This window comes from Magnolia sinica, chromosome 10 (genome assembly GCF_029962835.1).
Source record: "Magnolia sinica isolate HGM2019 chromosome 10, MsV1, whole genome shotgun sequence".
NCBI lineage: Eukaryota > Viridiplantae > Streptophyta > Magnoliopsida > Magnoliales > Magnoliaceae > Magnolia > Magnolia sinica.
This window is the reverse complement of record NC_080582.1, coordinates 71,135,010-71,207,098: the sequence shown is the minus strand read 5'-3', so window position 1 is coordinate 71,207,098 and position 72,089 is coordinate 71,135,010. Positions and strand designations below refer to the sequence as shown.

The 72,089-nt window shown below is 39.4% G+C and overlaps 2 protein-coding genes across 2 annotated transcripts; one reads left to right on the top strand and one right to left on the bottom strand.

Annotated features, from left to right (window-relative positions):
• Window positions 1-22,043: 22,043 nt before the first annotated feature.
• On the top strand, window positions 22,044-32,074 carry LOC131216951 (two-component response regulator ORR22-like). The gene is made up of 6 exons (XM_058211601.1): window positions 22,044-22,741; window positions 23,248-23,400; window positions 25,367-25,762; window positions 26,134-26,210; window positions 26,350-27,726; window positions 31,762-32,074. Exons 1-6 carry the CDS (start codon window positions 22,600-22,602, stop codon window positions 31,831-31,833), a joined length of 2,217 nt encoding a protein of 738 aa, XP_058067584.1. The 5' UTR covers window positions 22,044-22,599; the 3' UTR covers window positions 31,834-32,074.
• Window positions 32,075-36,944: 4,870 nt separating this feature from the next.
• On the bottom strand, window positions 36,945-68,617 carry LOC131216950 (uncharacterized). Its single transcript, XM_058211600.1, has 3 exons — window positions 68,250-68,617; window positions 59,281-59,304; window positions 36,945-37,542 (listed from the first exon to the last, which is right to left on the bottom strand). Exons 1-3 carry the CDS (start codon window positions 68,476-68,478, stop codon window positions 37,241-37,243), a joined length of 555 nt encoding a protein of 184 aa, XP_058067583.1. The 5' UTR covers window positions 68,479-68,617; the 3' UTR covers window positions 36,945-37,240.
• Window positions 68,618-72,089: the final 3,472 nt, after the last annotated feature.

Below are 72,089 nucleotides of genomic sequence, written 5' to 3'. Positions count from 1 at the left end.
AACAAAACTCGAAAAATTGATGAATTTTCGATATTATCGAGACTGGTTCGATAATATCGAGTTCTAACCGAAAAATTTAGTCGTCGATATTATTGAGCTATCACAGAAATTATCAAGCATAAGTCATCGATAATATTGAGCAATGATCGATATTATCGATGACTTATTAATTTGGTCTAGTGATGTTGTTGTAGAAGCTCATATCGACATATATCGACACCCTCTCGATATTATCGAACACAGTAATTCGATAATATCGAGCATTGATCGATAATATTGAAGTTGCTAACCAAAATCGTCCAGCCACCAACGCAAAGTAATCCATATTTTATCGATAATATAGACTAAGCCTCGATAATATCGAGATTCAAATCTCGATATATCGAGGCTGAGTCAATAATATCGAATGAGGCCTATTTTTAAAAAAAATGCTTCGTGTTTTACATTTACTGTTTTCATCTCTACTTCCTTAGTTCGTGCATTTCCCTTTTCATCTCCACTTTGCATTGCTTCTTCTCCCAAACCATCATCTCAAGCCCTTCTTGAAGCCCTTACTCAAAGCCCTTCTTCCAAGCCGTTTGGAGCATCGGACACCGTCTTCCAAGCCATTCCTGGAGATATTCGTATTGTTTGGGTAAGATACTTATTCTATATTCGTGATTCTTAAGAAGCATCAATAGAGGTTGTGAATTTTCTATGGGATATTGTAACGTCTCGAAAAAATCCATACAAAGACCCGAGTACCACCTCAGGCAGAAATCACCCAGAACCAAATCCTTTGGAAATTAGGTTAATATTAACAAGTGCTAAATAGAGTGCTTATGAAATTAGCACTAATCACTTTAAATATGATCTGCAAGACCCAAAACGTGCAGAATCATTGACGCTACATTACCCTAAAACTAGAATCCATCCTTAAACCCGGTTGCTCTCGGGAGCACACCGAAACTCTGTATCAGACTTGGACCGCATGTCGATAGTCCGATTACCTCGAAACTATACAGTTATGACCGCATTACTAGACTTGACAACCCCCTCGAAAATCAAGTCTTAATGGTGTCTAGAACTGCACATTGGAACATCAATAAGCCTATAGCCTCCCCCAATCGGTACCTAGGTGCCAGGAAAAAAAATCATTATTGGGATATAGATCCATTATTCTTTGTAATTGTGTATGGTAAAAGTTAAAAAGAACCATGGTTATCCCCTCATGACATTACTAAAATAATAGCTTTCAGTATAAAAGAATAAATCCAACAATGCTAAAGTCCACAAAGCAATGAAAATGAGTAATGCAGCCAGTGGCCCGAAACAGCCGCATTTTGGATATAACCTAAGTATCATGGCCTAGGGTCATCCCATCAAACCTAGGCCTTTAAGGACCCTAAACCCCCTCTAATATCCATGAATTTAATAAAACCCAGATTAAGAGAATTAGGAACAGAGAAAAAGGAGAAAATAAGTGAGAGTTGGAATCTTCTGATTCGATATGGCTCCTCGGCTTACACGTCTCATGCTTTCGAATTTCCATTCCCATTGGGTGAACCTAACCCTAATCCGTTTTAGGATTTCATGTAATTTCAATGTTAACCTAATTTATCTATTGGTGCAATTCATGTGCACAAATTCTTTACCGTTCATTCAATCTTCGCAAGTGCTGACTATAAATTAGGTTAAGGTTTTCAAGGTTTTCAATGTCATCAAGGGTAGATTTTGATGGTGAAATTTCCATCTAAATGCATGTTTGTATTCGTTTCGATATAAACTATATTGAGATTTTATTCCATGTTATGAAATGATGCAGTTTGAATCAATTACAAACAGTAATTGGCCATCAATTTGGATAAGTGGCATGTTAATTGATCAATTATTTTGTTCATGCATATTTGTAAAATGTAATCTAGTATGGTGCAATACATTATTGCAAACTTTGTGCTTAGCAATGTTTCTCTTTTAGTTAATGAGTAATTATTTTTTTCTCGTCACCGGGTATTTTTTTCTTTACTCTATGTTCTTTGGTTTTTATTACAAAAGTATGCACCAATTATCTATTTAATAACATTTAAGAGAAAAAAAAATCATTAATAATCTTTAAATTCGATATTGATACTTTATAAAATAGATATCAATATATCTTTTTCTAGTATTCTATAACATGTAACTGTGATATTAACTTACCAGTTTTAATATTTGTTTTCCTCCAATATCCCAGTCTTCACAAGCAATATTTCGCTTAATCAAGGACCGAAAATAGAATATCCTTTTAAATGGTACTATCCTAAGATATGAGCCGGAAGTAATATGGGCACCATATCGATGCGGACTATCAGGTATGACCTCCTAGGCCAGAGGAGCTCCCAACTCTAGCGAATCGTTGTTGTATCAATGATGAGCACCCGTAAGATGAACCCTTTGAATCCTTGACGTAATGAAGATCCAAAGCCGCAGCCCTACGTGCAACAAATTAGGCCCTGCAACGATAAGGCGCATTCGAGCACTTAATATACATCGTTAAATTAACGGATGGGACTCTTAATGGATCATTGTTTGGGAATTGATATAAGGGAGGTACCTTAGCTTCTCAATCCTGCTGTATGAAAAGAACTAATAAGAACTTGGTAATCACGCTCATGCACCGCATTACGTGTGCGTTTAGCGTAGCAGGTCAAGCACTGTGGCAGTGTTTCATGTGCGATCGTAAGATGAAGTCGCTGAGGGAGCGTAGGCGAGGGCATGCAGCATTATTCATATCATTCTTGCATTAATCACAGTACTTAGGGATGTTTGCTTGTATTGCGTTATCATTACTGCTTGACTGAATTGATAACATGTTAACCTTTACTTTATTGTTCCACTAAGTTGATCACTCACTCCCACGTTCTGGGATGGTGTTCTGAACACCCACAAGACTCTGTCTTAGTTACAGATGATGATGCGACTCAGGAGGCGGAGCCTGATTTCTATGATGATCAGGACGGGTTCTCATATATGCAGTTCTCCGGGGTTTTCGCTTAGGCCATCCGGATCGACGGAGACATAGGGTTTAGTTTTCTAGTTGAACTATCTTGAACTATTACATGTATTTGATGACTCAGTAATGTATTCATACTCTGGAGACCGATTGTGATCCTTTTGGTTCATACACGTTTATATACATTTTTCAGTTTTCCGCTTGCGTTATATAAATTGATCTAGAGTATGAATTACTGTTTTGATATAATCTCACTCATGATTAATGCACTAACACAGACAACATTTAATCATTATTATTTATGTTGCATAAGTGATGCGTTGGAACTCGTGGATTGAGTTTATGCTCGACCTTCGATTTTCAGGGCATTACAGATATGCTACTTTATATGGAAGAAAATCAATTAAATAATAAAGGACCAAGAACTCGCTTTCCCTTATAGACGAGAATGATACAAAGCTTAAGGAAATAAAGAGTAAGCAACGCGTTAAAATTTTAAGTAAACAACTAGAGCTTATATGGATTAGGCCTTCAAAGGTACGAATGATTTCATGTGGTATTTTATTAAATTAAGCGAGGCTATCTATCATGACATTGAGCGGGACAAACTGGAAAAATGAGCGAGGCAACCCAGAAATTAAGGGGGGCAAACATGAAATTGAGAGGGACAAATATGAATTTCAGCGAGGCAAACATGAAATTGAGCGGGGCAAACATGAATTTCAGTGAGGCAAACATGAAATTGAGCGTGGCAAACATGAATTTCAGCGGGGCAAACTAGAAATTCAACGGGGCAAACATGAAATTGAGCAGGGCAAACATGAAATTGAGCGGGGCAAACATGAAAATCAGCAGGGCAAACATGAAATTCAGCAGGGCAAACTAGAAATTGAGCAGGGCAAACATGAAATTCAGCGGGGCAAATATGAAATTCAACTGGGCAAACTGGAAATTGAGCGGGGCAAACATTAAATTGAGCAATCCTAGCATGAAATTGAGTGAGCCCTAACATGAAATTGAGTGAGCTTCAAATGAAATTGTGCGAGTTTCACATGAATTTAAACGATTAACGCATAAAATTGACTAAGCCTAGCTGAATTTCCACAGGTAGTCAGTGAATTGTCATTGCATTGTCGTTCGATACTACAAAAGGAAGTAACTATAAACCCCACTAGTCTTTTTTTTAAAGATCTATACCTTCAACAACCGTAGTACCGGTCAAATGCAAGTTGAGGAAGCGTGCTTTGGGATGAGGGAATATTTTAAACATTTTCAAAGATTGCAACTGCAACCAGTTTAGAGAATTTCACGTAACCCTAGCCAAGATGGAAATTGGCAAATGTATAATGATAATATGTAGATGATAAATGACAATTTTAGTAAGGATCGAAAATGGGAAGAAAAATGTGCTTACGAGTGTTTTTCTTTGAAATGGGGTGAGAAAGGCATGTGTTTTGAAGAGCAAGGGTATTTCATGTTTGCTCCATTCAATTTCTAGTTTGGCCTCGTTCAATTTCTAGTTTAGCCCTCTCAATTTCCAGTTTCTCTCGCTTAATTTCATGTTTGCCTCGCTTAATTTCTAGTTTGACTCGCTCAATTTCATGTTTGCCCCGCTCAATATCTAGTTAACCCCGCTCAATTTCATGTTTGTCCCACTCAATTTTCAGTTTCTCCCACTGAATTTCATGTTTGCCCTACTGAATTTTATGTTTGTCTCGCTCAATTTCCAGTCTGCCACATTGAATTTCATATTTGCCCCACTTAAATTTCATGTTTGCCCCGCTCAATTTCATGTTTACCCCGCTAAAATTCAAGTTTGCTCTGCTCAATTTCATGTTTCCCCGCTCAATTTCTAGTTTACCTCGCTCAATTTCATGTTTGCCCCGCTCAATTTCTTTCTGACCTTGTCAATAGGATAAATTGCAAATAAAAATTCCAGTGGCCCACAAGATGTTTTTAATGGTGGGTATTCAATCACCATCATTTCCTATGGTGTGGTCCACCGAAGGTTTGGATCTACTTCATTTTTCGAAGCATGCCTTAAAATGAGCCATTAAAATAAATGGATGAGTGTGTGTGAAAAAAAAAAAAAATATATATATATAAAGTATAAAAAGAAGTAGGATGAGGCTATCAGACTGGCAATGGCTACGGTTATAATTCGTAGCCATGGTTCTACTTCAACGCACAACGACTTTCGTCCTCGAATTCACTGTCCGTACGTTCAGTCTAAGTTAGTAAGTTAAGTTCAGTATATTTCATAAAAAAACGCTGGATAAAAGGTCGGGTCCACAGTGGTAAATTTCTCAACCTTTTATGTTGAGAAATGATCAAATACAGCGGTTGTATCGTAACTTATCCCTTCTTATCCTGCCAACGTGTCAAAAAGGTAGACAATCATAGTCGTACAAACATTGCCCCACGCCATGATATTCTTCTGGAACCCACTCATTGGTCGGGCCTCAACAGTACGCCAAGTCCTACCATTGGCTATCCGTTGATATTGACATCTATTCTGCCTTCTGTATGATTCGATCCGATTTTAATACCAGGCGATGATAATGGTACTGCCCATCTTTTGTACGGATAAGATATTCTAAGCGTGTGAAACCTGAGCGGGAAAATATGGCTGCACCATAACTTATGGTACAGTATCTGATCATGCACTTTGCATGGATATCATGGGTCGGATGGGAGCATGGGCCATGACATCTGTAGATATACACCGTTCATCTACTGATCTCTATCATGGATTGGGCATGTCCCGGTTAGGATGAACTTTTTATATAACTATCCTTTTGTAGAAAGTGGGAGTCCTCCAATCAGCTGCTAGGATCGTTGAACTCGTGTTCTTTTTGTTGTAAGGCCCATGCAACGTAAACAGCCAATAGATGAACGGTCTACATTCAATATCCGACAACTTTCGTTGATTATAAACGGCTGATTACTGGACATCCAATGGACGTTTAAAATAGAAAAGATGATTTAACAGACATCGATCAAAGGTTAGGATCGTTGAAGATCTAAATTTATGTTATGCCTTATGCACAGGGCGTCCCACGACTTGGACGGTTTATTTTCATTTGGATACATGCCACGTGTATAACTATGAGTGCATGTGTGTTGCTGCCATACTGTCAGCCAGCGTACCCTAATAAATTAGTAAGAAATGATATGGTGTTGGACGTTATACCACAAATCAACTGCAGGAATCGATTCCACTACTGTACACGTGGCATGTACATTGAATCCAAACCGTAAAAATTGTGTGATCCACTGTAGATGGATTCCACAAAAACCCTTCATTGCTATCATTATTACAAGTGGCCGATTGGTAATAAACTGTTAAAATATAAGGTAGTGAATGGTCCAAAGTCAACATAAACAATAACCATTAATAAGAGGTTCAGATCTCCAAATAAATTTTATAAAATTGATGTAAACAATCAAAAGTCGGTCCCAATGTTTGGACGGTTGCGATTTAAGCTACATGCCACGCGTACAGTAAACGAATTCCCAGGGTACCGTACATGTACTATAACGCCGGGCACTCTGTAATTACCATTTACCCCTCACCTGATTTGTACGCTTGTGAAACCAGCTGGAAATGCAGAGTATATTCGCAGTAACGAGAATATTCGCGGAACGCGTGCCAAATTTAAATCATTTAAATCATCCAAGCCGTTCATCTGGTGGGTTCTCTCACAAGAAAATCTAGACTTAAGAAGGATTACTCCCAATGAATACAGTTTTTGAGTCATAATTATCCACAATCCATTTTTTGTCAAATACGTGTGGGAAATTCAATGAAGAAAACTAATTAATTATTGGAAAATAAATTATCATGCCTTCTCCCAACTATTGAATGGATTGGATCTGTTACATGTACTTAGAGTATGTTTTTCTGCCACATTGATCTTTTAATCACGCGCGCGAATCGCTGACGCAGCTAATATCTTATGCAGCACATGAAGCGGGAGCACGCGCACGCGTGTTGCTCCCGCCTCGAAGACAAAGCTGACCGTCAGTGGGCCCCACATCCCTGACACGAATATACTTCATCACTGGCAAGCGTGTCGAACGATTCAGAAACCGGGGCCTCTCCATCCCCGCACTCTACACGTGTCGATCTCGTCCCACGGACCCAACTGCCCTTTTACAGGCTTGTATCTTTTTTGCTTTCTATGGTGGGCCCCACGCTGACAAAAACGTGAGCGAATTAGGTGTTGGGTGTTACCCTTACCATGGGGCCCACCTTGATAATATTCTGTATATCCACTCCGTCCATCCGTTTCTTCGTACCATTTTAGTCTGTGTTTCCAAAAATTAAGCAAATCCAAATCTCACATGAATCGCACCACAAGAAATAGTGGTTATTGAACACCTTACCACTAAAAACTTCCTAAAGCTCATTATAATGTTTATTTTCCATCCAACCTGTTAATTAAGTCAAGAAGACATGGATAAAGGGAAATTATAAATATTAGCCTGATCCAAAACTTTTGTAGAACATAAAATCTTTTCAATGGTAATTCACTACTATTTTCAGTATTGTGGTCCACAAGAGATTTGGATAGTCTTAAATTTTGTATTTACTTCTTAAAATAGTATGAAAAAGCGTATGGACGGTGTGGATATATAACATTTTCATCAATGTAGGCTCCACAAGGTAAGGTAACACCTCACTAACGTGTACCCGGGTAACAACTAATCCGCTCCCGACAAAAGCCGAAGCGAGGCGAGAAGCGCGTAGGAGGCCAGAGGGTTCCCGTTCCGGCGGTCTAACTGTTCCTGAAGGACACAGAATACAGTAGCCACGGTGTAATAGAACCGTACACATACCACACGTGCATGAGACTCTGCCCGTTCATCTATTTGACCTTACGCATGGGAAAATATTGCATGTCATTTTTATGGAGGGACGTGTTCTGGTGGAGGACAAACCACATGCAACAGTAGATCCAGTATAGCCACCCACATGCCAAGGTGGGGGATAAACCATCCGTGTGATCAGGTGGGCCCAACCTTGCGGCTGAATGATAAAAATCAGGTCAGCCCAGTTATCAGGTGGGCCACAGTTGTACGTTTGAATGTGCTTGGCTCAAGACTCAGATTTCACCCTGGCCCAAAAATAACGTTGGTCAGGCAACAAGCTGGGCTACCCACTTACACCCAGATTCATGGCTCAACCGGCAGACTGAGTGGAGATACCTCGTTTCAACACTTGAGGTCTTGGTATCGATCCCTAGTGGGGGTGGCTAACATGGAGTGTGTGTACTGGCATGGGTGTCTACTAACGAGCTAACACGAAAAAAAAAAAACAAACAGCTGGGCTACCCACTTGCATAAAGGATCGACGTACACGGAATATGCCATGTTGATAAATGTTCATGTCCAATCGGTTGTACCATAAGTTACCGTCTAACTGTCAGTTATTTCAAATATATCTTGGGGATTCGGCATCCAATTCGTCCAATAGGTTGGCCCTACCATGTAGATAATGTACTACTAAAATGAGCTTTCTTAACTAATTATTGTCCCACACCATAGAAAATAATGGATATCCACTAATATTATTAAAAAAATACAGATGTTACCCACTTGATCAGTAGATCGATTTGATTTTTCATAAGATAATACTTAGAGTGGGGCCAACCATTTGGATGGCTAGGATTTTACATATAGATGATAGAATGGAATTTATCCACCGGTTCGACGTTACATTATCTGTGAAACCGGTTGGCTATGAAATCACGATAATATTTTTTTAACTTTGATGCCATCATGCGTGTACGCGTAAGCTAAGTCATCTGCTACCGCATAAATAGAACTGTGGAACCGGATCGGAACCGACCAAACAGTCCGGTTTGGTTCGGTTCTAGAGTGCACTGGTTTCGGTTCCAGTTTTAAAAATTAAAGAATCGTTTAGTTCAATTCAGTTCCGATTTAAAGTATGTAGAACCGAACCAAACCGAACCGTGGATCTGAATCGTGAATCCAACCCATGAAACTGAACCATGGAACTAAACTTGGAATCGAACAGTGGAACCATGAGTTTACAATATATTTTGGTTGTATATTCGACTCATGATTTATAGTTTACAATGCACCCTTTTATTGTTTTCATAAATGTATTTTTCCATGCTATATACAATATCTAAATCATTCATCAACTGGATCACAACATGAATGAACATCAGCTAAATTATAAAATAGAACATGCAACTGAGCTGGATTATAAAAAGCCCAGAACTGTGGAACCGATCTGTTCAGTTCCGGTTCAGTTCTAAGGTGCTAACGATCCGGTTCCGGTTCCAAAAATCCTAGAACCGTAAGGAATAGTTCAGTTCCAATTTTCCCTAGAATCAGACCGAACCGAACCATGTGCACCCTACCACATATGTCAATGTGGCAAACAGATGCATACTCGAACCCTTAACCGGGTGTTAAAACTCCCACGAGTCTACCACCGGAGCAAGAGTAAGGATACTGAAAAATAAACCAACTTGAATTTCATGCCTTGAGACTACATCCAGGCAGAGTATACCACCCCCTAGTGGTTCAAAACTTGCAAATTAGAAGAGTGTAACAGTGTGGATTGGCTACTACCCTGCTTGGACCTACCTAGAGATGAATGGTCTTGTCAAGGGCTTGGCCAAGCTAGCACACCATGACATATGCGTTTCACAAAGTTCTCTATCCATTTTGAAATATCATTTTAGGGCATGAGCTTAAAAAGAGATAAATTAAGGGCTCAAGTGAACCACACCACAAGTGGCCCTAGTAAAAATGATCTCACTGTTGAAACCTTCATAGGGTTCACTGTGACCTTTTTTTACCATATAACCTGTTCATAAGGTCACATAGACTTGGATGGTGATGGGAAAACATAAATATCAGCCTAATCTAAAATTATTGTGGCCCCTAAGAGGTTTTGGGTGGTAGGCATTCAATCCTCACCATTTCATGTGGTGTGGTATGGTTAGTTGTTTCCAGGGCTGTGGTCTACTTGAGCATTTAATCTACTTTATTTTTAGGCTTATCATCTAAAATGATTTTTCAAAAAGGATTGACAGCGAGGATATACTCCATCGTCAGGATATACATCTCTCGACAGGTACCCATGGGTGGTACCCAATCCCTGCCTGTGTAACCATGGGCCCTATTGAGCCCATGAGAGGACCATCTGTCATCTCTGACTAGGTCCTGGTGGGGGTAGTACTCAATGGCATCCCACATTGACTTCACTCCTTGAGGGTCATTTGGCACCATGGATTTGGGGGGATTGGAGGGGGTTTCAAATGCCCTTCTCTTTTGGTAGCACAAAGTAACCAGCGGTTTCAAATCCCCTCAAATAGGGGGTTTGAAATCCACATTGAAAGCTTGGATTACACCTAAAATCATTTTAGTACTTGCATGCGTAACATGTGTGTCACCGTACTATTATTCTACTGGGCACATGGCCCACCAATGATATCCAAAAATAATTAGATTATTAATGGCAATGCCACCATTAATTACTTTAATATGATGATCAGCACCGTCCAAATATTGTCCATGTAAATCAACTGTTAAAATTGTTGGTTAGTCACTTGGACATGGTCTTGTACATGTGGCGCATCCGTGACTTGGAATTTCATCATTTTTAGGCAAAGCATATATTTCAACGAGCTTATTACAACCATTGTGTCAAACACTACATATGTCACTAATTAGAATTATTAAAGTTGATTTAGTAATTAAATTCAAATGCCCGTGAATATACCATGCATAGCTACTTTTGGATTAAAGTTGATCCCCAATCCAGGATGCCAAACACAATAGGAGAATTTCAAATTCAGGGGGTTCCAAATTTATACCCCAAACAGGGCCTTATCCTATTTCTCCGGACCAAAACCTGTAGTGGACCAGATGAGCCGGTTGGAAGCACAAGCATCTGTATTCAACCGTACAATTGGAATGGAACTACTGTAGCTAGTCAGAGCCGAGTCACACAACCTTTCTATAACAACTGTGCTAGCTACATAGCCATTATTAATTCCTCTGTTTCACCGAATTCTGAAGGAATATTCGGTTTGACATCCTACCCAACTAAATCACCAATGAAAATGGGTTGAGCCCTGATACAGGCTTCAAGACAGTGGATTATCCATGCCGTCCATCCATTTTGGATCATTATTCTGGGCATGAGCCCAAAAATGAGATTGATTCAAAGCTTAGGTGGACCACACAACAGGAAAGCAGTGATGATTGAACGCCCACCATTAAAATTTTCTGAAGATCCACTAAAATGTTTATTTGCCATCCAACCTGTTGATTAGACCACACAGAACTGGATGAAAGGTTTTTGTGGCCACCAAGAAGTTTTTAACGGTAGGCGTTTGATCATCATTGTTTCTTATGGTGGGGTCCACTTAAATTTTTGATATTCATCATTTTTTGGATCATTCCCTAAAATGAGCTGGAAAAATAGATGTATAGTGTGGCTAAAAACAGAATCGGTCTAAGCAGGGCTTATGTGGGGCCCATTATGATGTATGGGTTTTATATATGCCATTCATCCATTTTCCATGTCATTTTACCTTATAAGCACATGATGGGGATCTAAAGCTTCTCCTACTATTAGTCAATTAGCCCAAAAATAATCCTAATGGATAACTTACGTGGGCCATATCAGAGGGGATGGTGAAGAGGGGACACCATGTTTGTCTGTATGGGTCTTCTGTGATGTTTATATGCCATTCGAACCATTTATTATGTGCACCCTACCTAGATGATAGGACCAAAAATAATCAGGCAATTATAAACTTGGGTGGGCCCCACCATGCGATTTTAATGGGTTTAGGCAAGATTTGGCACTGTTACTCTGTGGTGTGGACCACCCAGGTTTCGGATCCTGCTGATTTTTAAGATGTCCCATTTTCAAAGTGGGCTACATCTAATGCACGGTTCGGATGCCACACACACGCATCAAAGTAGCCCCACACCAACTCCAGTGTATAATACATGCGATCTATCTCATCCATATCCCACCATATAACGCAACTACTTGAAGTAATTAGTTTTTAGATTAGGTAAAGCTTTGGCTTTAAGAACATGAGATGGGTTTTCATAGAAAGAAAATTTATTTAACGAATTTAAAAAGTCATGGTAGACTAATTAATTATCTATTCAAGCACCCTCCCCTCTGTTTACCAGGAGAGACGTCATTTCTTTGGTAGAGCTAGATAGTGGATGCATGAGTCATAAGACACTATACACAAATTAAAATTAAACCAAGAAAACCATTGGATTAGATTCAGATAGGTTTTAGTTAAAAAAATATATTAACTTAATTTTCTAAATAAATTGTTTATAAAAATTTAATGGATGGCCAAATGAAATCGATTAATGGTCCCAATTCAATAATATTTTTTTTATTAATTAAGCTTAGAAACATAATCAGTCCCATTAATACAACAAGTAAATTTATATTAATTCAGCTTAGAAACATAATCTATCTGAATTTTGAAAAGTAACTTATCTAATGTGATTTCTACCACTGGAATTATATGATTCATTTAAATTATGCCATGTGTACCACTTAAAAGTAGTCAAGTATCAACCCTCACACTTTGCAGAAATATCCAGTAACTCCCTTAGTCTCTTTCACAACTTTAGATCTCCTGCATATTTGCAAGCAACTCCCTCTCTCTCTCTCTCTCTCTCTCTCTCTCTCTCTCTCTCTCATTAATTATCTCCCTTACACTCTTTTACAAATATAGTTCTCACCCACATATTGCAAGCAACTAAAAAATACCTCTTTCTCTCTCTCAACTGCAAGGGAATTGGTAAAGACAGGTGGCTGATCTCCAACTTCTTTATTCTCTTATGCAATGAAAACAACTTCAATTTGATTGGGTATAGTAATTTGCTTAGGCTTGAAATGTGCAGTGCTATCATGGTATTTATGTGAAATCCAAATTGTAAATCAGTTAACTACTCATGTTCACCATACATACAAATCAAGGTCCAAAATTTAGGTGGAACACGCCACTAATATCAATGTAAAATATCTATGCATTCACTTGGTTTTGACGCAATGGTGTTTTTCAATGGCCCTCGTTTTGAACCGTCTCTTCATCCTGGTAGGGTTCTCGTAATGAATGGGTTCAACGGCGAATGCACCACATGGTAGATCCCACGTTCTATATGATAGAATCTATAGTAATGTGCTATTGTCGTCCCCTTTATGCATTTCATTGTTGCCTTTGGAATGGTGATGTAGAGTGGGTCACGGACAATTTTATGGCCAAGTTGGATCAGAAAATGTCCGGTCAACAACAGAAGTGATCCAGATTGTTAGACTTTAAATCGAGCGTATCTCGTAATCTGGAATGAGTTATCGGACGTAAAATATTTGATTTTGGGGTAAAACGGGCTTCTTTAGCTACCCAACCCGCTATGCCGGGTTGTACAAGCCGGATTTACGAAATACCATCAGATCGATGATCATTTTCCTATTTTAGTTCCGTTTTTTTTATAAATAGTAAGTTTTACTTTGATTATAACTCTTCATCCGTTGGGCTTTAGAAGTTGCGCCCAACGTGAAAAGTTCTTAGAATATTTAGGAGAGCAGCTTGGTGAGGCTAAATATGACACTTACTATTTTTGGCCGAAAACCTTGCGCACTAGTGGAAATTATGAACATATATAAATAGTAAGTTTACTATTTATAGTAAGTTGTGAATTCTAGGAGTTTTAATCGTAGTTTTTTTTTTAATTTCTTCCATTGCATAGTATTCTTTTTTATTTTTTTATTTGCTTGTTAGTAAACCCATTATCAGTTCACAATTCACTATTAGCCACCCCCACTGGGGAATCAATACCAAGACCTCAGTGTTGAGCTTAGTATCCCTATTTAAAGGGTTGTAAACTCGTAAAGGGTTGTAAACTCATTTATTTCATTCATCAATCAATTTCCAGTTTCTTAGAACATATTCTCTATTTTCTTTTTTCTCTTTGTGGATTTGAGATCCACGAGGAGTCTATATGAGGTGTCCAGAGAAGCTCTGTACATTCAGAACAATTATCCTCTTAAAGAAGATGGTGCTCGACCTCACGTTCTTCCCTGCGTCAAATGGCCTACGCTTGGGATATTGGCCAAACATATGGAGGCACATACAAAGTAAAGGTTGGATAGTATTCACACATTGTAGGGGGCTCCATTAAGCTATCATACTTGCACTCGAAAGTATATGATATTTTCTCCATTAGTAACTCACTTTTTCTTATTGGCCTTTTCATTTATGGAATTAATGTTTTAAAGTTATCTTTGCCATATTAGCGACATATCCTCTAGAATTTAATTTAGAAAGCTAAGACAAGCCTCTCCAATTCAATGCAATATTCCAAAAAAATTATGGAAAAATGGTCTAACCGCTTGTGATAGGCTAGCATGGATGAAGTGTATTTAGGAAGCTCTTCTTTCCTATAAATCTACTCAACCCATGGTTAAATGTTAGATAGAGTAGGTCATGGTTTCGAGTGCGTGTGTATATGATAGCATGTGAGTTAATAAATAAATAAATAAAAAGTTCATGCATGCATGCAGTAAAGCTCATGTATATGCCACACGTTCCAACATGGCCCAATAAATCCAAAATCCAATACATCCATCACACTGGCACCACTGCATTGATCCCTTATCCCAAGAATTAGATCGATCCACTAGTCAGGTAGGCTACAGTAAGTTTTCTGGCCCATCCACCTGTTTCCAATGCTGGGTCCCACATGCAGTGGCTGAACCAGACTTTATTTTTATTAATACATGTACGAGGTCAGATCAACCTAATGAATGGATAGGATTTCGCACGTACATATGTCCCATGCTGGCACATGTGCTGCATGTGCACGAGTTTTATTGCACATGCGTGCACTTAGGGAAGCTCCTGTATTACCTTCAAGTCTACACACACGCATCCATGCATACACACGTGCATCATTTGTTTCATTCACACCGAACACGACCTTAGCCCTGGTCTTCCCTTGAGCGGCTACACGCCACCTCAGGTTTGGAGTTGGGGCCCACATGCACCTTCACATGCATCCATGCACACGTATAAACTCATCCACTTGGCACGTGCCTATAAAATTCGAGTTGTGGGCCGTTATGTAGATGGGACTCGGGCAGGTCAGATGGATGATATAGATGATAGGGCCCACTTGTCACATGGTTAGGATGTCATAGATGCGTGTAGTAGAAGTATGCACCTGTCTAGAAAGACTCCGTTGAAAAAGGGACCGTTTTCATTATCACACGCCCTTTTTTATTTGATGTGGACTCTAATGGTTAAGCTGCTGGTGATATCCGGCGGATGTGGAGCCCACGTAGTTCATATATCAAATCCAACCCGTCCATCGGATGTTTCCCTTCAGGTTACTCTTAACTCCTGAAAATTATCTGGATCCGATCCTCTTTGGGGCCACAATACATGGAACAATACAGGAAAGGGGCCCGACTGAGTTTCAGAGTAGCTTATTTTTGTCCTCAGATGAAGGGTCTGGATCGTCTGAATTCTGAATACACATCATGGTGGTCCGTTTCGACCACCAGAGTGCATGACGAAATCATGGCCCAGACAATCAGCTATCCAGAGCGTCCAATCAGTGGCCCATCTGAATCAGCAGCTGCCTACACAATCCTAACCACCCAAATGAATGTTTTCACGTGGTAGTTAAATGAAATTCTGGTTGAACTTGGGTCCAAACAATGTAATTTATGACGGTTTGCCAATCCAAGAAGAGGGACATCACATGAACGATCTGGATCTTCAGATGGTGCTGGTAAAAGGGTGGATGAACGGGCTGTGAAACGTTATGGGCTGTGTGTTTCACTTGGGTCTGTTGGATGAACGGCTGCAATTGATGAGGGTGCATGATCAGTCAAAGGAGCCTGGCGGAACACGATTTCTGGAACTCACACAGACTATTGAACTGGTCCAAGATTTCTTAATTAAAATGCTGATTATCATCGGGTGACATGTTTACATAATTTAATTAGCATTTGGAGTCACATTGTTTGTAAACGGTGACCTTGACAAGGACCCTGCCTAGAGAGGTATCTTTTGATAGTCCCCAGCAGTACCAATTCAGGTGGTTTCCCTTCTTCCCGCCTAGTTGAAACACATTATTTCTTACTATAGGATGTGCAAAAGATGCATGTTTAGCAATGCTAAATAAAATGAAGTCTAAAAGAAAGCTAAAGTAATTTATTAGAACTGAACTCAATCTTATATAGAGCATAATATATTTGGGTGTAAGCATATCTAATTTGAAGAGATTCATTTTAAATATGGATCGCAGACATTACCATAAAAGAATTATAATTTTTTATTTAATTATAGTTGTAAAATGCATAATCTATCAATCTTTAATGTAACGATGATTCTAAAGTCAGTAGAATAAAGATAATTGTTTCACAAGAAAACACATGCTCTTGTTTTAAATTGTGATATTATGGTAAAAAAATATTATTTAAAAAACTTTTTTTTATCATTTTTTGCAATTTTTTAATTTTAAGTATTTTTTAGAAATTACTTATAATAATGTCAGGAATGTTAGGTAAAATTTATTTCGACAATTCTATTTTTGATAAATTAAACTTTAGAGTGTTCTTCTCCTCTTTCTAGTAATTTCGAATTAAGGTTTGAATTTTTTTTTATTAGTAATGTAACGAAGAAATCATACACACATTATTTAATAAAATTTATCTAAAATTTTTAATTTTTTCTTGTGAACTCCAAAATTACCTTTATAGATTCACAATTTTGTTTGGTTAGATAAGGAGATCTTTTCATCATTCTGTTTCATGCTCTTCCCTGCATCACTTCGCTCCAACTTGGCCACGGAACGACTTCAACTACTAGCCAGGTGGCCCATCATTACACCCTGATCCATAACTAAAGTGGTAGACTGAGTGAAAGACACCTCGTTTCAACAATGAGGTCTTGGTATCGATCCCTAGTGGGGGTGGCTAACAGTGAAGTGTGAACCGATGGTGGGGTGTCCTAACAAGCTAACTACAAGGGGAAAAAAAAAGTAGATGGATTAGATCACACGCATGTGTGCCACTTTGACACATGCGTGGTCCAAACGGCCTCTTTTGCATGAGTGTAGTTTGGCCAACCTTTTTTCAGTGGTAGATTAATTAGTATATATTTAATCAGCTTTGCTAAGCATACACGCAATGCAATAAACCACCCTACACACGCTTTATTTGTGCCAGCATGGCACATATGAAAGATTCAATCAACCCATCCGATTGGTCCCACTTTCTACATTTTTCTAAAAAATAAATATGATCCATTCAGCATGTGGGCCCTAATATTAGAAACAGGTGGATGTGTTAGACAACGTCAGGCAAGTTTTCCATAGCTGTTCATTTGTTTTGCAAACTGGAGCCCACCTGACCATTGGATCAACATGATTCTTGGCATGGGGCATCAATATTGGTGCTCTGTTCTGGTGGACGGATTGGATCTTGGACCCATTGTGCCATGATGGCATGTGTGTCACATGTACATGTGCTTTATTATAAACGCGTGTAAGCTTAGCAAAGCTCAATAATGTTACAATTAAATTAAGCTGAACCAACATGCCCGACCACTTAAATCTATGGTCTGCAGAGATCGGAAATCTATGCACTTAAAAGTAGAGTTGGGCATCGAGTTGATTCGAGTCGGACTGCTTAGGGTTGACTCTACTTGATTCGGTTTTGAAATAGGCATAACCCAAACTCGATCCGACTTGATATCGAGTCCAGCCTGCCTGACTCGGTCTGAGTCCGGTTTGGCCTGGACTGATTTGGACCAAGTCCGATCCGGTCAGAAGTACCGAGTTGGGTCGAGTTGGCACCGAGTCAGATTGAGAGATGAGGGAGGGAGAGACTGAAAGAGTCAAAAGGAGAGAGAGGAGGAGGAGGAGGGTGATGGCGTTAGGTGGTTGTTGGGCTTGGAAGATGAGGAGGATGAGGGAGGGGGAGAGAGAGAGAGAGAGGTTCAGCTTGGAAGATGAGGAAGATGAGGGAGGGAGAGAGAGATTTTGGGATCAGGTTGGGATAGGATGCGGCAGGTAGGGTTAGAGAGTCAGGTATAACTGGATGGAGTTACTAGGTAACTCGAACTTGACTCGGTTTGAGTTTGGATTGGGCGAAGCCTACCCGATTCGGACCGACTCACCCATTCGGTTCGAGTTGAGTCGAATCGAAACGAGTCATAGCCGGATCGAGTCGCCCCCGGTGCCCACCTCTACCTGAAAGGCCCTATAGATGGGCCATGACCAAAGCATCACATCCGTCCGATTTGAACACATGGGTCCACTCTTACAAGTACATATCAAACAATACTTACAATGGACAATAGTTCAGATTAACCTACCATTAGGAATATTGGGCCATTCTCATTCACAAATGGTTGGTCCCAATTTGGGGAGACCACTAATTCATGTGACCCGACAAGCTATCAACTTTCATTTATTTTTTGTTTGGACCGTCCAACCCATACGGTTACAACATACGCCAACAAAACAAAGGGAGGGAGAGATTAGAGAATTCCCAACAACAGACAAAATGCTTTTCTTTCATCATTTCAACAACCTTTGAATATTGCAGTTTATAGACTCCTTCCCTATTTAAGTGGAAGGCATGTTCACGACGCTTTCATGAGATTGCTGTCATTTTCACGCCAAGGTCCGGTTTGGTAATCCGCGGGGACATATAAAAATAGTCCTCGGGATCATCATATGAGGCTGAACCCTCAGTGATCAGAACCGTTCATCGGTTTGGCCTCATCTGGACCGTTCATGATGTGGCAAGATTTGCTGATTGGATGTTTCCATTTTCCTTGATTTTTTATACTACTCATCTATTTGCCGGCTCCAATTATTTGGCATTAGGTTTAGATGATGATGACAACGACTTGTCCATCAGCAGCCCGTGGTGGGACCCACTTCATCGTTGAATCGATAAGGTGGTAGGCCATTCACCGTTTGATTCTTCTAATGGATGGTTCTGATTAATGAGGGTTCTCACGTAAGTCTAATTTTTAACGTAGTAGTGTAGAGTTTGAGATTCCATGTGCATGCAGAGAGCTAATGTATATGGTCCATTCATGTACTTCAGTTCAAACCGTTCAAATCAATTGCCGCATTCTAAACGGGACGCCCACGAAAGCAGATTGCATGGTGAGCCACACAGCCACGACCTCAGTGGTGTGTTGACGTCACCACGTTCTGTGGGCTTTATCATAATGTATGTATTATATTCACACCGTCTGTCATGATGTATGCATTATATTCAAACTGTCTATCAGTTTTTGAGATCATTACACGGTATGTGTCAAAACATGAGACAGATTAAATATTTAAGCAGACAACCCTACGTAAAGCAGTAGAGATTTAACGCTTATCATTGAAAACTTTTTGCACCCCGACAAAGATTTGGATCAAAGTGATATTAGTATTTTCCCTTCCTCTTGTCCCCCCTCTTTTCTGTGATCTGGTTCGCCATATGAGATTTGGATATGTTTTGTTTTTTGTCCTGTGCATGAAAATGATCTTTAAAAATGTATGGACTGTGTTGATACAAAAATCTGGTACACCCTCGCTAAGCTCCAAGTACTTGCATAGGAGAATGACAAAGAAGACCCGGGCTAGAGCAGAGGACCTCCAATGCCAAAGTCAGGCTAGGAATTTGGGTCTTTGTAGTATAGAGGGGTTTTGGATGAAAGATTTTGTGTACCTTTTTATGTAAGTATCCTTTATTTATAGTGCAAGTAAAGTAGGATAATCCGTGGTGTTAGGCACGACTTCAGCGGTTACACGAAACATGCGCAAGTATTGACAGTTACCCTAGAATTATAAGGCGAACAGTTATGCTGATATGCGACCCTTATCAGATTGTGGGTGGATCTTATCTCGATATTATAAGTATATTCCTTTTATGAGGTTAAGGTCTTCTGTCAAGGCTGACCTCCAAAGCCTAGATCAATTGGTCAAGGTGGAGGTCTTTGATCAAGGTTGATCTTTGAGACCCTCAACCACTTCATAGTATTCGAATTTGTATATATGGTGATTGCCAGGCCCATGGAGTTCCTGTATTCGAAAGCTGTGTGAGGTTCATGGAGATGACTAGAGGAATCCATTCCTATGGATACTTCATCAACCTTACAATTTGACAAGACTCTAGAAAATCAAGCGGATCCAAAACTCAGAACGCCCACACAATAGAAAACAGTGAGAACGAAAATGTCTAATGTTAAAAACCTACCTAGAGCACAAATATCATCCTGAACCAAATCTTGGGTGGCCTCGCAAAGTTTTCAATGGTAGGTATTCAGTCCCCACCATTTCCTATCGTGTAGTCTACGTGAGTTTTGGATCTTCCTTATCTTTGGAGTCCTGTCCTATTGTGATGGACGGAGTGGATTTCTCACATGAATCTTTGTGGACCCCATATAGTTTGCGACAACAGAACTTCCGGTGGCCGGCGGCACACGCAATCTGCATCCCACGAGATGGGGCAATTGGGCAATAGGCCAAAGCAGCAAAATAGGATTGATTGGACGATTCTAACGTCTCACTAATCGACATTCATTTATTGAATCATGAGCGTTGACTACTCTTCGTATTTGATCATCCATCTGATGGCTACCGACGGGATGAGGGGAATATCCAACAGTTGAAACATTGTCTGTGGCAAGCTGTGTTCCGGGCCCAAGATCCAGACGGTTATGATTAAGCCTGGTGGATACTATGTGTATAGTGGAGGAGCGCATGCTTATGGATCGTTATCGTCCGTCAGAGTATCAGGTAATTCCCCTCTTCCGGGAAACAACGTCTTTGGTCTTCCTCTCGAGGTATTACCAGAAGATGCACGATCCGAGAGAAACGGCATGTGGGCCCCAATCCAAATCTCATTAGACAATCAGAACCATCCGATGGGGGAGACTGTTGGCGTATCTTCCATCACCTGCCACGTGATTCTGTACTCATGGACCCATGGTTCGGCGATCAGGACTGTAGATCGGATGGAATCCACTCCTCAACCATCCAATTGGAGGGAGTTGATCGGACGGCTCTGATCTTTCAATATGCTAACTTTCCAACGCACGCCCCCATCCGGATGTCGATTGCCACGCAGAAAGTTCCTGCCCTCATAAGCTAGTTGGACCCCACCGTGATGTTTGTGAGAAATCCACCCCGTCCATCCATTTTCCCAACTTATGTTAGGCCATGAGATAAAAAATGTGGCAGATCCAAAACTCAAGTGGGCCACACGACAGGAAACAGTGAGAATTGAACGTCCACTGTTGAAACATTTGTGGGGCCACAGAAGTTTCGGATCAGTCTAATATTTTTGTCTTTTCTTTTCATCCCAGTAAGAATCTTACTGACTTTATGAACGGTTTGGATGGCATATAAACAGCGCGGCGTTTCAAGGGAAGTTTCAACTGTAGGCATTTATCTACCTACGTTTTTCCTTTCGTGTGGCCCACGTAAGCTTTGATTCTGTCTCATTTTTTGTATCATTGCCTAACATGAGATGGAAAAACGGATGGATGGGGTGGATTTCTTAAAAACATCATGGTGGGCCACATAGCTTATGAGCGTAGAAACTTCCTGCCCATCCAAGGTGGAGAGCACCAGATCAACGGTTACCATCAACAAAACATGGCCCCACATGTACAGAATCCTGGAGGGTCAGGGAAATGCCAGCAAAGTGTACCCCTGTTGAAGGGGCAGGACACCCCCACAAGATTCCCCTCCAAACTGGGGGCCACCACAAGAAATACTCAGATAAGAACAAGGTGGGGCCCACCAGTACAGTTGTAGGAAGCAAGGTGCAATGTACAGAGGGTCTCAGCTCCCCCACTGGGGCTGTGGGTATCATAGAGTATAATAGCATTATCATGATTATATTATGGAAAGTACTAAAATAGTAAAAAGGCAATAATTAAAATCCCCCAATAATAACCATAAGCTAAGCTGTATTTCATTTTTTATATCAAACAAAAGCTGCTAAAAAAACAAAGGAAAGCCTCTCTCTCTCTCTCTCTCTCTCTCTCTAAGATCTCACCCTTTCTAAAATCTCCATCTTCTTTCATCTTCCAAGACAATTTAGGAGGAAGAAGACTTCTAATTTTCTCCTTTCATTTATAAGAAATAAGTAGAAAAGAGACCCACTTCTTGCTTTCTTGATTTGGGTCTCTCTCTCTCTCTCTCTCTCTCTCTCTCTCTCTCTCTGTTTTTGGGTTTGATGGGATCTTTTGCTGAAACTGTTTTTGGGTTTTAAAGGGAGGAGGGTTTTGGTTTGGGGTTTGTTTTAAAGTTTTAATCTTTAATTTATAGTGGTGGGAGAATTCTTTTGAAACTTGTGAGGATTTGGGCTTTTTTGGCTTTGATTCCTTTTGAGTCTCTCTCTCTTGTTTTTGTTTTTGGGTTTTGATGGGGTTTTCGAGGTGAAACTGTTTCTGGGTTTTGAAAAGAGGAAGGCTTTGGATGTTTGATTTTTTTACTTTTTAGTGTATATATGGTGGTTGGGGAGTTCTGTGAGAATTTTTGAGGATTTTGGGGTGTTGGGTTTTGTTGAAATGACAGTGGAAGAAAGGAGAGGAGGGAGGGATGATCCCTCGAGGGATCAATTTCCGATTGGAATGCGTGTTCTTGCTGTGGATGATGATCCTACTTGCTTGAAATTGTTGGAGACTTTGTTACGCCGATGCGATTACCATGGTTTGATCTCTCTCTTTATTCCAGTGTTTCTCTCTTTTTTATTTTTTTGAGGTTGTTTGGATGGTTGGTTTTCTATATTTTGGTTGATTGATTGGATTTTAATGTTTCTATGATGAAAAATTTTTAAAAAGAAAAAGATTTGATTTTGTAAACGTGTCTTTGTTATTGTATTTTAAAAAATAGAGATTGTTTATGGGTTTTTGATATTTTAGAATTTTTCTTCCCTTTTTATTTATCTTTATTTTTGTAGAGCTATTGATTATTAAGTACTGCTACAATTATTGAAGTTCTCTCTCTTCGCCTTTCTTTAATTTTCTCCAACAACTTTTGTGAGTTTTGGATTTTTTTTAAAAAAAAAAATCTGTTAATGGGATTCCTGTAATTTTCATCAGACATGCAAAAAGGAGAAATTTTTTCAAATTGGTTTTTGTTGATGTTTGCATTCTTGATTTTTGTTTTGGAGTTGGTTCTTTTCTGACTAGAGTTGGATTGATTTGGTTCTGCAGTTACTACGACGAACCAAGCTATCAAGGCTCTGAAGCTGTTGAGAGAGAACAAAGACAAATTCGATCTGGTTATCAGCGATGTCCATATGCCAGACATGGATGGTTTTAAGCTTCTGGAACTCGTTGGGCTCGAAATGGACTTGCCTGTCATCAGTAAGTTGTAGATTCCATTGGGTTCTTTTCCGTAATTAGAGTTTCAAATCACGTAAATGGACATTACATACTCTGAGATTTGCAAAATTCACTTCAAATATGAATAGTTTCTTCCTTTGACTTCACTTTTGCAGTTAATTCTTGGTAGAAATACAAGTTTTCAATTATTTTCTTCATTTTGCATAGTTTAGTTATGGATCAAGAGCTTGATGAATTATGGGCCTCTTTCATTATGCCCCAGTATATACAAGTGGGCCCCATTGTTTGAGGAGCGAAGGCATCATAATGATGTGGGATGCCCCTAAATCTTCCAGATTGGGAGATCCTAGCCATTCAATATTTGGTACCTTTTCCCCGGGCATTGCTGCATTTCTTTTAACCTCCATTAGAATCTTCCAAGCTGGGAGATTTTTGGGGAATGCCCCATGGAAGCTGGGCAACATCAGATGAACAGGTTGATCTTGGCAATTGAACCATGGTCCCACTCCAACCATGGCTGTAGGGTTGCATTGATTTAGTTCGTTTATAATGGTCCTCTAAAAACTGAGGAATTGATTGGTTCCTGGTGAATGGGTTGTCGGCTGGTGCTGACCATAGCACTACCTACCATGGGTAATGTACATTTCCATACCCACGAGCTCCGATGGCTGGGAACCATGTCTGGCATGTGGACATCTGTGATAATTTTCCGATTCACTCTGTTAACTTTCTTGCTTGATGGTTATCCTACTTTCAAAGTTTTGAAGATGAAAGAGGAAAATGTGAGAAGACGGACTCTTTAGCTGAGGAGAGGGTTCTGCATCCAATGCTGTTGATATGATACTATTGTCGAATGTGCAGGGATTTTTCTTGGCCTATAGCTGTTTCCATCCTATTTTTTTTTTAAATCTTTGATCTTGTTGTACCCGTATCATCTTCTTTGTATTTTTTTTGTTGTGTTTTTCTCTTTGCCAATTTCCTTCTTTGTTATTAATAAGTTAATATTGTGGATTAGAAAGATGAGAGTAAATAAAGAATCTCATACGGGTTCCAGTCCTTGCCCGAGTGGTAGACAAGGAGTTTCAACATGAGGTCTTGGGTTCAAAACCCATAGGTGGTGAAATCCCACTATGGTGTGCGTGGGTGTGTGGCGGGTGCGTGTGTAAAAAAAAAAATAATAATAAAAAAGAATCTCATATGTGCAAAGATCATATGCAATTCAGCTTTATACATAATATTTCATTTTTGATAGTCCTTGCTTTAGGTTTCTTTTTCATCATTTTCAATAGTTTCTTTTTTAGACTAAAAAGCCCCAATAGTAGCCTTTCAATCAACTCGCCTCCTTGGTGAGCGAGGAATGCTACTTGCTGAACACCCATCTGCAGTTGTCAAAACTAGATGCTTCAACATGTGCTGGTGTGGTTTACATGTCAGGGATGCAGGCTGTTGGCAAGGTAGGCCCTGCTGTTAATGTGTGCTGGCACGAAAAATCATGCTGGCCCACTCATCAGGTGGGCCATACATCCATGTTGAATGTAGATTGCTGAACATTCCTTCTAAACGCCCATTTATCCTGAACATGTGGACCCATCTGATGCGCAGAGTGGCCTCATCTTTGGGTCAGGACACATTAATGGTGTAGCCTCATCCAATTTGCCACACATAATGAATGTGGACTGTTGGTTATCCTTTTTTCCAACTGTCCATTGTTTCATAGAAGTGCGTGCCTGTCTGATGTGTGGACTAGCTTGATTTTTTGGCCACTGCACATTATTTCTGGGGCCTGCTTGATGAACAACCTGGACAGCCACACGTATGACATGTCGGAACATGTGCTGCCTCCGGTTAGGCAAAGGAAGATATGCATCTGCAAGGAGCATTCGTCTTGAAATGTTCCTTTTCAAAACTGAGGAATTGATTGAATTTTGGAAATCACAATTTTACTTAAAGTGTATTGATTTATTGCAACCGAATCTTGGCAATGCAGTGTTATCTGCAAATAGCGACCCTAAAGCCGTGATGAAGGGGATAACTCATGGTGCTTGCGATTATTTACTGAAGCCTGTCCGGATTGAAGAGCTGAAGAACATCTGGCAACATGTGGTCAGGAGGAAGATTGATTCCAAGGATCACAATAATACTGGGCAGGGAGATGATGGGGAGAAGTCGCATCGTGAAACGGGACCCAATACAACAGGATCAGCTGATCCAAGTGGGAAACTCAACCGGAAACGGAAGGATCAGAATGAGGAGGATGATGATGAGTGCGATGAAAATGGTAATGGCAATGAAGACTCCTCGTCCCAGAAAAAGCCTAGGGTGGTTTGGTCTGTTGAGCTGCATCGGAAATTCGTAGCTGCTGTTAATCAGTTAGGCATCGACAGTAAGTTTCTCTCCCATCATCAATAATGCTTGATAATCTACTGCTTAGTGGTATGCATGAGATCTGGACATTTATCTGGTGTGCCTTACTGTGCATATTCTACGGCATGAAAATCAGATTGGTCTGGTCAATTCACAGGTGGGCCACGCCTGCACCTCAAATGAGGACAGTTGGCCAATTGTTTTGAACCATCTTTCTTATACGTGTGGTCCACCTAATGAACTGTGGCTCACATACACCTGTTGCATGAACTATGAGGAGAGGAGGCTTTGAAATCAATCTTAATCGTGGGTAACTGTAGAAGGGTTAGTTGTTCATGGCCTAAATCTTTTTCTTTTTCCTTTCCTTTTCTTTTGTTGTTTTTTATACAGAGGCAGTTCCTAAGAGGATTCTTGACCTTATGAATGTTGAAAGGCTCACAAGAGAGAATGTTGCAAGCCATCTTCAGGCAAGATCCTTCTTTCTTTCCTGATGCAATCTTTGGTTTCTGCACTTCGAATGGCATTTTTTTTCATTGTTTATGCTTCTTAAGGTGGCTATTTTGCTAGACATTTAGCTTTCCATTGCATGTTGACTTGTGATTGCAGAAATATAGGCTCTACCTGAAAAGGATCAGTAACGTGGCAAGCCAACAGGCAAATATTGCTGCTGCTTTAGGTGGCAAGGAACTCTCCTATTTGCATATGGGCTCTTTGGATGGGCTTGGAGGCTTTCATGCCATGACTGGGTCTGGGCAGCTACCGAAAACTGCTCTTGCCTCTTTTCAAGGTGCAGGGGTGCTTGGTAGATTAAACAGCCCGAACAGTTTGGCCTTGCGTGGACTTCCTTCATCCGGAATGATTCAACTTGGTCATGCCCACAATTCAGGCAGTTCTATCAATGATTTCGGGAAGTTGCAGCGGGCTGCCTTTCCCGGAAGCCAGCATGGAAATTTACTTCAGGGGATGCCGCATTCACTAGAACTCGATCAACTGCAACAAAACAAGTCCGTTTCTCGCCTAGGAGACTTATCAACTCCTGTTGATAATTCAAGGGTCTTTCCGATTGTTCATCAACAAATGACTGGTGTTGGTGGTTTTTCCGACACTGGAACGGCTGCCAGTATCTGTAGCAATTCCTTTCTCAACAACCCAAACAACCCCTTGTTACAAGGACATCAGCAGCGGGCACTATGTGGGGGTCTGGGAAATCAATCATCTGTAAGAATGGGGCCATTGAATCCAGAACAGTTTGATCTCAGTGGTGGGGTTTCTACCCATCTGCCCGATCATGGTAGATGTAGTGACACCTGGAAAACCGCTGCTCAATTGACTGGGTATTCATCAAATGCTTTGCCTATGCGTGGTGGCCCTTTCGGTCACGATGATTTGTCTTCGGGTAACTCGAGGGATAATCTTTCATCCATAGCCTCACATGCTGACATCAATCTCCTAAATATTTCTGCCACCAGTGTTGCCACAGCACCTCTACATGATTCATTGACAGGAAGAGATCCGCATTGCCAAGCTAGCTCTGTTGGCTTTAATGTTGGGTCTACGCTCGGGGAGATTGATGGAAATTCAAAGTTCTCGAATTTCGGAACCATGAGCAATAGTGTTGGGCAGAATACAAGTTATGCTCAAAAGTTGGAAGACCATAAACGGGATTACGTCAACAACCAAAATCTTGTCTTCGATTCTTCTTTAAACTCTTTGTTGCCTGATCATGGTATTATGGGCTCCATGGGCCAAGATGTGGGGCAAAGCAATGGTGTCTGTAATAGAAACATGGATATGACATTGATGGGCCAATCAAATTCTGGTGCTTCATTTAACATGCAGAACGGTGATATTGGGAAGTTGACTACAGACAGCTCGATGAATTTGAAGGAAGATTACTTTATGGAGAATGCGAAGTTGCAGGGAGGTTTCAATCCTAATAATTGTGGTTCATTTGACGATCTAATGAGTGCCATAATAAAACGGGTAAGTTACTCTTCTGCTTTGGTTTTTCATGTTTCTATCTGTAAATAGACTAAGTGTCATATAAACTTGTTACTCTCTCATTGTATGGTCCTCTCTTGCCTCATCATGTGGTTAATGAGCCCCTCTGTGGATAGGCAATCTGGCAAAAGATCCCAGTGATCTGCAATTTTCACCATCCATACTTATGACAGTTAGAAATAACTGTTCATGTTACAACACATTTGTATGAATGAATGATGGAGGTATCTAAGCAATGGGATTGTTTCCAAGTGGCCCATCCAAGTGAGCACCACTAGAATGTTCTAGATCATCATGACATATATCTCAGATATTTTGAAAATGTAGTCCAGTATTTCAGAAAAGTATTTACTCAACAAAATGCCAATATTTTTCAAAATATCTCCGAAGTCCCTATAGTATCATGATATTATATAGACATTCAAAATTTGCTGTCCTTTTTATTTTTTCCAATAACTTATTTTTCTTTTTCTATTTATCGTTTTTAAAGATTTTCTGCGAAATTTTCCCGAATATACCTTAAGAAGACCCCTAATTCTGAAAATATCTTGAGAAGATTCTTGCTGAGAAATTGCCAAGAACACGATTTGTCACTATGGTCTGGGTCATCTGGTGGTGACTTAGAAAGTTCTCCTTCATTGGCTGCTTGGTATTCTAAATAATGATTTGTTTCTGAAAACATAGTAGGTATTCTTAGCAAGAGCACTCTCAAGTTTTAGAACTGGGGCATGAGCTCACACACACATGCAGTGCTTTTAACTGATATAGGATGGCCAATCATTGATTCTGACTGTCCATTCATTCACACCACACTAGGGACAAGCCATGATGCAAAAAAAAAAAAAAAAACACTCTGATTGGACAATTCTAACCATCAAGAAAATGGGAGAAATGGACAGTCAAATGGAGACAATATTTCCAACCATCATATTGAAACATCTCTTCAATAAGTCCCACCATGGATTGCTTATGATTCTAAGCACTTTAGTTTTGGCAAATCCAATCTATCGCTCTTTTAAATTGAAAAGTTGTAACAAAATGGCCCACTTTCAAAGGGTTAGGATCATCTGATTGTTGTGATTTCTTGCACCATGGTTTGCCCATACTAGTATGAACATTTGACGAGTCCGGATCAATGATTGACCATCCCACATGTCAATGTGTGTGTGCGCGCTGTGCATTGGCACGTGTGATCTTACCAAAATATACACAGCATGGTTACTAGTTTGAGTTAAATCATCCTCTTCTAACTGCTTGGGTCCATTGAAATTTGAGTTAAATCATCCCTTCTAAATGCTTAGGTCCGTTGAAAATGCACCGCGATCATAAGTAGATGTGTTACTCAACGCTTGTCCACAAATCTGCTGTGTAGCTTGTTGGTTTAAGGGTTAGATCCCATTTTATTTACATACTGTAAGCCTACTATGCTGCTTATAAATATCTGTATGAGAAGTATTAACTAGCCATATTTACCGTATCAGAGAAAACTACCTCCCAACACCTATTTTATTAATAAAAAGGATGCTTGTTAATGTTCAACTCATTCTGTTTGTGCATACATTTTATGAATTCATCACAATTATATATTGTAAATATGAATTATTTTATTGTAGTGCAATATCTTGCCCAAATATTTGGGGCAAAACTATGATGATGGTGGTGGTGGTGGTGATAATTTACATTTATCTATGTATCCATATCATCGTTTTGGTTTCCATGGAATTTAGTTTCCTTTTTAGTGCCTGTTTGGATTGTGGTAAAAGAAAGAAAAGAATATAAAAGAAAATAAAAGAAATTTGCAATCAATTATTGAATGATGATTTCCCTGAGCACTATCAAAATGGATTCCGTTTTAGGAGTCTTGCATGTACTGCAAGTGGAAATCTCATTTTTATGAGACAAAAGTCACCCCATATCTTGTGCATGAGAATCTGACTGTGGAGAATTCTAATGATTGCTATTGGAATCCACTATTTACTTATCCAAACGGAGTAAAACATCCCATCATGGGAAAAGTACTTTATTTTCTTTTCTCTTGTCTACAACCCGAACAGGCCCTTAGGTAAATTCAATGTATGCACATTGTATCTCTCTGTTTGTCTTCTGCAATCTGCATACATAGACCGTTTTGGGCTTCTTGCTGCTAGTGTCATCACTTGTTATCTTGACATGCTGTATTTTTGTGTTTCGACATACACCAATGATCAAATTGGATAGTAGTGTTGACAACATTGAGGTGCATCTGATCTTGGATGGGACCTACCATTTTCCAGATTCTCTGTATTTTGATGGTCCTTTCATTAATTAGTTGTTGTTTATGGATCCAAAACTATGTAACTTCAACACACAGCCTTGAGAGAGAGAGAGCGGGGGGGGGGGGTGTGGTTGGGAGGAGGAAGGGAGGGACAAAATAGATATTAGGAGTTAGACATGCAAGCTGTGGAAAACTCACACGGGGTGGATGATATATAGTGATACTGAAAGGTATTTATCAATAATTTTCTGGACCCATTGAACAAAAGGGGAACATTAATATGAGCTAGGGCACATTGATGCTCTTAATGTGCCCTTTGCACACATGACAGGATCATAGATCCAGACTGTTTGTTGGTTTCCCCGTGTTTTTCATGTGCCATGATGCTAACCTTGCAATTATTTGATCTGATTAAAATAGTTCCTCAGAGACATGTTATCCAAAGTGTGCACTATTAAATGAACTATCCATATTGATCACTGGCCCCATCCAAACGATGCATTTTTGTATGGCATTGATTGGATGACAAAGTTACTCTGTTAGTGTGAAATTTCATTGTTGCCCATGTAAAGTGGTGTGAACCTAATGGATGGTTCAGATGGATGATTTGATCATCCACACTCTAAAAGCACTGGCACATTAAGGGCGGCAGTTGCCCAAGGTGTGTTTAATTTCACTGAGAGAGATCCAAAAATATATAACTATGGAATTTATTTCATGACTATGTAGTATACAGAAGCAATGTATCTTGGTGACCACAAGTACATAAAAATAGTACAAAGTATTGATACGCTAAAGTGCAAGAAATAAAAGATTGAGGCTTTTAGCAATAGCTGTGTCAGCATTTGTCTAACATGGGTTCAGGGAATGCAATTTTTAAGATTTGGAGTATACCCATTAAGCATGTGGTGTCAATGGTCCATGCGTTATTTACTTTTGTTGCATGCATTGTGCACGTACTTTATTCCCATGACATCTGCTTGTCAGAAGATGTGCCTAAATTTAGGACAACTGGTCAGTTCTTTATAATCGTCCTTTTTTTTTCACATGGGACCCATCTAATGACCAGACCAGACTGATTTTTGGGCATAAGGTACATACACTCTGAGGTAAACTAGATAAATGATCTGGATCTCACACACATTATATGTTTGCTATTATGATGAGGATATCGGGATGCAACTTGGGCGGGTTGGATTGGGTTGGGTGGGTCAGGTCAACTTGAGCCTGACCCAGCCCTAAGAGGACCCAACCCAAGATGCCCACCCAAATTTCTCTATTCTCGATCCAACCCGACCCAAATACATATGATTATTACTAACCCAACCTAACCCTGGCCGGAATTGCTCAACCTGAGCCCAACCTGATTTCAAACAAGTCAGCATTTTTCAACTGTAACTAGACCTGAGGAACTTGGCAACGGACCCAACCTGAACTCAGGTTGGGTTTGCAGCCCTAGTAGGAATCAGATGACTACTCTTATTGGCAGCCATCACAATTCACCCTAACAATATGATATGGGTTAGTATTTGGGAAAGGATATTCCATACTTCCCATCGAAAGCTTAGGCTTTTAGCTGTCCAGACACCTAAACAGGAGCTGCTTTTGTCACCAAACATGCCAATTGCAATCTCTTATTTGCAAATAGCATCATTTCTTGCTATTGCAATCTGCTTTCTTCAATCCTTATCATTTTCTAATACATGATTTTTTTTTTTTTTAAAACATTTTACTAATACATGATTTATGCTGATGCTGTGCAGGAGCGAGATGAGGTTGCTTTGATTGATGGAGACATTGGGTATGATGTCTTTCCACTTGGAACGTGCATGTGAGGTTTTTTTTTTATCGCAGATGACTTCCATTGCTGGGTTCATGGACTCCTAGAGGGGGTTTGTACCATCATGTATTTGCTTTATCTGTTTATGTCATGTGTGCCAAATCCTAATCCAACACACCCATTGCTTCATGTTCATTAGATTGCTTGTTCGATTTTCTTTTTTGTGTCCATAATTTTTGCGACGAATGGAGCGATGACATAAGAATCAACAGCATTTAAAAGATTGTCGATCTTCATTTCTAATTGTTGCTCTTTGGAGATTATCTGGTGGGCCATCTTAATGATCTCAACTTGGGATCTGTTTATAAGACCATGTATACATGTATCATGCATCTATCTATGAAATTGGTGTAGGGAAATGATGCAGTGTTGGAACTATGTTATCCATGCCAATGCTCGCTATGATTAGTAGGAAGTGGGACTGAGTGGCATCTACTTCCTGCTGTTGATCTTTTCGATCTTTCTGATCAAATTCCATTTGTTTTTATTGAAATTGTGATTTGGGTTTTTGGTTTAAAAAATATTGAGAGAAGGGGTCTTGCACTTGGAATTGGGATTTTTATTTTATTTTTTTTTCACTTGTTTTAGATGCTAAAAGTGATAGTTTTTTCTGTAAGATATTGGTATGTATTTCTATTCCTGCTGGGGGTATTTGATCCAAGCTTTAGAAGGAGAAATGTGAGATTTGCTTTTCTTAAAAAGACGTAAAGATGGCTGTAGCCACACGCATATGGAGCCTCCCATCTGCATGTGTATTAGATCTGAGCTTTCCCTCGTTTGGGCCACACTTGCAATGCTCAATGGGTTGCAGTGTGGAAAGAAAATGGATGGCTGGGAAGAATTGTTCGAATTGTCTGTTTGTTTTGTACATTGTGGCAAGCTTGATGGTCTAATCAGTGCGCCCCACTTGATAAAAGGTTTAGATCTCTGACATGTGAACCATATTGATACATAAGCCTGCCTGTGATGGCTAGGCCTCTTGAATGCATATGGGCTTTGTAAACAGCATATTTCTAATAATCTGGCCTGGAAATGGACGGTTTTGGATTTTTCACAAGGGGCAGGTCGTTGGGCATTCTTTGTTGAAGCTTTTCCATTCCCACATACACCTCTACATGCCCAGATTAGCATGAACACCTGAGTGGTGCATCAGGTGGTAGCCAGTCAACCCACAAATCAAGCCTACCAAATCAATGATTTGGCCACGATCTTCTGATCTAAGGCCCACTAAATCAATGATCTTCATCACCAAACAAGAGCTCGTTTTCAAAAGCAGAGAGCCCAAAAATGTTCTCTACATCGAGGATCATGAGATAAGAGGTGGGCCTAATCGAATGGAAGGTCCACATTGATGAGTAGGACCAACCAAATGCAGACTCATGGCCTATGGAATAAGGTGCACCTTTCGCATAGTGAGAAATCTTGGTCTCTGCAAATAAAATAAAAAATATATTTTTTTTTAATTTAAGAAAATAAAAATATTTATTGTAAATTAATGTGTAAAATATAATTTTAAATGTTTTTACTATTTTTTGAGTAAATATTGTGATTAAAAAAAAAAAAAAAACACAGTATTTTAAAAGCTGAATATAGTTTGAAAATATCACAATAATATCAGTTATAGTGTATTCTTTGCTATATTTTCAAAATCTCAGTGATATTTATCACGTTGTCTTGTAGTATTCTAGCATCTTTCATCCACCAGAGTGCCAAATCTTCATAATACAATCTCCTCTTCACCAAAATCTACTAGCTAGGTCTATCGTAGTATTATGCCTGAAAACCCAATGCTTATATTATAGGCTACATTTTTCATTTTAGCGTGATTCATCCATTTGCTTCTTAATATGTGTGAGATTTGATATAATGTGATGTTTGTATGGGTTAATGAGAGGGATTCTTGTTCTTGAAAAAAATTTGAGACAAGACACAATGGTCATATATTAATGGAGAATTGTGAGTCATGGATCTTAGTACCTTATTTAACTTACCATTTAGTAGGTTGTCAGGCCAACCTATGATTATTTATTCTTGACGTGATCTTCTTATGTGAGAGAACTGATGACAAGTTGGGATGGAACTGCACCATTGGACACGACAAGAAGTTAATATACTTTGCCCTACTTCACGTAAGAGTGTAAATCTGCCATGGGAATATGCTCATGGTGATGGACTCACCGGGCACTTGCATTGCTAGATCACTTCAGATTAGGGGTGTGCACTGAGTTGAACCGAGTCGAGCTGGCCTCAGCTCAACTCGGCTCGGCCACTAGCTGACCTTAGCTCGAACTCAGCTCGGCTCGGTTCCGTCAGCAGCTCGGGCCAATTCGAGCCAAAATTGAGCCTCCGCAGCATTTTCACAAACGCATGCAGTGCACTTTCAATTTCTCGCAGTATGTAAAACAACAATAGCTGTTTACAAGTATTTCATCAAACACCTTATAGGCAACATCAAAATCAAGAAAAAATGGTATTTGTTTCATATACATACCTTCCTTGTCACTAGCCGACACTTCGTTGAGTCATTTCATCAAACACTTGGTGAGCAACATTAATATCAAAGTAACCAAGTCACTGAACTAGTTTGATCCGAGTTCGATTTGAGTTGGGGTTCGATTTGAGTTGAGTCGAGCTCGGGCAAGCTTGAACTCGGTTTGAAATTTTTTCGAGCTCAAAAAATCAGCTCGACTCGGCTCGAACTCAGCTCCAAACCGAGTTGAATCAAGCTTTTTCGAGTCGAGTTGAGCGAGGTAACCGAGCTAACTCAGTTCGTGCACACCCCTAGTTCAGATCTACTCTAGATTGAGAGACCCATTTTGGCTAAACTAGATTGACTTGTGAATGTAGTATTGACAGATCTAATCTTCGGCCTTGAGGATGTATGACGAGTTCAAAGTCCTAATGATATATACTTTAGCTCACTTTAAAAGGTTAAATTGGTGTCTAACATGTGGGTGGTGCTGGGTGCAATCGTCAGGATCTAGTCAAGGCTTACATGATTGAACATCGGATCCACTTGTTTATCTAGGACATTTATAGACCGATCTTATGGTATGGACAATCCATAAAATGTTTCTAAGTTGGTCAATGTGTTTAATGTTTTCTAATGACTATTTTTTTCAACCATTGAAATTCAATTTTAATAGTTGATTTCTTTTAAATCGATTTTCATGGACATTCAATGGTTAAGATATGTTAATCCATCATGTAAACTTGTGTGAGATGTTAAGCCAAGCACTAACAATGAGAGTAGAAGGATTTGGTCAATATGAGTGCACTGGTAGGCAAGATCACAAACTCTAGATAAAGAAAGTCATAATAACCAAAGTCTATACGGTGGAGTGCTATACTTGCTTGCCTCTTCATAAAACTCTAACTATTGGCTTTTTATTAAATGTAGATGGGGATCCAATATTCTAGTGAGAAAAATCTATATTGTTTTTCTGAAGTCCTAACAGTTCATTCACAGCAGCCTGCTTGGAAGAGGGCCATTATCTACTTAGTACCCAACACCTTGTGAGGGTGACCATGTTGGTGAGATTATGGTTGTAGCAACTACATAATGTATGTCAATCTAGACCCTTCATTCCAGGGCCGCATTGCTGATGAATCGTATCCTTATAAAACACATCGACCTAATAGATAGATGCCCATGGAAGTGAATGGTGAAAGAGAAATTGTAACCATCAGTTCAATTTTTAATAAACAATATCAGATAGTCAAGATCGTGCAGTTCCATCCAGTGGGGCTCATGCTTTCGGCACGAAGAATATGTATGCCACATGTAGGGTGGATGTTCACCACCAAATCGTAGCTGGTGGTGTACCACAAAAGTATAAATAAATAAAATAAAAGTCCATGGGGGTGGGTGTAAACAGCATCTCTATTATTTTAGTTTTTATTTTATTTTATTTTTTTTAGAGGACTATTATTTTAATTGTTTCAAAGGCAAAGAGATACAAGAATCAAAGTAAGACAAGTCCAAAAAGCCAAGATAACAGACAATGAGCGAATCCATCCCTGATGAGGTCACTTGATCCACTGCTCGGTCTCTAACCCCTTTGGAAGTTTATCTCTATTTTTGCTTTATTTTTCAAACATTTATGGTGACCAAGGTTTTAAATATCTGATAAAATCTAGCCATACCCATATATGAGCCCACATCGGCCAATACCAAACGGGTATTGGAGGACCTCAACGACAATAATTGCCGGATTGTTGAGCCTTATCAGTCCATATCATATTGAAAATTAGAAGGGCCGACACCAATCTTTAAAACCATGATTACTGTGTTGTTGATGTCTCAAATCATCGAGAAAATCCAGAAATCCTATGTTGGTTGTTGGACACTTTGTGGTGTCTTGCTCGATGCTATCGAAATTTAAAAAAAAAAAAAAAAAAAAAAATCGAAAAATCGATATTTAGTCGTTGGAACGTTTTGGTGTTCAACTCGATGACATCGAGGGTGTTCGATGCCGTTGACAGTCTGTCGATGTCATTGAAGTGTCATCAAGCGCGCAAAATTGCGTTTAAGTGCGGGATTTATTTTCGATTTCGATTGTAATTCTTGTGTATGTTGTATATATGATGCAATCAGGATTTGGGGTACGCAAGAGCTTTCTAATTTGTTTTGGGAGTTCAAGGGCATAGATTGGGGTGATTTATCGCTTGTAATTTTCTGCTTTCATAGTGCATTGTTGTCGTTTTGTGCCGTGGTTTTTTCCCGCAATGGTTTTTCCACATTAAATTCAGAGTGTTGGTTTTTCCACATTAAATTCGGAGTGTTTGTGAGTGGACTTGATTGTGCAATTAGAGTACTTTGCTTGATTCATCTTTGCGTGCTTCCGTGGTCCCCCAACATTTCGCTCCTTCCAAATCAACCAAAACCTGCAAGCCCACCATAAAGACCACATTGTATGGAGCAAAGATAGAAAAATAAAAGGTTGGCACGGAATTATATTCCAAATCACATATCTTTTTCAATATTATATTAATATTCCGCCATTTTGTAAATTACTAGCATACCCCTCTTACACTACCAGAAAACAATGTAACCAATGTGGATCTTTTAAAATAAAATTTAAAAAAAAAAAAAACCCAAAGGTATTGACAGTGGTCAAAAAATCAAAATCACTCATATACCACTCTTAGTCCTTGGGCAACTTTTATGTGTTGATGAGTTAATGCCCCCAGCTCAAAGGGGCATTAGGAAACTTTGATTTTTTTTCCTCTATTTTTCCCCTTCTCAAAGAAATAGATTCATGCACTGGGGAGGGGTATGAATATAGAAAGATAAAATCTAATTGTGCAACAAAAAAGATTACAGCTGAGGCAGATTACTACATAATTAAGATGGCAACGAGATGGAAAAGTACAGCTTATGCAACATCTGTCCGTTGGATCTACGCCCCTTCCCAACCCAACTGGCGGGCCCGCCGCTCCCACGTGGCCGTCACCTTCTTCTCTTTAGTCAGGGCTGCTTGGGACTTCTCTCTGGCTTCCTCGCAGGTCTCAGTCGCAGTATTACATTTCTCAGCCTCTTGCTGGTACTGGGAAGCCAGCCTCCTAGCTTCTATGAAAGTGAGGTTCATGTGATGGCTGTGTTCTTCTGCAACTGTCTCATGCAACCGCAATTCTTCTGTCAAGAGATCGACGAACTGCTTCTCCATCTCCTCATTGAGATCCGGATCGTGCCTCCCGCAATCTTTGTCATGTCATGAAATACCAATAGCCATGTGTTTAGAACTTGAAGCAATATATAATGATTTGAAAAAGCTTAAAAGCAGATGTTAAATATGAATGAAAATGATCATAACATGCAAATACCCACAATCAATCATATGCAGATTCTAATGTGCCCCCACACATGCCAACATGGTTCCAATTATTTAAGTGTTTCCACGAGTAGAATTAAATTAAATGTGTTTAAAGTGACTAATTAAATTAAATGTGTTTAAAGTGACTAGATGTTAAGATGATGGTAGGACCTTACTGACTAAATGTGTTTAAAGTGAATAAACAAATTCTTGAATTTCCATGAGTAGAATCAAAGTAATTAACCTAATATTATCTACTACATACTAGTAACATACAACCAATATTGGGTAACCATAATGCATGTACCTTAAATCCATGTTGTCCAGCCATTTCATTTTAACAGCTCACTTGAATCCATGGTTCAAAAAATGATCCAAGACATTCATAAGGTGGGGACCCCACAGTTGCATGCATGTTGAATGTGAGCTAGTGTTTATCTTTTCCTAACCATCCATTGGTTCATACGTATGTCGCCCACCTGAAGACTGGACTGACTTCCACTTCTGGACTAGGCAAATACACCAGCTCCACTGGATAAACAGTCCAGATTTGTCTGCCCCATTGGCACAGGTGGTGCACATGTTTGGCATTTGCAGGCTTAGAGATTATGATTGGCAACTTCCCATGATATGCAAGACATGATCTTCCACTTTTCTTAGGCACATACAACATCCATTAACCACAATCATGTTCCTCCACTGCAAACAATCAATTATCAATATACGATCCTGTCCCACTAGCCATGAAAAGGCGATGGCCCTAGAGGGGATTTCAATTTTCAAATCCAGTCGATAGATGCTTTAGAAGCATCTTCATTAGACAGCCGAAAGTATAAAGATTTAATCGAAAAAGAAGAAGTATCCCATTGCCATGTCGTAATATCCTCACCTGGGAAAGAAGATGTGTTATATTCATGAACTTTACCTCCTCAGATTTCAATGTGCCACCTAAAAATCATGGTCTAGACAACTTGAGTTCCACACAAAACAAAGTATTCCAACACTTTGACCTCCTTAAAACTAAAACAGTGGCATAGAGGCCATGAAAGAATGTTTCACTTTGGTAGCAGGGTCTCATTCATCATTCTCATAGACCAAAGGCCCATGTCATCCCGGGAAGTGGTGGAACTTTTGTTTAGACTTCTCACTCCTTTCTATAAAAAGTCTAATGCAGGGGCATTTTCACATTGGGCTCGAGTGGGGTAGCCTGTGGGATGCAGAGACACACTCGGAGTGGGCAACCCGTGTGAGGCAGGTAGCTCGTGTGAGGCGGTACCCATGTGATTTGAAGCCCACGAGGGGGGTTCGGTAGAGGTCCTAACCCATGAGATGTGGGGTCTGGGCTATAAGATAAAGGGATTAATTTGCCATGCTCTATCAGTTCGAGCTTTTAGAGCAAGTTTAGAGATTCCAGGTGTAAACTTTTTTAAAAAAATTTCTATAATAAAATATTAATATTTACTTATTAATATAAATGTTTTTTCCTTTTGAAATAATCAAAGTCAATACCATTCAATTCCCCTTAGCCCAAAGCCCCACATCCCCAATTTTCCCCAAATTCCACAATTCTAAATCCTAATTTCTGAATTTTCCCAAATCCCAACTTTAAAATTTTCATTTTTCCCAAATCCCCTAAATTCACCAATCCAAGGCCACAGTTTGCCAAAACCCTAAATTTTCAAAGCCCTATAATCCAATTTTCCAAAATCCCCAAATCTTCTTAACCTAAAATTTCCATTTCCTCCTAAATCCCAGTTCACCTTAAATCTCTTGTATGGCATCAATTGAAGCTCAAACTATTTTCAAGAAGTCCAATTTTATGACCTTTAGACACAAGGTCAAGAAGAAAATGAGATTAGAAAAGCAGTTGAAATTTGAGGAAAGAAAATGAAACAACAACAAAAAAAAAAAAAAAAAAAAAAGTGGTTGAAATTGGGCTTAAAATGCACATTTCTCGTCTATTTGCGTCCTTATAGGGTGGTAAAGTACCCAAAAAACCACATATGTGAGGTACCCTCGTGCAAAAAGCAGCAGGTGCCTCAAGCGTACCTAGGCGCACACCTAGGTGCATGCTTGATGTAAATGCCTCGCCTAGGGTTTGGAGGCACAATAGGCCCCAAGTGCAATGGCTTGAGCCTGGAACGCCTTTGACTACACTGGAAATACACCAGCATGGCAACCATTGCTGCCTTCATGAGTGTCAACCTTCCACCAAAGTTGAGATACCTCCATCTCTAAGAGGCAATCTCCTTTCCATTCTGATAATCACCAAACCCCACAAGTTTTTTGGATGGAATTACCACACAGAGGAAGCCCAAGATAGGTAGTTGGAATAGAACTCCGCTTGTAGCCCGAATTCCGGCTATATCACTAACCATGGGGGCTTCCACACTGATGTCAATCATTTCACCTTCTGACGGGTTCACCGTGAGGCCCAAAGATGCATCAAATACCACAAGATGCATTGCAAATGGAGCACAAACTCTCTCTTCACTTCATACAAAATAAACATGTCGTTGGCAAATTGTAGATGCGATGCAATGATTTCACTTCTACTAACCATGAATACTTCAATAAGATCCTTCTATCTTTATCTAAATTATCTCTAAAAGCTTCAATGATGATGACAAACAAGAAGGGGGAGAGATGATCTCCATGCCTGATCCCCCCAGACCAAGCAAATTAGCCTTTCGGAGATCCATTCACCAACATGGAATAGGTTGTCGATGAGATGCATTCCCGCATTGAACCCCTCCACCTTATTCCAAAGCCCATTCTATTAAGCATATACTCAAGGAAATCTCAATCAACATTGTTGTACGCCTTCTCCAGATCAATCTTGCATATTACCCATGGTTTATGCTCTTGATGGGGACATCATGCGCACGCACACGCCCCCCACACTACACACGTACTCAAGGAGGAGGAAGGCCTCACTATCGATCTGAATCGACGACGACATTTATGAAGGACCTCTTAGTTAGGGGGCTGTGCTCTGGAGCATTGGAGTGGACTCAATCATCATGTGGATTCCATCATTGGATCTCATGATCGTGGCCCACTACCTTAAATGATATAGGATTTTGAGTTTTGGTTATTATCATTATTAGAAACATCCTGAACAATTTTGATTGTGTAGATTAGTTGTTATTTTTGTTACTTCATCTCCAAGTATTAGTGTGCACACATGGTGCGGCTTTTGGAGTTTACGATTTTCTTATAAATAAGCAACCGTATTTTTCATTGAAGCTTTATGAATAAAATTCTGCATTTTTTTCTTCTTCTCTATCTCTCTGAGTTGAAGAATCTAATTGGGTGCGAAACCCTCCCTTCCTCGAAGGGCTAACTACCGTGGTGCGAAGCACCAACCATCCCAAATCATCCTCACCCCTTACACCCCACATCCATCATCTTCTACAGCCCTCCCATCTTCAGATTTACCCCTTTTTGTACCCAGGTTCTCCTCCATAGCAAATTTTCAGATTCTGGCCCGCAAGAGGGGCTGAAACTTCGGTAGAGCACCACGCACAAACCGGGTAGCGGATCAACACAAGATTTGGTGTGTGAGTGGGCCACCCTTGGCCAATCCCACCCTAGGTGGCCTTTTCCGGTTCCGTGGGCCCCACACACGTGCAAACAGGGATTCACGCACGTGCGCCTGGGCCGGGTTGCTATCCACACGCATGGATTATCTCAAGTTCATTCTCTCTTCTATTTCTCTCCTCTCTCGCCTTAAATCCCCGACCCTAACCCTAGATAGTCCCAAATTCCAAGTATTTCCAACTTTTGCAAACCCTAGATTTTCCCCTAATTGAAACATGGTGAATCTCTTAAATTGGGAAACAATCCTTTGCAAGAGTGGATGAATCTTACTCCTTTGGGCATTGTTTGGTTTATAATTTTACTTGATCCAGCCCTAAACTTGTGTAGGCTTGGACCCCCGTAGATTCCCCTTGATTGAATGTTTGATCGTACGTGGGGCGTGGAATTTTGTGATTGTTTAAAATTGGTATGATCTAAAGCTTGAAATCTTGCATGTCATATTTAAATTCATGTCCTGCATCAGCTCTCTTGACCTTTGATCGATGCAATCATGGGTGATGAGAGCACCATCTAAAATCTGCCTCCCTTCACAAAGGGGTCTGTGGGAAAGGATATGATGGATTCCAGAACTCTCCTCAACCACAAAGCCAACACTAGCAAGAATTTTGTAAATGGATCATATTAAGCTGGTGAGCCGAACGTAGGACAAATCCTTAGTTTCCTCCTCTTTAGGGATACAGGCATTATTCAGAGTATCCCCGATAATATCTCCATGTCCAACTTGGCGATACCGATAACACTGGTAGCGATACCGATAACACCAGTAGTATAAAAAATTCCAGGTATCGGTGATGTATCGTTAAGTATCGCCAATGTATCACCAACATTTTTTTACTATGCAAATTCTAGGTGTCACTTGTATCGCCAATGTATCGATATCTCCAATGTATCACCAATATTTTCGATTGGGTAAATTCTAGGTGTCACTTGTATCGCCAATGTATCAATATCTCCAATGTATCACCAATATTTTCGATTGTGTAAATTCTAGGTGTCACTTTGTATCGCCAGTGTATCATCGATATTTCGATAATATCGCTAATGTATCGATATTGCCAAAAATATGTTTATTAAAAAAATTCCATTTCAATTTTTTTATGCGAGCAAGCTTGTATGCAGTCATCCAATTGTCAATGATATTATCGTTAACGAAACATCGGTGATATTGAGACCATATTCTTTCATTTTCTTTCTAATTGTTGACAATTTCTCAGTGAAACATCATGTTGTCGATATTCTCAAGTACTAATGTTTGGGTGGAAGGTTGAACACTTGGATAAATGTTTGGATGGATAGATGGGATGGTTAGACTGATTTCTTACAACAAGACATGCTTTTAAGGCCCCCAATTAAATGGATACTTATTATGTATGCATTCTTTTTTGCAAAATTTTTATTCCTAAATATGCAAATATATGTATGTTAGCATCTCCTAAAGTTTCAATGAAAAAATCCACCATTTTCCCCATGCTTCCCTAATGTTTCCCCGCATTTCCAGTTATTGGCGACATTATCGGCGATATCGACGTTGTTTCCATATCCCCAGCCAGCGAAACTTGTAGCGATATTGATACTTTGAACATTTAATGCAGGTGATGAAAGAGTCTCCCGCACATCCTTAGCCCGTCTACCACTACCTTAGAAATCTTTTATAAAGAGCATCACATTTTCCTTGATCTTTAGTCCAAAAGAAACGAAAGAACATCCTGGGTAACCCGTCTAGTCCCGGAGCGTCATCCAACACAAGTTACTCCGCCCCGGCCCAAACTGCCTTTCTTCTATAGGGGATTCCAGCATGCTTGCATCCACCTTGCTAATCTAATTGAACTCTAGGTTGTTTTGAGCTTGCAGATTCTTTTTTTTTTTTTTTTTTAAATGCGATTGAAATTCACGATTGCCAAACAGATAGCCAGAGATTCTTTCACTATATTACTATCAATATTCAATGAGGGAATTCTATTTACCCTTCTATACGCATTTGCCATATGATGAAAAATTAGCTGTTTCATCCTCTTCCTTGAGCCAAGGCGCCCGGTCTCTTTGCCTCCACAATATCTTTTCTTCAAATCCTTTCCTTTTGATGGCTTCTTGGTGACCTCTTTTGAAGAGATACGCAACTCAATTTTCCTATCAATCTCCTAAATCTCAAACAGGATGTTTTTTAGACTCTTCAATCCTTTGGAATTTATCTTCATTCCCACTCCTTGAATGTGACCTTGAGATTTTTTTTTTTTTTAGCTTCAGCCTTTAGGCCCATCCTCCTTCCTGTGCTGCCATCAACTTGCATTGACACCCACCATTCTCTAGGTTTTTGAACAAAGCCAGTTTCTAGGAGCCACATCAATTCAAACTTGAATGACCCCTCAAGCCCTCACACATCAAGCTTTGATGATAAGTGGATCGGGCAGCGGTCAGAGGGTGGTCGAGGAATGGTCGTTGAATGGTGTTTGGTTATATTTTCCAAGGTTTTATATCATAATAACAGTGGGAGTATTGGCCAAGCCAAATACGATACAATATGGTCATACAGACCATAGTGGATTTGTGTCGAATGATAAATGCCCACACCGAATGATATTTGTTTCTTGCTCAAACAATCTTCAAAATTTATTGGGAAAATAGGAAGGAAAAAAAAAAAAGAATGCAAAACACTAGAATCTTTTCTTCTTCTTTTGTATTTTTAACATGTATTTCATGGTATCACCATTATTTGATAAGAATGTTTGTCAACTTGACTTGCTGGAACTTAACCAATTAGACCCTAATTGCACACTAATCACGTATGATTTAGTCGATTATGGCCCATTTCATTTCATTCAAATACAACAAAACAGGAGATGAAAAAACAGCAAAAAGTAATGATTTAACCCTTTTATAATTTTCCCCAAAATTGTCCATTTTGCTCAGATTCGTCAAATCCCCAATCAAATCTTGTATTTTTTATTCCCAAAATAGGCCCAGATCTAGTCCAAAACAAGTTTTTAAGCTTCCTCTAAGTTTGAAACAAAGAAAAAAAGGTGGAGAGAGAGAGAGAGAGAGAGAGAGAGAGAGAGAGAGAGAGAGAGAGAATGAAAAAACAAAAAACAAAAAAGGACCTTTATGGCCATATTAGTGATGATACAACCCCTTCTTTTCCAGTAGGCTGATTCACCTTTGTATCGTGTAATGGTGGAGGTCGATACAGTCACGATATGGCTAAAATGGCCATACTATAACCAGTTTTTTAAGACCACGATATTTCCTCCTAGCTCTCAGAAATGAGGAAATGGTTGAGCTTGGACAACACTGAGAGTCTGTGATTCTAAAAATAACTATTTTTAAATGCTCACAAGTTTTTTATATATTTCTCTCCGTTAAGTACTTTATATATCTAATTTTGTTATCAAATGCCGAGTTAAGTAAAGACTTGGTTATTGTTGGCATATATGATAGGTGTGGCGGAGTTTAAAGAAAAAAGGAGACGAAGTAAAGACTTGGTTGAGTCCTTTTTGAGTTGATCTGATCTGGATGGACATCAAGTCGAGTTGAGAATGTGAGTTTTTGAACTATGGCAAAAAACCATTAGAGAACAACACCACTTGCACACCTCAAAATTCAAATTGCGAGAGGGCCCATTTAACCAAGTTAATTCTTTTACATCTTTTCGCAAATTTTCCACTAGGGCCACCACATCATTGAAGATATGAGAATGGATCTCCTTCCACATGATACAAATTAAACTGACCATGAAGAATTGCGGCAAGAGCCTTCATCTTCTTTTAAAAGGGTCCCCAACCAAACTTTGGAACACCTCACCAAGGGTCTTGTGGAATAACCTAGTGATCCTGAAGAGACTCAGGATACAAGTTAAAATCATTCTACCGTTAGATAAGGGATAGAGATGGTGCACCATTTCATTATCCCTTCTGCTCAAGAAACAAACACTAAGGAGATTGTGCTCTCGGTGTTAAAGGTGATCAAGACTCAATTGTCTTTCACCACAGTTGACACGAACTAGGGCTAGCAATGGGCCTGGGCTAGGGTCCTGATGGGCCAATCTAGGGCTAGGCCGAGGTGGCAATGGACCAAGCTATGGCCAAGCCAGGCCAGGGTTTGCCTAGCCTGACACTAGTCTATTGAGCCATGACCGTGGTCCTATTGTTAAAAAGGCCCTGTCCTATAGGGCTGGGCAGGGCTCAGGTTAGACCTAACACTGTAACCTAAATGGATGAAAAAGAGGGAAGACGAAAGGACATGAATTTTGCACTATTGCATTTTTGAGGTATGCATATTCCACATGCATGTGGAGTCGTTCATGCAAGCACATGTGCATGTGTACAAAACATGTGATATCTAAGCTTTCCATAAGGTTGGAAATAATGATGACATCTTAAAACTAACAAATCAAACAAGTTCACTCTTCGGAAAGCATTATGACAGGAACTATGCTGAGTCATGATGATGAACAATTTTTCGAAGAGATACGATAATGAACAATTTTAAGGTCTCATGCATTTAAAACTCAACAAACTACCCTTCTAAAATATTCGATTGTTTAACGATAGATACACATACAACATGATTAACATTTGTACACCATAAGCTTTGGACATGTACTACATAACATGTGTAGTACTTGTAGCAACTAGTGAAAAATTTCCCAAAGTATAAATTGATCTCAATAGCATTGTCACTTCTCTCTGTAAGTGCCTATTTAAAAATTGCTTCTTCCTTTTTGAGAATTTAAAAATATGCAATTTTTTATTAGTCTTTTGGAATCTTATCCCAACAGTTCAGGAATCACCTCAGTTGTTCTTTAGCCTTAAGATGCATGCAAGCCTTCAATCTCTCAACATGACCGCCGTCTCCCTAAAACGAGCCAATGATGAAGGAAAGAAATATATTTGGCGGTCATGAAAAGGCATACTTATAACTTTTGTGTTACATGGTGTATCTCATTCAAGGATTACACTTGAAGAAGATGATAGAAGTCGTCGTCGCCGTCATCTAAGCCTTCTCCAATTACTTGGAGTCGGCTACATGAATCTTGCTCCACCATTCCAATCTATCAAGGGCCATATGTTCAGTTAGACCATAGGTCAAGTCTTTTCTTATTACCTCCATCTATGTCCTTTAGGGCCTTCCCCTTCCTTTTTAGAGCCTTTAACCTGTACCAACTGTTGCGCAGCACGCCAACAACGCAATGAACCGAGATCCAATCTCCGGTCTCACCCACAAACGATAACAAGAAGAAATATAAACTAGAAAAGAATCAAAGCAATCCAAACAAACCATAAGACAAGATATACGTAGAAAAACCCCAAACAAGGGTAAAAAACCATGGATGCAAACTTCCACTATGAAGAAAATGAATATTACAAGGCAATATACTAACCTATCCCTTGGAAGTACAGAGAAAACCTTTTGCCCACACCTTGGAATAACTCTCATAATACCTAGAAAAGTCCTAGGGACCCTCATTTATAGTTTAGACAACTCCTCTTTCACACCTCTGCGAAAACCGACTCAAAAATCCGCAGTCTGCATCAAATCTGGAAACAAATTTGCGTAACCTCGACTGGTCGAGTAGGGTGCTCGACCGGTCGAGTACCGCGGAAACAAAAAATCAATACTCGCTGGACTTTGATTCGAGCCAGTCCACGACTGGTTGAGCGGGTCACTCGACCGGTCGAGCGACCGTCTAGATGTGGCTCCACATCTCAACAATCTCTCACTTAGAGACACATCACCATAAACCTTCGTCTTCTTCATCCGGAGTGCACCACCTCCCCGTCTTCAAGCCTGAAGACCAATCAAAGCTGAACAGAGCTCCAGCTTCTCCCGTGTGACCGCTTTGGTCAGCATATCCGCAGGATTCTCACTTGTATGAATCTTCCCCAAAGCAATTGATCCATCTTCCAATAACGAACGTATGAAGTGATATCCGATGACAATATGCTTGGTCCTTGAATGAAAGGCTGAATTCTTAGCCAAGTGTATTGCAATCTAACTGTCACTGTACAGCTTGCAATCTGCTTGCTTCTTACCCAAATCTTTCATGAAACCTTGCATCCACACCATCTCCTTGCATGCTTCTGTAGCTACAACATATTCTGTTTCCGTCGTACTGATAGATACCATCTTCTGTAACTGAGAGACCCAACTGACTGCAGCACTACCCAGAGTAAAGACATAACATGTAGTGTTTCTTTTGTTGTCGATATCTCCTGCCAAATCTGACTCTATGTAGTCATGCAGCTTGATCTCCGATCCACCATAACACAGCCCTCTATCCACAGTACCTACCAGGTATCTGAGAATCCACTTCACAGCTTCCCAATGTTCCTTCCCGGGGTTGTTCATGAACCTGCTAACAACTCTCACTGCTTGAGCAATGTTTGGCCTCGTGCTCACCATAGCATACATGAGACTCCCAATAACTGACGCGTATGAGACTTTAGCCATGTAGTCCCGTTCCTTCTGCGTCTTTACACCTTGCTCCTTAGATAGCTTGAATTGGTTGGCTAATGGAGTACTAACCGGCTTAGCACCTCACATATTGAATCGATCAAGTACCTTGGCTATGTACTCTGCCTGTGACAAAACTAATTTCTTGTTTTCCCTATCACGATTTATCCTCATGCCTAGGATTTATTTTGCTGCTCCTAAATCCTTCATGGCAAATTCTCTAGACAGTTGTCTTTCGAGATCTGAGATGTCTTTTATGCTTAAATCGGGCACAAGCATATCATCAACGTACAGAAAAAGGATGATGTACGACGTATCAAACTTCTTCAAATAACAACAGTGGTCTGCATGTCATCTCCCGACATGAAACTGTCAAACTTCTTGTACCACTGCCTCAAGGCCTGCTTCATGCTATATAAACTCTTTTTCAGTTTGCACACCTTGTTCTCCTTGCCTGGTGCCACGTATCCTGTCGGCTGATGCATAAATATCTCTTCTTCAAGGTCCCCATGAAAAAAGACTTTCTTAACATCTAGCTGCTCTAGATGTAAGTCCTCTGTAGCCACTATACTCAAGACCATGCAAATCGTAAACATTTTCACCACAGGTGAAAATATTTCAGTGAAATCGATACCTGTCTTTTGTTGAAACCCTTTCACAACCAATCTAGCCTTGTACCGTTTCGAACCATTATGTTCCTCCTTCAGTCTATAAACCCACTTGTTATGAAGAGCTTTCTTACCCTTAGGTACAATAACTAGCTCCCATGTACGATTAGACTCAAGAGAGTCCATCTCATCATCCATGGCCTGCTCCCACTTAACCCGTGTATTTGACTGTAATGCCTCTTCAAAACATTCTGGTTCACCATTATCTGTCAGCAGTAGATAATGTAAGGAGGGTGAGTATCGGACCGTGGGTCTTCTCTCCCGAGTAGACCTCCTCACAACCGGTGTCTGTGGCTCTGCCTCATAATACTCATGTGCATGATCATCCTGTGGCGCTGTAACACCCGTGTCCGGTAACTCTTCCAACTCTACGATTTCTCTCATCGGCCTTATTTTCCTGCACACTATCCTTACGCATCACTTTTTCATTGAAGACTACATCTTTGCTTCTGATGATTTTCCTTTTTTTGTATCCCAAAACCTGTAGCCAAAATCATGTTGCTCGTAGCCTATAAACGTGCACCTCCTGGACTTCGCATCCAGCTTGTTTCTGTGCTCTGCATCAATGTAAACATATGAAGTGCAACCGAACACTCTGAGATGTGCAAGGTTCACTTCTTTCTCAGTCCATGTTTCTTCTGGTAGCCCACCATCCAATGGTGCTGAGGGACTTCTATTGATGAGATATGCGGCAGTATTCACAGCATCTGCCCAAAACGTTTTGGGCAACCCTACAAGTAGCCTCATACTCCTGGCGCGCTCAAGGATGGTCCTGTTAATGCGTTCAACCATAACATTCTGCTGCAGTGTCCCTGGAATCGTTTTCTAATGTTTGATTCCATTTGTTGCACAATACTCCTCGAATTTCTTATCACAATACTCTCCCCTATTATCAGATCTGAGACATTTTACTGTTTTACCTGTCTCGTTTTCTAACATAACTTTCTACTTCTTAAATACATCAAATACATCAAATTTGCGCTTTAATAAATAAATCTATAATTTTCTACTAGCATCATCAATAAAAGAAACAAAATAACGTGAGCCACCAAGAGATGATACCTGTGCCGGTCCCCACACATCAGTGTGTACAAGCTCCAACAGATGCGTCTTTGAAGCGCGTCCTGTCTTCTTAAAACTTACCCTCTTCTACTAGCCATACACGTAGTCCTCGTAGAATTCCAAGTCAATAGACTTCAGCCCTGGTAGCTTCCCTTTTGACAATAGCACTTGCATCCCCTTCTCACTCATATGTCCCAACCTCTGATGCCATAACTATCCATTCACTCCAGTTGATGCGACTGGGAGTGAACTATACGATCCTGAAGTCACGTATAAAGTATTTTCCTTCTTGCCTCGAGATATCACCAGGGCACCTTTTGTGATCTTCCAAGAATCACTGGTAAATGTCGTCACATAAGCGGTATCGGCCAACTACCCCACTGAGATCAAGTTACATTTCAAACTCGGTACATGTCTAACATCCTTTAATTTCAAAGTCGTTCCGTCTTTCTGATTTACATGAACGTCTCTCTTTTCAACAATACTGCACGGCTCATCATCACCCAGGTAGACTCTCCCGAAGTCACTTGATACATAATTACGCAGAACTTCCTTACATGAAGTGGCATGAAACGAAGCAACCGAATCTATAACCCAAGACTCATTCCTTGCATCAAGAGACAAGATCAACGCCTCTGTGTCACTCTCCTCAGATAAATGCACTGAATCCTTCCCGCCTTGAGAGCTTTCTTCTTGTTTCTTAAGCGCCCTGCAATCACGTTTCATGTGCCCCTTCTTCCCGCAATGCCAACACCTGTCTTTGTCTTTCGGTCCCTTGGACTTCTTCCTCGACTTAGAACGTCGGTGTTCATTGCCTCCTTTGTTCAGCGATCTTCCTCTTCCTTCAACGTTTAAAGCATTCCCTGAATCTCTGAAACTCTTAATGCCTTTCTTCTAGATTCTTCGCTTAGAATTAGACCTGCCACATCATCAAATTTCAGCTTTGTCGACCCTGAAGAATTGCTCACAACAATCACCAAACCATCCCAACTGTCTGGCAAACTGGACAAGATCAATAACGCATTGACCTTGTCCTCAAAAACAATGCCAACGAATTCCAACTGGCTCGTGACTGTATTGAACTCCTTTAGATGTTCAGCCACGCTCCCACCATCTGACATTTTCTTGTTAAATAGCTGTTTCATAAGATGAACCTTGTTAAACGCTCAGGGTTTTTCATACATGGTGGTTAGGGCTTCCATTAATTCTTTTGTAGTTTTCATCTTGGATATATTGAAGGCGACGCTCTTAGACAAAGAGAGTCGGATCGTTCCTAAAGCCTTCCGATCCAATAAAAACAATTCATCATCTGTCATCTTTTCTGGTTTCTTCTTTTTTCCTCCTAGAGGAATATAGAGGTCCTGATACAGATAATCCTCCATCTGCATCTTCCAGAAGGCAAAGTTTGAACCATCAAACTTCTCAATTTTAGTCTTCCCTTCTTCCGTCATCGCTCCCAATAGAACTAAACAAATAGCTCTAATATCAATTGTTGTGCAGCACGCCAACAACGTAGTGAACCGAGATCCAATCTCCGGTCTCACCCACAAACGATAAACAAGAAGAAATATAAACTAGAAAAGAATCAAAGCAATCCAAACAAACTACAAGACAAGATATACGTGGAAAAACCCCAAACAACGGTAAAAAACCACGGATGCAAACTTCCACTATGAAGAAAACGGAGATTATAAGGCAATATACTAACCTCCCTTGGAAGTACAGAGAAAACCCTTTACCCACACCTTGGAATAACTCTCATAATACCTAGAAAAGTCCTAGGGACCCCTATTTATAGTTTAGGCAACTCCCCTTTCGCACCTCTGCAAAAACCGACTCAAAAATCCGCAGTCTGCATCAAATCCGGAAACAAATCTGCGTAACCTCGACTGGTCGAGCATGGGCCTCGACCGGTCAAGTACCATGGAACCAAAAAACCTATGCTCGCTGGACTTTGAGTCGAGCCAATCCACGACTAGTCGAGTGGGCCACTCGACCGATCGAGCAGGGCACTCTACTAGTCAAGCAGCCGTCCAGATGTGGCTCCATATCTCAACACCAACAAACTCCTTTCAACAGTTGCGGATCTTGTTCTTCGTTGCACATGACTTAAACCATCTAAATTTGCTTCCCTTCATTTTATCATTTCATTACCTATCACTGCTACTTCCTCTAATGCATTAATTTCCAATGTTATCCTTCCTCGCCTTGCCACTCGTCCATCTCAACCAGTGTTCGAAATATCGGCATCGCACAATGTATCGCACCCTTGGGATACAGATACGTATCGGTTATCGCATGGGATATATCGTTTGTATCGCATAATTTATCGCACTTTTTGAGAAACATAGGGAAACATTGGGAAAATGGTTGAATTTTTCAATGAAACTTCATGGATTATTAAAAAAGACCCTAATACACACTTTTAAATCATAAAATCTTAAAAAAGAAGTGCACATAATAGGTTTCCTTTGTATAGGGTCTAAGCTATGCGTTGTCTTATTGAACTCAGAGAACTATATTCAGTATCCACCCCATCCATCTGTTTTTCCATATCATTTTAGGACATTATCCAAAAATTGAAGCAGATCCAATAATTGGATAGACCATACCATAGGTAACAATGGTGATTGACCATTAGTGGGCCACAAAACTTTTGGATCATGCTGATAGTTGTTTTTTCTCTTCATTCAAACTTATGTGAAGTTATCAGCGGATTGGATGCCTAATAAAATATAGGAAAAATTAAGGTGCACCTTAGGAAGTTTTTAATGGTACCATGTTCAACTAATACTGTTTCCTTAAGTATAGTCCACCTGATAATTGGATCTTCTTAATTATTAGGATCATGTTGTAAAATGATCTGAAAAAACAGATGGATGGAGTGGACACAGAATACACACGTCAAGTTGGCCCCACGGTACGGTTGTGTGGTCTTGGGTGAGGCGAGGTCTCACCTAATCCACTCCTATAGTACTGAGTAAACTTATTGGGTCCACCGTAAATGTACATGGTTTATCCATGCAGTTCATGTGTTTTTCCGGCTCATTTTAGGGGTTGAGCACAAATTTGAAACATATCCAAAGGTCAAGTGGACCATACCGCAAGAAACAATACGAATAATGATTTGCACCGTTGAAACCTCCCTTAGGGCCTACAGCGATGTTTATTTTTCATCCAACCACTTCATAAGATCACAAAGATATGGATAAAGGAAAAGAACAAATATCAGCTTGATCCAAAACTTCTTTGGCTCCCAAGGATTTTTTTTTAATGGTAGATGTTTAATTCGCACCATTTTCTGTGGTGTGGTCCACTTGAGCTTTGGATATGCTCATTTTTTGGGCTAAAAATCATAAAATTATATGGTAAAATGGATGGATGGAGTGGATAAAATACATGAATTATGGTGGGCCCCACAGAGTCTATGTAGTACACTACTCACTACGCCGGCTTCCTACCGAAGAAGGCGGTGACGCTCCTGCAACTCGAGTGGTACCAACGGTTCAAATTTACATGGCCCCACGATAATATATTTATTATATCTACACCGTTCATGAATTTGGAGAGATCATTTTAGATCATGAGCCCAAAAATGAGCCATATTCAAAGCTCAACTGGACCACGCCACAAATAGCAGTGGGGCTGATTCTCACCGTTAAAATATTCGTAGGGCCCACTATATTGTTTATTTTCCATCCAATCTGTTCATTAGGTCACACAGACCTGGATGAAGAGGAAAAACAAATATCATATTGATCCAAAACTCCCGTGACCCCAAAAGGGTTTCAATGGTAAACGTTTAATCTCCCACTCCTATTTGCAGTGTGGTCCACTTGATCTTTGGATCTGTCTTATTTTTCGGCTCAAGCCTTACGACGAGCTTGCCAAATGGAAGAACGGTTTGGATATAACACATACCTTATGATGGGACCCACGAAACCTAGTGACATCAACACACCAGTCAACTCGGTGGTGTGCGGTACACCTGCCACCTGATTTCCAAAAAAAGGGGATCAGACGCTTTTTTTCGAAGCAGAGAGGGTTCCGGCCTTCCGGAACCTAAAATCTCTCCAAAATCTCACAGATCTTCGGATTTTGGCGAGGATTTCTCCGGATTTCAGCAAGGATTTCGCCGGATTTTGCCTAAATACTTGGATTTCTCCAGATTTTGATGGATTTCTCTTCCAAATCGGAGATTTTGTTTGCACTAACCTACGGACGACGCTTTGATTCGAATGGCCCACCAAAGGGAAGCTTCCGATCATAAAAATCTCTTGTACAGGTATCGAAATCCACCTGTTGAAAGTTTCTCTATATATTTTTTTAATTTTTCCAAATTTTTTTTGGGATAATGACAGTCCCGGACGATATTTGGTGTTTTTTTTTTTTACTTGGTATCTTTCGACGATATATCGCGCGATATTGACGATAATATCGTGCGATATCTGAAGTTTTGGATTTTTGGTATCTTCCGGGTGTTATCGGAGGAGTTTCGTCTCGCAGTGGTGCGATAACGATAATATCAGCCGATATATTGGCCGATAGTATCGATATTTCGAACACTGATCTCAACATCCTTATTTTAGCTACACTCATCCCATGAACATGTCGTTCCTTAACCGCACAACATTCTATCTCATAAAGCATGGCTGATGAGGTCATCCAAGCACCATACCAGAGGAGGGTTGAGCCAATCTCTTTATGTCTAGACGACCACTACATGGGGCCCGCTTGGTCCAATTCACATTCCTAGCCACATTGAAGACTCCACGTGCATGTCCGTGCATCTTTGAGGACATCACACTGGGAAGATGCATGTGCGCTGCATATAAGAGCTTGATGGACACATCAGACCGTTGGATCGAGTGGACACAATGATCAGACCCATTATCGAACATCTTGATTGTGGACCCCCATGGGTCCACGGAATAGTTTAGTTGTTTTATATGTTTACATGTTTCATCATTTTTAGTATAGCTTATATTTGTGTTGAGATTAGGGAGTTGGAAATAACTTTTAATTCATTAAGCGTCTTTATGTTGAGAATCTTATCTGACAGCGCCTTTTTGTAAAAGGTCTTTTCTGAGAATATAAAAGATTGAACGTCCCCACCCTAGCCAATATGCATGTTATGAATGAAAGAGATTTCTCTCCTTTTGCTTTGAGATTGAGCAAATTTTCATCATATAATTGGATTGGTGGTGCGAAATCACGGAGAGTGATTCCCTAGTTATCTTTTCTACTTTTCTCTCTCCTCAACAAGATATCTTCTCTCATCTTCTGTTTTTTTTTTTTTACTTCCTTCTTGATCTCTTGCTTGCTTTTCTTCTTTGTTACCAATCTAAAACCTAAATCAACCCATCCCGAGCCCAAACTGACCATAGCCATCCATCCTTTGTTGTCTGTATGAACGTACGGACACACGTGCATACAGTTGTCCGTATGGACAGCCTTGTACAATGACCCCCTTGTCTTGTCACAAATGTTCTTCCCTTCCCTTAGCTTCCCTCTTCAAAACACAAACTAATTTTACCAAATCCTAACCCTAAAATTCTCCAATTCCAAAATCTCTAATTTTTCCAAACCAAAATCCCCAAAATATGAAAATCCCTTGACTAAATCATAAATCCCTAATTCCCATAACCCAAAACCCATATTCCCAATTCTAGAAACCCAAAATCCTAAATCCCTTAAACCCAAAATCTGAAATCCTAACTTGATACCTCCCAAAAAACCTCAACCCTAATGTTCCAAACCCTAATTCCTCTAAGCCTAGATACCCCAAACCTATTTCCCACATTCCCTATCCTTTAAAATGCCATAACACGTCAAAACTCTTATACGACACATGATTTCCATTAAATCCATATTTAACCCTATGCTATGATAGGGGTTCTATCTCTCATAGGTTCCAGTTAATCAATAAATTATGAGATTCGCATTATAGGACTATCGTAGGCTTGAATTTGGACATGTCATGAATCTGAAATTTCTGAATTTATGGTAAATTAGCTTTATTTTTTCGTTCATTGCTCTAGTTGATTTGTCTTTTAATTTCATTGCATCATATTAGGTTAGATCATTCCGTCCTGCATCAATGACTGGTCTTATAGTGATCCTATAAAATTTCTCATTCAGTTTGAGTGGTACACGACGTTCACATAAAACTCTAGAGGCACATCTCCATTTCTTTCACCTTGCTTGAATTCTATGGGGCAACATCCTTCTCAATCTCTCCCCTCTCATAAATTATTGAACCAATGTATAAAAAATGGTCATTTTGGGAAACTTCATGGTCAACAATCTTAATTATTCCTCATTTTCACTCCTATTATTACTAAAATTGCACTCCATAAACTCTATTTTAGTCCGACTAATTTGAAAGCCTTTAGATTCTAAAGCACCCTCCATAAATCTAGTTGTGTTTACGTCCTCCCTCATCTTGTCAATCAAAACTATTTCATTTGCAAACAACATAAACCATGGGATCTGCGTCCTTACACTTGCTCCGGTGGTAGACTCTTAGGAGTTTCAACACCCGGTCAAGGGTTCGAGTACCCATAGGTGGTGAAATTCCACTATGGGGTGAGTGTGTGGGGTGCGTGTAAAAATAATAATAATAATTTTTAAAAAAAAAAAAAAAACAAAAAAAAAACCATGGGATCTCTTCCTACAAATGGCACATTAACTTATCCATAACCAATGCAAAAATGAATGGGCTCAATGTTAACCCCTAGTGGTAACTAGGAACTCACTTGCCTCTCATCCTCACATTTTTACTGCTTCCTCATACATATCCTAAATCATGTTAATATAACCTCTTGAAATTCCTTTTCTTTCCAATCAAGGTATTTCATAATGGTAACGGTAGCTGTAACGGCCAACACCGTTACCTTTACAATACGGGTCATAATGGCCATTACAGTCCCCGTAATGGCTGTTACGATCTCTTTTTTTTTTTTTTTTTATTAGAAGATGTCTGAAAAACCCGTCTCTACCTCGTGACATTGAAAAATAAAATTGAAAAACATGTATCTACCACGTAATAGACCATTACGGGGCTGTTATGGTCTTTACAGGGGACGTAACGGGTCCTCAATGATGATTAGAAGTCATTTTTTGCATAACGATTGTTACAGCCGTTACAACTCTGTAACCTGTAATGGTTGCCACTGTTACCTTTACTAACGGCCTTTATGGCACACCATGTTTCCAATTTCCAAACACCCACTAAATTAACTCTCAGGGATGGTATTAAAAACAACTATGTAACAGCCAATAGTGGGACTAATACATTTTCTTCCTTAATTTTTTTTATCCTCTTACGGAGGTTATAATGGCCATTACTACCCATATCGTAACGGCCACAAGGCTAGCCATCATGGTCAACATTACTATTATTAATTATAATTTTTTTGTACTATTATTGAATACCTTGCTCTAGGAATCATACCATATGCTTTCTCTACATCAATAAAGACCGTTTGGAGATCCTCCTCTCCTTATATTTCTTCATCAATTGTCCAGGAAAATAGTTTCAGTGATAGACCTCTTAGCATGAAACCAAACTGTTTTCTGAGACATTCATCTAATGCCCTAGTCTTTGCTCAATCACTCTCTCCCAACGTTTTGTAGTATGGCTCATAAGTTTAATCCCACGATAGCTAGTGTAGTTATATATGTCTCCTTTATTCTTATAAATAGGTACCACGATACACTTTTCCTCTATTCATCTGGTATTTTCTTCAATCTTACAATCTAGCTAAACAACTTTGTTAACCAAAATAACCCAGTACCTCCTATACATTTCTATACCTCTATAGTATACCATTTGGTCCAAGGGCCTTTCCTGTTTTCATCTTTCTCAATGCTTCTTTCACTTCAGATATCCTAATCTTACGAAAGTATCTATGGTCTTTGACATCATTTGAGTTTATAGTTTCTTCCTTTGAAAATGGTTTCCAAGGTATTCAAAATCGGTTACGTAACGGTAACGGTCATAAGCGTTACGCGTAACAGGGTCGAAATGGTTGTAACGGTTGTTTTAAAAAAAAAAGTTGTAAAGGCACTGTAACGGTCTGTAATGGCCTCGTAACGGTCCTGTAACAGTTTTTCAAAAAATAAAAAAGGGTCATAAAGGCCGATATGGGCATTGTAATGGTTGTTACAGCCCGTATCATAACGGTAACGATGGTGGCCGTTACGGCCACCGTTACTGTTTTGGAACACCTTGATAGTTTCTCTACACTTCATTGATCTGATTATCATTGACTAGTACCCTCTGACCATCACTCTTAATGCATCTAACGTGATCTAGGTCCCTATGTTTCCTCTATCTCATATTTGCAAGTTTGAGAACATTCTTGCCTTCTCGTCCCCAATCCATTGCAAAGATCATCATAAGCGTTAAGTATAGCCTTACTACTTTCTTAGCAATCTTTTTAACATTTCTATATTGTTCAAAATTTTCATCATTTCTTGCCATTTGCTAACTTTAAAACATGAACCTCTCTCATTAATATTTTTATTTTTATTTTATTTTTTTTGGTATTATTGGGTTCCACCAAGTTTCCTTGTATGATTGATTTTTCTCTGTAGATACTCCTAAAACATCTTTTCCCACTTTCCTAATGCAGTCAACCATCTCATTCCGTATCACATTTACTTCTTCCTCGACATTCCACTTTCCTTCTTCCATCAATTTATTTCTAAATAATATTGTTCTCTCCATTACAAATACCACCACTAGTTTTTGTACACTTACTAATTTCACTCCCTTTCTTCCATCCTTCACCTTTAATCCAAACATCAATAACCATTAACCTATGTTGTGTAGTCAAATTCTCTCCTAGTATAACCTTGCAATCGTTACATATTGCTTGTTTTGTTTTCCCAAGTAAAAAAGAAATCTATTTGGCATGTATATGACCCACTTTTGAAAGTTATATTAAATGTCCATCCCCCTTTTAAAGTATGTGTTTGCTAGAGCTAGATTGTATGGCGAGGAATAGGATAGCATTCCCTATCTCATTTCTTCTCCCAAAACTATATCCTCCATATACGTTCTCATATCCTCCAATTCTTTTCCTGCATAACCATTGTAGTCTCATCCTACAAATATCCTCTCTCCATTCGGAATTCCTTGCATTGGTCCATGCATATCCTCCCAAAATTGTCTCTTGATTCTGTCCTCTAACCCTCCATGCGGCACATATACACTAATAACATTGATCGTGTCCTCTCTTAAAATAAGTTCTATTAGTAAAATCCTATCATTTACTCTCCTAATGTCTACAACTTTATCCTTTAAATCTTTATCTACCAATATCCCTAACGCATTCTATTATTGTCATTTCCTATATACCGAAGTTTATATCAATCAATTTCTCCAGTTTTGGCCCCCTTCCACTTAATCTCCTAAACGCAAGTTATGTTAACTCTCCTATGCTGAGGACGGGGCCAATAAGGATTATTCCAAACTACTAAGGGAGCATGTAACTGCCACCCAAAATGAGAATGGATAGCTGTGAGAATGTGGTTCACATTTTCGGGCACTGCTTGCAGACGGGAGAAATTTTGTGCAATTCGACATCCACATTCTGTAGGAAGTTGCCAAATGGGCGAGCTTCCCCAAAATTCATATGTGAAGATGCAACATGTCGTCATCCTTATTCTAGCACAAAGCCAAACAACCCAAAAGGAAGGCCGGAGACTATGCTTGATGTTTAGATTATTGTACAATGTACACCATTTGTTCATTGGTGGATAGCTTGAGATGATTGATATAAAAACTATATGAAGTTCTTCACCATCTAAGAGCAAATTGCTAGGATGAGCTCTAACCTGTAATGGAGAGGTTGATCAGCACTGCAAAAGAACAACAGAAACCAAACATTTTAATATTAGTGAATAAACTCAGTCTGAGAAACTAGACGCAATCGGACTTGGAAGCAAAGAAAATTGAAACCATTGGAAACAAGGACACCTAAACAAATAGATAAGTTTGAGAGAATTGCATTTATATACTTGATGTGCCAAAGAATTATGATAATTAGGTGTAGAATTTGAGAATAAAAACAAGCAATTGTAAATCCAATCAATCCATGGTCGTCATAATTGAAATACCTTATAACGAGACAGCATTTCAGAGCATGAATTTTTCTCTTTATCACGAACAGACTTATATCAGTATCAACAATAATAATAATAATAATAAAACGGATATAGTTCCAGTATGATCATGTTTTAAGGCCTGACGAGGGACTAGAAACAAGGAAATGCCAAAAAGAAGCTAAGAAAATAGTGAGTGTAAGCTTAAGACATGATTATTTATACAACAAATTGGGGACGAGAAGGTGAGAAAGACATCTTCAAACTTTATACATCCATTAAGACAGCGGATAGATGTTTTTGATATACAAAACAACTCTTGTAGTTCCCTCCCTAAAAAAATCCACAAGAAGTTGGCTTTCCTTGACATTTGTCGAAATGTCACCACTCGCCCACTTCCTAATCTCATGCAATTTGGACTTGATTTCATTAACCAAAGAAGGATGTGCTCATGTTGTCATGCTGTTTCTGTCCACACAGGTAATTGCATTCGCTGAATCTCCTTCCCCAATTAATGGATTTTGAGAAGACTTGCAAAACAAATTCACCCCTACTTTGATCACCATACACTCCGCAAAATAAGAGGCTCTATGCTAGACCAGAGAGTCATATGGGCGCACCTTTATCATCCCTCACCATACCTCCAATACAGATATTCCCTGGATTTCCTACAGAACTACTGTCATGTTCAACTTCCACCACCAAGGAGGCAGTTCCCAAGTGCCAGTTCTTGGGCTTGTTCATGTCCTGAATGACCGATCATTGGACCACCTCGTGAAAATCATCACCTGTCCTATCAACGAAGAACCCAACTGACCTAACTTCTACCAACCTGGTGGGGTGTGTGTGTGGGGGGGGGGAAGGATTACCAACAAGGTTAAACATGAGAACTCCGGAGATTTCAGATGATGGAAAGAGGAAGATCTTCAAATAGTACTCTTCTATTTCTTACTTTGCATATTTTCACAAGATTGCTAAGGGAAGCATCCTCCAAAGGGGATAATCTATCACCACTCACCAATTACCAACAAGGTCAAACATGAGAACTCTGGAGATTTCAGATGATGGAAAGAGGGAAGAGCTTCAAATACTCTTCTATTTCTTTCTTTCACAAGATTGCTAAGGGAAGCATCCTCCAGAGAATCCTCTAGAATTGAATGAGCCGTTGTTCCACCAAATGTTCAAAATATCGGTATCGCGTTATGTCTCGCATCCTTGGGATACAAATATGTATCGGTTAATGCATGGGATATATCGTTTATATTAGGTAATTTATCACACTTTTTGGGAAATATGGGAAAATATTGGAAAATAGTTGAATTTTTCAATAAAACTTCATGGATTGTTAAAAAAGACCCTGATACACACTTTTAAATCATAACATCTCAAAAGAAGTGCACATAATAGGTTTCCTTTGTATAGGGTCCTAAGCTATGCGCAGTCCAATTAAACTAATGTAACTATATTCAAATTGAATGCATAATATTTAGATTTTATGTGATGATCATTTCATCAAACACTCCTAAATACTTTGAAATTAGTCTCAATTGACAGTTGGTTGAAATGAATTTTTGAAAAAATAATAATAATAATTTTTAATTAAAAAATGATTTTTATTTTGTGAAAATTGACAAGGACTTAATAAAACAATAGATCGACACTCAAACATGCTTGATTTCATGTTTGGAGTGCAACATTGTAAGCAATTTGAGAGAAATTGGGAAATTTTTGAATTTTTCCCAAATCAGACCACCTACACTCAAATTTTGAAATTAGAATGTATGTGATGATCATTTCATCAAATACTCCTAAATACTCCGAAATTAGTCTCAATTGAAAGCCGCTTGAAGGAAAATTTCAAAAAAAAAAATAAAAAAATGGAGAACATGAAGAACCAATGGATATCGAAATAAAAGCTCCGACTCCATGATTTTTCATGCAAAACATGAAAACCAATGGATTTGCAACCATTTGACACTGATTTAACATAATTTTAACCAAAAAAAAATAAAATTAGAAATTGAAAATGCTCACCGGATCGAACATTTGGGATATATCGGCACTACCTGTGCGTTTCGTATGCACAAGTGGGATACAAGATATACCTTGGGGTATATCGACCGACATTGACAATATTTAAAACATTGATTCCACCCACTTATCAAATCACCAATCAAGCCTGACATAACCCTCTAAACTTCATATAGCCAGGAAAAAAAAAAAAGACCAAATACTCCAAATCATAATGCAATAGACGAAAAGATGGTCCATAGATTCTGCTTCCTTTTGACACACGACGCACATGTTAGCAAGGGCCCAATTCCTTTTCTATAGGTTGTTGAGTGTTTGGCAATGCCGTCCAATAGAAAGCCTCAGCTCGAGGACGGGCATTGGTCCCCAAACTTTTGCAAAATTGGGCTTGCTTTAAGCCAAGGGACACGTGGTCGACGAAAAGCTTGGTAGTGAATGATCCTTCAGAAGGAGGAGCTTACACCCTTTAATATTCCTCGTTCAAAAAGAGTTCCCTCCTTTCAAGGATAACAAGAAGATTATCCAACATCTCAATCTTGAAGTCCCACAAGTTCTTGAAAATTGCAGCGACCAAATAATTTTATTTTTCACCATTTCATATGCATCCTCGATGAGAAAATCTTGGATTACTATAGAAAATAGATTGGAAATCCAACAGTCAAGTAAAATAATCAAGCCACAAGTCTTCCCAAGAGCACACCCTTTCGAAAATCTTGAGCATTGGATTGGTCTGGTCTCCATGGTTTCATTGGAACCTTAGGGAATAGGGAGAAAGAAGAGTCCACATTTTCTAGCAGCCCGCATTGTCGCTTGGGAGTTTTTGCCCCTTTTCTGATTGTAAGGATAGATTGAGGTGGAAGATGGAACCTTAAGGAAGTTTCTCAGTTAAATCCTTTTACTTATTCCTCCATGGGAATGTCAGTTGCAATATTGCCTCCCCAACGAGAATGATATGGAAATTTAGCAGGCCTGTTAGGGTCATTGTATTCAGTTGGCTCGCATCGAGAAAATTGATCTTTACCATTAACAATCTAAAGAAAAGGTATGACGATAATGAACAGTCACATCATGCGTTTAAAGGATGCGGAACTTGTTGATCAGCTCATCAACATGAGGTAGCATTTGAGGTGTGGAGAAAATTTTGCTCTTTTATGCATGATGTGGGTTATGCCCAACTCAATTCACTAATCTTCAATTAGCTTGGTATTGGGGGTAGAGCTGGGCATAGGTCCGGACCGGATCGGATTACGTCCAACCCGATCTGATCCGAAATCCCAAAGGCTTGACCCGAACCCAATCCGATCCGAGACCCAATCCGGGTCACCGGACTCGAACAGATCCGATGCATGATTGGCCTGACTCGAACCAAGTCCGACTCGGTCAGGGAAACCGAGTCGGATCGGATTGGGTAGGATTCGGATCGTATGAACTTTAATTCAACTGCTTCATGTGGTGTGGTCCACTTCAATCTTTATATACCAATTTTTTGTGCCCATAGTCTAAAATAATATTTCAAAATGGATAAACGGCTTAGATAAAATACATACATCAAGGTGGGCCCCACATGGCTCTGGAAGACTTTCAATCTACCATATACATGTTTTTACTGGACTTTGACTTTTGACGTGCACTGCACGAAATGGCAGTAGCTTGCTTTTCACGCAAGCACAGCGTCCACACAATGAATTTTTTATCGACGTTTGCGAGTTCTGTGGGTCTGATCATGGGGTATGTGTTATATCCAAACTGCCCATCCATTTGGCGAGCTCTTCTTAAGGCTTGAGACAAAAAATAAGACAGATCTAACTATCAAGTGGACCACACAAATTGTTAAACGGTGAAAATCATTCTCTGTTGTTATTTGTGGTGTGGTCCAGATGATCTTTGGATATTGTTTATTTTTTGGATAATTCTCTATAATTTTCTCTAAAAATATATGAACGGTGTAGATATAATAAATACATTAGTGTGGGGCCCATATCACTTTGATCTCCTTTGAACCGTTCGTACAACTCGGAGCTCGAGGAGCGCCAAACGCCAATACCTGCACCAGAAATGGACTGGCTACTCCCCTTGCCACCGGCCACTGGCTGGTGGTCGGTGCTCTGTGGGCCCCACCATGATGTGTGTGTTTCATCCATGCCCTCCATCTATTTTTATAGATCATTTTATTTATGAGAAAAAAAAAATGAGGTATATCGAAATCTCAAGTGGACCACATTATAGGAAACAATGTTGAATGAACGTTGACCATTAAAAACGTTTTGGAGGCCATAAAAGTTTTTGATCAAGCTGATATTTATTGTTTCCCTTCATCTGGGTCCTTATGACCTAATCAACAGATTAGATGTCAAATAAACAGTACAGTGGGCCTTAGGAGGATTATAATGGTGGATATCCAATCATTATTGTTTTCCTGTGGTGTGGTCCACCTGAGATTTATATCCCTATCATTTTTTGGTATAAAACCTTGGAATGATCTATAAAATGGATGAACGGAATGGATGAAATACATACATCTCCGAATCAGGTCGAATCGGATCGGATTACGGATCGAGTCAGTTCGGAACAAGGCCTATCCGGATCCGACTCGAAAATATTTCGGATCTGGTTTATGCTACCCGATTCTGACCGATCCTAACCATCAATTCTGTTCGAATCGGGTCGGATCGGGTTTGATCGGGTCGGATCCACCGGTTCGGGTATGAAATGCCCAGCTCTAATAGGGAGCAAGGTGTTCTGTATCCATTACGATACTGCCGTAAAAAGCCAATACATATAGGTAATGGTCATAACCGTTACGCAATACGGGGGTGAAACAGGGCAATAAGTTTTTTAAGACCATATTGACCCGTCGTAATGGCCGTTATGGGGCATAATAACCATTACCCCAATAACAATCGAAAAATAGTAACTTTTTTTTCTATTTAAATTCATTTTCCCACTTTTATCATACCAAAAACTTTCCCATATTATTCTACAATAGATTTCAACCACTCTTACTATAGTTTTGGGGATTAAAACAATGGATTAAAGTGATTTAGGCGAATAGAAGCTCAAAGGGCCATTTTTTCAAAAAATCGAAAAAATGGTATTTATGCCTTCTTTCCCGATTTCTAGTTCTAATACTTGATTGTGATTTGTAAATATTAGAGACACATGACCATGTTCATAAATTCAACAGACAACTAGATACAACACTCTCACTACAGAGTTGATTGTTACACTACTGTAAACATATTTTAAAAAAAAATACATATTTGGAATATTTACATTAATTTGAATTTTTTAAATATTTTCTAGAATTTTTTAAGCAAAAAATTAAAAAATAAAAATAAAAAAAATCAACCATTACGAGAGTTGTTACACCCCCTTATCGGCCATAAACGGTGGTGACCTCCAACGGAAAGGTATGACTGTTTCCATGAGGCTATCTTCAAGAAATCAAACCATCTTTAGAGAGCCTCCATTTTGTAGCAATTTTTAATTCATCCCTCTATTATTTTAATCCACGGAGTTGCATTTGTGAGAAAACCACACCACATCATCAGCAACCTTTGTAGTCTTCTCATAAGGTCCACGAGACCCACCTACATCATGCACCTACGTGCCTCAGCCTAGATCTATTCATCAGCAATAGAGTTTCATTTTAAGTCATTGACAATAAGCCTGATTGATTTGTTGTAATGTAAAGGAATTGTAAGGAAATGGGAAATGATTACAAATTCTTTCCCTGTCTTCTTACATCAACTGCATTTAACTGCAATGATGGCATTTTTTCCATTGTTTGATTATCCATGGAAAAATTGTAATTATGGCATTTTTACATTACTTCCATGTCATATCATGTTCAAAATAAACTAATATGGCTGTTTGATTGGAGATTTTTACTGTAATTACATGGAAAAGAGTAATGATTACAAATTAATATACTTGTCTCCTTATACATCAGCATTTGACTGGCCATTCCCTAGTTTGATTTGGTTGTGGTAAAAACACAATGCTGACATATTTCCTTTAATTAACAAGGAATTACGGAAAATTAAACAGGCCCAAAGGTAATTCTAGGAAAACGAGTTGGTAAACCTGGAGAATTCTGTTATAAATCTAAACAACTCATTGGTAAATACACTCGTCAAAATGCCCAAATCCAAAGATAGCTCTTCAGATCACATTTCATTACTTTTCTACATATAGCAAGTGTGATGCAAGCAAAAATAAAACTAAGACTAGACACGCAAAAAGCTGTTAACTAGTGACATTCCTTTACAAGGTTACTGGCTACTCCATTGCACATATCGAAGGTCCCATCTATGATACCACAAATCTCCAAGATCCAGATTTCCATCCCAAGTCCATGATATAGCATTTATCAACTCTTCTTCCACCACAAGATGGCCTCAAATGACTCTATGAATAACAGCAAACCTTGTAGAAGAGCTCTCGCTTCTACTTCATTTGAAAATTTGAGAACAATCAGACTCCAAAAAGAAAAAAGAAAAAAGTGAGATTAAAACCCCTTTTTCATCTATCAAAACAATTCCAACACTAGAGGACCTAGACTACCGATCGAGCAACCTAGGGCCCATGAATTAGGTAATTATCAGCAAAAGATGCACCGTGGGCCCATATTTCACCATACTCTGCCAAATATCTGATAATATCTCTGAAATAGAACACCCAGAACTGAGCTTTCATTCTTCTAACTCTCACTGCCTTACCAACACAATCATATGAAAAAGACAAGACCCAATAAAAGAGGGCAGTTATTTGATACTCTAGCAAAGTTGTGATGGTTCACATGCATGCACTAGGAAATTGTAGGTGTGGCATATATGGAACTCAAATTAAACTGTCCAAATCATGCGACTGTAGATAGGCGACACAAATGCCTAAAATTTGAATAATTGGATGACCATAACCTCTGATTAATGGACATTTGTTTCTTGAGTTAAGAATGTTAATTATTTGTCAGTTAACATCAGTTCAGACAGGGGTGTCCGGATAACTCATCGGTTCGTTTGGTCCCCATTCCCCAAAGGTCACTGGAAACTCAATTTTGAAGGAAGTTCGTTAGGTAATCTGGGTCCAGCTGAATTCGGAAGAATGATCATGGATACCTTGGGAGAAGTGAAGTGGGTCTTTGCTGGTCTCATCGGTGCGGTGGATTCAAATTAAGCAAAGGCATGTATCTGGTTTGGGCTAAAGCAGCTGATTAGCAAAAATGCTCCTTCGTCTATTATCGAAGGCAACCCTTCTCTCGCCATCAGCTGGGCCAGTTCTTCTTCCCTCTACCCACGGCGTCTTGCCAGATGGATTAAAGCAATTAGTTAACGTAAAGGAACTATCTCGGTTTCCTTTTGTTCACATCAAAAGAAAAGTCAGTGCTATGGCCAATGAGCTAGCTAAAGGGAGGGAAATGCTTAATCTTGTAATAGGGGATCTGTTGCCCCTTCTGTAATGTTGCTTTTCTCATTTTGGTTCTCTTTAATAAATTACCTATTCTTTAAAAAAAAAGCAATCAGATGTCAACCAACCAGTCATTCATAGATTCAACGCAATTGTCAGTTTATGATTGATGACAATGGGCCCTTGAATTCCATGGTTTTAGTTTGAGTTACATGCATTCCAGTTTATGATTGATCCCCTATCTTGCAATAGGGGATCTGTTGCCCCTTCTGTAATGTTGCTTTTCTCATTTTGGTTCTCTTTAATAAATTACCTATTCTTCAAAAAAAAAGCAATCAGATGTCAACCAACCAGTCATTCATAGATTCAACGCAATTGTCAGTTTATGATTGATGACAATGGGCCCTTGAATTCCATGGTTTTAGTTTGAGTTACATGCATTCCAGATCTACATCTCTAAGTGTGCGTGTATGAAACATTACACTGCCAGTGAGAAAATGCTAGAAGAAAAAAAAATACCAAATTAAACAAGCAAATTGAAATGGATAGCCCATTATTTCACACTCATCTGCATATAATCGAATCAGAGAACACTTATTTAAAAGTAATGCAAAAAATTAGAGCCAGTGAATGAAACGCAAAAGCTGAAATTGGTTACACTCAATTTCACTTCCATCATCATAAAACATTTATATATAAAGAGAATCGTTCAAAATTTAAAAAAAAAAAAAAAAAAAAACCAACAAAATAAAAACTAAATTAAACTGAAATAAGCCCCCTTTGTTTCACTCACAACACTACATAATCACATAGATACAGGAAGATTCCATTTCACTAAAATGCAACAAAATGCAAAAGCAACAAATTAAACCCCAAAAATTGAGATTTGAGAATATTCTGCATAATTTCACTCTCGTCGTCACATGATCAAAATCAAAGAAAGCTTATTTGAATATTCCAAAAATATAAAAGCAAAATAAATAAATAAATAAATAACAACAGCAGCAGAAACCACCACGACATCAAAACCACAAATCTAAACCCAAAATTGAAATGGGTTCCCCCTCAATTTCACTCCCATTCCCACACAACCACACAAGCACAAAAAACAAAGAAAACCCAATTCAAGAAACACAACAGAAATGCGCGCGCGCGCGAGAGAGAGAGAGAGAGAGAGAGAGAGAGCCCAATTCAGAAAACACAAAAAAAAAAAAAAAAGAGCTATGGAATATCCAAAGAGAAGATTTAAAGAGGAAATATACCTGGTGCTACATTAAGGAGAGCCAAAGGAGGTGGGCAATCACAGATACATGGCCCACAAGAAGGGAGGATATTCCCACCATCACCAACACCTCCCCATCTAATCCCCTTCTTAAACCTCCAATACAAAGCAGGTCCTGAAACATACAAAGCTGATGAAACAGCAAACACCACCAAACAGCACCTCAAAAACCCCCCTGTCCGTCGATTAGAAGATGAAGAAGAAGACATCTCTCTCTCTCTTTCTCAGATCCAATCTCTTCTAAAATACAAGTTACACAAGTCTCATTATAACATCATCTCCATTTACCAGTCTATAAAAGCTTCGGTGCGATTGCACTCTCTCACACCAGTCGAGATTTTCTTTTTCCCTGTTTTTTCAGAGTGAGTCTTTAATACTCTGGCCAGTGTGATGGATGATACGCGCGCCCGGCATACAGGTAAATTCAAATTAAACTTTCCAAATTAAATTATGGGTCCCAGATGGGATGTATCATTAACCACAAGTTACACCTATTTGAATATTATATATGTGGACATTTATTTGACGGTTCATATATATATATATATAGTATTCAAGAGTGTGGGTAGGATATTCCAATTGCGTTTTAAGCGTTGTACTCCAGCAGAGTATCAAACAACTCCTTTGCCCAGAAAAGGATTCCAAATCAGATGCAGGGATGAACTAATGACGACACGGAATAGATGTAACAACTAGCCGATATCTAATGGACGGTTATAGTTAAATGCAAGCAACGGTCTGAATTCAACGAATGAGTGTCCTAATAAGATGAGAAATTGACCACTGTAGACGCTACCTTTTACCCGGCGTCTTTTCAAGGCGCTCCAAAACTTTAGTTTCCCAAAGTAAACTATTCTATACGGACACACTATTAGCATACATAAATACCCTTGCATTCACGGTGGTTTAATACCCATGGCTATGGATATAATGCATAGCTAGAGGTTGTGAATGCAAGAATATTTTCATCTACAAATAGTATGTTTGTATAGAATGGTTTACTTTGAGAAAATTAAGTTTGGGAGCGTTTTGAAAAGAAGACGTTGCGTAAAAGGTGGTGTTTACGGTGGTCAATTTCTCTAATAAGATTTTACGGAAATCGGATTGCGTATTGAACTACTCGGTACCCTCTTATTGTACCGAGTAAACCCAGTTGGCCCACCTTGAATGTATGTAGTCTATCCACACCATCCATTCATTTTTCCATCTAATTTAAGGAGTTGAGCCCAAAATCAAAGTATATCCAAAGATCAAGTGGATCATACCACAGGAAATAGTGGGGATAATGATTTCCACTGTTGAAACCTTGCTAGGCCCACAGTGATGTTTATTTGTCATCCAAACTGTTCATAAGATCATACAGACATGGATGAAGGGAAAAAACAAATATAAACTTGATCCAAAACTTTTGTGGCCCCCAAGAATTTTAAACGGTACAGATTCAATTCAACTTTTTCCTATGGTGTGGTCCATTTGAACATTGTATATTCTTCATTTTTGGTCTCAAGTACTAAAATTATCTGTTAAAATGGATGAACGGAACGGATAAAATACATAAATCATGGTGGACCTCACAGAGTTTACTCAGTACGCTAAGCATACTGAGTTACTACGCAGTCCGCTTTGAGAAATTTCCTATTGTACGACCCATTTATGGCCTACGGACCTTTTTAAGCCCACTTATTTTTAGCTCCCAACAATAAGCCCCAATTGTACGGACAGCTTTTCAAGGTTGAAAATGCCCTTGCTTTTTCAGAAATGTGATTTCTGAAAGTTGGGGTTTCCTATGGCTACGGATTATTACCGTAGCCCATGCTTTTTGATATGTCCTTCGATATGTATCGAAGGTCTTTCGATATGTACTTCGATATGTATCAAGGGTCTTTCGATATGATCGAAAAAGGTCCAAAACCGTCCAGCGAGTTTGCCTTAAAAATCCAGTAATTTTCGATACATATCGAAGGGTATTCAATATGTATTGAATGTGATTTCTCCCTATGGCTACGGATTATAACCATAGCTATAACTGTAGTGCCATACCAATCTATGCAAATTTTTTATTATTATTATTTTACATGGAGAACTTTATTCTACCTACATTTTTCTCTAATACATATTTATATAAATATCTATATATAAGCATATAAAAATAAATAAAAATTCTCTCTATTTTTTCATTTCTTTTTTTATTCATTTAACAAGAATATCTTCTAAACCAAAATTAGTTACTTGACGTACCATATATAATTTTGTGGTAGGAGAAGCTACTTTAGCCAACTAACCTGGTCATTTTCATAGATTCCATCAGGTCGATGGTCGAAAATCCATTTCATTCACTTCGCGGTCAATTTCATTCACTTCGTGGTCAATTTCATTCACTTCGCGGTCAATTTTTCGCAGTGAATTTCATTAACTTCGTGGTCAATTTCATTCACTTCATTGTCAATTTCAATCACTTCACCGTCAATTCCCTTCATTTCACGGTCAATTCTATGCATTTCACGGTCAATTCCCTTCACTTCACGGTCAATTCAATTCATTTCACGATCAATTCCCTTCACTTCACGGTCAATTCAATTCATTTCACAGTCAATTCCCTTCACTTCACGGTCAATTCCCTTCATTTCACAATCAATTCCATGCATTTCATGGTCAATTCCGACAATTTTCCTTCACTTCACGGTCAATTCAATCATTTTACGGTCAATTTCATGCATTTCAAAGTCAATTCCCTTCACTTCACGGTCAATTCCCTTCATTTCATGGTCAATTCCATGCATTTCACGGTCAATTCCGGCGATTTCCCTTCACTTCACAGTCAATTCAATTCATTTCACGACCAATTCCCTTTACTTCACGGTCAATTCCCTTCATTTCACGGTCAATTCCATGCATTTCACGGTCAATTCCGGCGATTTCCCTTCACTTCACGGTCAGTTCAATTCATTTCACGGTCAATTCCCTTCACTTCAAGGTCAATTCAATTCATTTCACGGTCAATTCCCTTCACTTCACGGTCAATTCTATGCATTTCACAGTCAATTCCGGCGATTCCCCTTCACTTCACGGTCAATTCAATTCATTTCACAGTCAATTCCCTTCACTTCACGGTCAATTTCGTGCATTTCATGGTCAATTCCCTTCACTTTATGGCCAATTCCCTTCACTTCACGGTCATTTTCGTGCATTTCACGGTCAATTTCGTTCATTTCACGGTCAATTCAATGCATTTCATGGTCAATTCCCTTCACTTGATAGTCATTTCCATGCATTTCACGGTCAATTCCCTTCATTTCACGGTCAATTCCGGTGATTCCCCTTCACTTCACGGTCAATTCAATTCACTTCGCGGTCAATTCCCTTCACTTCACAGTCAATTCCGTGCATTTCACGGTCAATTCCCTTCACTTCACGGACAATTCCATGCATTTCACTCCATTCACTCTCTTACACTCAAATACGCATCCAAACTCATCTCTACCATCCTTATGGAGATTTAATGAAGAAAATGGGTGAAAAGAAGGAATAGAGATGACAAAGATGAGTTGGGACATGTACTTGAGTGTAAGGGAGTGAATGGAGTGAAATTGATAAAGCACCGGCATTTTCAACCTGTGAAAAGCTGTTTGGGAGTGGATGCGTCACAGAGAAAGAAGGAAATTGACTGAATGAAGTGAATTGGATGCGTCGTGCTATAGATACACGCGTTTCTTTGATATATCAAAGGTCACTTGATATATCGAAGGGAGTTCAACAGTTGGGACAAAAGGTTTGATAGTTTTTTGAGGTATTTGCAATCGAGTAAACTTCAAGTGATATT

What these genes read in the sequence shown, in the direction of transcription:
- LOC131216951 (XM_058211601.1), top strand. Translation starts at nt 22,600, where the DNA reads ATGACAGTGGAAGAAAGGAGAGGAGGGAGGGATGATCCCTCGAGGGAT. An exon ending in ACGCCGATGCGATTACCATG is followed by an intron (nt 22,742 to 23,247) that starts GTTTGATCTCTC and finishes TTGGTTCTGCAG; the next exon opens with TTACTACGACGAACCAAGCT. An exon ending in TGAGTGCCATAATAAAACGG is followed by an intron (nt 27,727 to 31,761) that starts GTAAGTTACTCT and finishes GATGCTGTGCAG; the next exon opens with GAGCGAGATGAGGTTGCTTT.
- LOC131216950 (XM_058211600.1), bottom strand. Translation starts at nt 68,478, where the DNA reads ATGTCTTCTTCTTCATCTTCTAATCGACGGACAGGGGGGTTTTTGAGG. An exon ending in TCTCCTTAATGTAGCACCAG is followed by an intron (nt 59,305 to 68,249) that starts GTATATTTCCTC and finishes GTTCTTTTGCAG; the next exon opens with TGCTGATCAACCTCTCCATT. An exon ending in GATCAACCTCTCCATTACAG is followed by an intron (nt 37,543 to 59,280) that starts GTTAGAGCTCAT and finishes GACATGACAAAG; the next exon opens with ATTGCGGGAGGCACGATCCG.